This window comes from Nematolebias whitei, chromosome 11 (genome assembly GCF_014905685.2).
Source record: "Nematolebias whitei isolate Nwh7 chromosome 11, NemWhi1, whole genome shotgun sequence".
NCBI classification, from domain to species: Eukaryota; Metazoa; Chordata; class Actinopteri; order Cyprinodontiformes; family Rivulidae; genus Nematolebias; species Nematolebias whitei.
The window spans coordinates 16,510,137-16,574,271 of record NC_056508.1 but is presented as its reverse complement, the minus strand read 5'-3'; the positions used below and the strand labels follow the sequence as shown (position 1 = coordinate 16,574,271).

General features: G+C 42.3%; 1 protein-coding gene across 2 annotated transcripts; it reads left to right on the top strand.

Moving 5' to 3' along the window:
* Nucleotides 1-4,039: 4,039 nt before the first annotated feature.
* tcea2 (transcription elongation factor A (SII), 2) lies at nt 4,040-56,531 on the top strand. Of its 2 annotated transcripts, none has more exons than XM_037683938.1 (10): nt 4,040-4,235; nt 9,279-9,341; nt 17,882-17,987; nt 19,664-19,757; nt 29,228-29,370; nt 31,136-31,192; nt 44,115-44,269; nt 45,434-45,580; nt 45,674-45,745; nt 56,288-56,531. In XM_037683938.1, exons 1-10 carry the CDS (start codon nt 4,167-4,169, stop codon nt 56,294-56,296), a joined length of 915 nt encoding a protein of 304 aa, XP_037539866.1. In that variant the 5' UTR covers nt 4,040-4,166; the 3' UTR covers nt 56,297-56,531. The 2 variants fall into 2 exon arrangements, with proteins under 2 accessions (XP_037539866.1, XP_037539865.1); XM_037683937.1 differs by having other exon boundaries at nt 29,225-29,370.
* The last annotated feature ends 7,604 nt before the right edge of the window (nt 56,532-64,135 follow it).

Genomic DNA, 64,135 nt, shown 5'->3' with positions numbered 1-64,135 from the left:
TCTGTTTGTCCTGTCGCTCTTGTCTTTTGTTCTTTGACACTTTTGACTGCCTCTGCATATGTGGTGTTTTTACTTATTTTCACCTGTTGGATTTCTTTTGCTGTTTTCCTCACTTCACACTCTCCATATGTAACTCTATGTTGTCCTCCACAGTTACAACACTTCTCCTTTTCTTCTTTACATTCTTCTATTCTGTGATCTTCTCCACACTTTGGACACCTCTGTTTACCTTTGCACGCTGCTGCAATGTGTCCATATCTCTGGCACTTGTAGCAGCGGAGTGGTGGTGGGATGTAAGGCCTAACTTGAAAATTTAAATAACCTATTTTTATGTTTGCTGGTAAGGTTGTCTCATCAAACTCAATCATAATTGATAAACTTCCTACTCTTTCCCCATTAACAGTTCTTGACAGTCTCTTCAGGTTGTTTACTTGTGCACCAACAATGTTCCTTTTTATTTTATCTAAACCTTCATCCACTGGGATACCGTAAATAACTCCACGAACCGTTTTGTTTTCTCCTATTATCCTTCTTTCCATGACCATTCTTTTACAGATGTTCTCGACGTGCAAAGCCTTATTTTTTTGTTCTTCAGTTTTACATGATATTAATAAATTTCCATCTCTTAACACCTTCCCCATTTCTACATCCCCAATCTTCCTTTTTATTTCTTTTTATATCAAAATGGGGCTTATGTTACCCTGCCCTTCTTCATTTTTTAGTTTTAATATTATTTTAAATTCATCCCTCACTACTTTTCTTCTTACTACCCTTTCTTCATCAGAGCTGCTCCCTTCCAACTCCCTTTTATTACTCTGGCTGTCATTTGTCCCTTCCTCCATTTTATTTCTTCCTCGTCCTCTCCCTCTACCTACCGGTGTCCACCCCTCAAAATCCATGTCTGCCTCGTCTCCTACCTGTTTTTCCATCCGAACCATTCACATACCAGTTTATGCCAATTTCCGCCTGTTCCAAAGTCCAAAAAATGTCAAATACCGATAATCCGTCAAAAATTGTTTTAAATTCCGCGCCCAACAGCTTCCTCCTTCCGTCCTGACAACCGTCTTCCCTTCTTCTTCTTCTGGCTCTCCCCCAGCGATGAGTCACACTGGGCTGCAGCCTTTTGTAGATGGAGAGGCTCATCAGGCTGATGGCCGCCAGGTGTTGGTAATCAGCGGCCATCAGCAAGGCAGGCTGCAGGCAGTGGGACCCTTACATTTATGTTTGTGAATGTTCCTGTAAAGTGCCCTGAGACAACTTTGGTGTGATTTGGCGCTATATAAATAAACTGAATTGAAATTGAATTGAATTGTGAGTACGGATGAACACAGCAGTATGTAATAAATCAGCAGCATGAGATGAGCACCCAATCTATTGTTGGAAGTTATTCTAGAATCTTTGAGACTTGTGGAAGAGAAACAGGTCGATATTATTTAAAGTGGTGCTTATCTCCAGCTTTGAACAGAATAACAATTTATTTTCATACTGTTGGGAAACTGACCAGTTAGTAATAAGTTAAAATTGCGTTAGTGGTTAAGAAATCTCATCAGTTAAGTTGTTTTTACTGTTATCATATTAATATAATTATAATCAGTGTAAATATTGTTTTTACAGGTATTAATATCTGTAATGTTTTTCTTTTCAGGATGGATTAACAAACATGATATTTACATTTCTTTCTATTACATCAGTCAATGTTGCTGGAGCTTGTGCTTCTTCTGCTACAAGTCTTCTTCTTCTTCTTCTTCCAGCTGTTCCCTCTTCAGGGGTCTCCACAGTGAGTCATCCTCCTCCATCTCTGTCCTCTGTATCCTCTGTCCTCACTCCAACTACCCCCATGTCCTCTCTAACTGCATCCAGATATCTCCTCTTTGTATTTTTCCTGGCAGCTGCATTTCTAACATCCTTCTACCAATATACCCACTGTCCCTCCTCTGGACATGTCCAAACCACTGTCCCTCCTCTGGACGTGTCCAAATCCCTGTCCCTCCTCTGGACGTGTCCAAATCACTGTCCCTCCTCTGGACATGTCCAAACCACTGTCCCTCCTCTGGACATGTCCAAACCATCTCAGTCTGGTCTCTCTAACTTTATCTCCCAGTTGTTCAACCTGTGCTGTACCTCTGATGATCTCATTCCTAATCTTATCCATCCTTGTCAATCCTGAGGAGAACCTCAACATCTTCATTTCTGCCACTTCCAGTTCTGTCTCCTATCTTTTTGTCCATGTCTCTGTCTCCAGACCATACAACATAGCTGGTCTCACCACTGTCTTGTAAACTTTTCCTTTGACCTTTGCTGACACCTTTTTGTTACAAATCACTCCTGAAACTTTTCTCCATCCACTCCATCCTGCCTGGACTCTCTTCTTCACCTCTTTACCACACTCCTCATTTTCCTGGACAGTGTACCCCAGTACTTGAAGTCCTGCACCTTTGTGACCTCTGCTCCTTGTAGCCTCACTCAGTGCTGAATTCGTTCCTGACGGAACAAGATCCGGGAAGTCTTTTATTTTGACAGGTTGTGTTCCAGTAACTGTTTGTTTGGATCTGGTAACTCTCAGGCTTACTAATAATAAAGTTATGAACAAATATGACTGCCTTGGTCCAATTAAACTTATATTGGATATGTAAACTGAAAATAATCGCATAAACACTTGTTTTAAACACAACAGCCACTACGAGCTTCTTAATATTCATTCAATCTTTATTTAGACAGATTAATCCCATTGAGCCTCGGGGACTCATTAACAAGAGAGACCTGATTCTACCTGAATATCACACATGAGCTGCTTCTTCAAGTAGCATTTCTGCCTCTACCCTTAAAAAATCTCCTAAACGAGTGGTGGGGCGAGTGTCGAGCTAACTGGGCAGTCGTACACGAGCAGAAGGAGCTCACAGGCAGCTGCCATGAACAGACGAAGGAGGCGCCTGGAAGTTTCACATCTGGAATTGGACAACAACGAGCAGGGACAGTGTCGGGCTCAGAACCATCAAGTGTGTGTGTGTGGGGGGGGGGGGGGTATGATGCTTGACAGCTGTTTACAAATGTAGGTAAACATTTAACAACTCGTTAAAATACATTAAAGAAAATCACATTTACTTTATTAAAAATTTTCTCGAGGAGGACCCCTGACAGCACAGGTTGAACAACTGGGAGATAAAGTTAGAGACCAGACTGAGATGGTTTGGACATGTCCAGAGGAGGGACAGTGGGTATATTGGTAGAAGGATGTTAGGAATGCAGCTGCCAGGAAAAAGACGAGGAGATATCTGGATGCAGTTAGAGAGGACACGGAGGTAGTTGGAGTGAGGACAGAGGATGCAGAGGACAGAGATGGAGGAGGATGACTCACTGTGGAGATCCCTGAAGAGGGAACAGCTGAAAGAAGATTGATGTTTTTTTTATTCTGAGTGGCCTAACATGTTTATTCTACAAATAAATTTACTAAAGATAATTATGTTTACTGGGGCAGCACGGTGGCGCAACTGGCAGAGCTGCTGCCTCTCAGCGAGCAGGTCCCTGGTTCAAATCCCGGTCCGGGGCTTTTCTAGGTGGAGTTTGCATGTTCTCTCCGTGCATGCGTGGGTTTTCTCCTGGGTACTCCAGTTTCCTCCCACAGACCAAAAACATGCATGTTAGACTGATTGGTAACTCTAAATTGTCCCTAGGTGTGAGTGAGAGACTGAATGTTTGTTTGTCTCTGTGTCCCTGTGATGGACTTGCAACCCGTCCAGGGTGTCCCCTGCCTCCCACACAGCAATTGCTGGACATGGGCCCCAGCGACCCCCGTGATCCAAAATGGAAGAAGCGGGTAAAAGATAATGGATGGATAATTATGTTTATTATCAATGTAAGATAAAACTTTATCAGTCAGAATGTTTCTATTAAAAACATCTGTCAGATGCTGTGAGTTTTCCTATTTTTGATAAAGAGCATAGTCACTGTTGTGTGGAGAGGGTCCAACACCTGTGCGCGTGTCTCCTTTAAATGTTTTGGCATACTGAACCAACTCCAACTCCCATCATTCCGTAGTGCAGCACCGCAACAATGGAGAACGAGGCGGCAGCAGAGAGGCTGGGCGACAGACTGTGAGAGGAGGACCGAGCTTTCCATGGAGCTGTAGTCCGGCGCAGTGCTGCTGAAGTGACCGAAGACTCCTGAACATGGCGAAACACCAGGAGGTGGAGCGCCTCGCCAAGAAGCTGGACAAAATGGTGCACAAGAAAAACACGGTGAGCACATTGCAGTGGTGGCACGCGCCGTCAGGTGATGGCTTCATCACACGCAGCGGTGGAAAAATCTGGAAGCACGTTCAGTGCGTGTTGTCTGCAGGAGAGGAGTTTGCCAACAGAGAACCTCTGCAGCCTGATTGCTCAGAAAGTTTGTATTTAACGAACACACTATAATGAGTTTTCTTCATAACTCTCCGTAATTATAAATATACTCTGTTTGTTTGTTTGTCTGTTAGCAAAATATCTCATGAACCACCGGTATAGGATTTTAATGAAGCGTTGAGAAAATAAATGCTGGATGTACATTTACAACTGATTGGAATGATTTCATATGGACTCATATGAACAAAAAGTAAATACATATTATACAACAGTCAGTTTTACATTTTTAACTCGGATGTGTCATGGTAGCAGCTGAGACAACACATGCTTGACAATAATATTGACTAGAGTTAAATTTGTCTTTTAGCAAAATATCAGGGGAAAAACGACAGATTTTAATGTAACTTTCAGGAGGTAATTATTGGATGTACACTGCCTATAAAGAGCATTTGCCCCTTTTTGTCTTTAGTTTATTTTTTTGGTATAAATCAATCCTGGACCATTTTGATTTTAGATTTTATTTATTCATCTTTCGGCTGCTCACTTCTTCATGTGGTCGCCCCAGCAAACTAACTCGCACAAACATTAGGTGCTGGTCATAGAATAGAAGATAGAATATCATGAAAAAGTAGATTTATTTCAGTAATTCCTTTCACAAAGTGAAACTTGTATATTATATTCATTCATTGCAGACTGATATATTTCAAATGTTTATTTTGTTTAATATTGATGATTATAACTGACAAGTAATGAAAACCCCAAAATCAGTATCTCAAAAAATTAAACATTACTTAAAACCAATTAAAAAAAGGGATTTTTAGAAATGTTGGCCAAATTTAAAGTGTGAACATGAAAAGTATGAGCATGTACAGCACTCAATACTTAGTTGTTGCTCCTTTTACCTGGAATACTGCAGCATTGTGGCGTGTCATGGAGTGGATCAGTCTGTGGCACTGCTCAGGTGTCATGAGAGCCCAGGTTAATCTGAAAGTGACCTTCAGCTCTTCTGAATTGTTGGATCTGGTGTATCACATCTTCCTCTTCACTATACTTCAAAGATTTTCTATGGGGTTAAGGTCAGGCGAGTTTTCTGGCCAACTAGGTACTGGTAAGGATGTGCGATAGGGGTGCACCGATAAATCGGCCGGCCGATTTATCAGCCTCGATTTCCTTCATTTTGGGAAATCGGAAATCGTCTGATACTTGAATGAGAAACCGATTTTACCAGTTTTTTTTTTTAGTTTTAACAACAACTGTCTAAACTTCATTTATGTTTCAGAGCACAACCTCATGGCCAGGCAAAACAAGTTTATATTGTTTCTAGGATATTGTTCAAGGGTATTTTTTCAATAAAAAAATATTGGAAAATTGAAGGTGTATTGTGACCTTATACCACCTGACAGTGCCTCTTATAATACAAAATTGGTATTGGCCAAAATCGGAATCGGCGTGTCAGACTTTTTAGAAATCGGTGATCGGCCAGAAATCTGCAATCAATGCACCTCTAATGTGCGATATAGCATAAAATTCATATCGCGATATGTATTGTGAAGGGTGGCGATAACGATATAGATCACAATATGTTTTTGGTATAAAACATGCAATAGGAATGAAAAAAAACATAGGGTGTTCTTTTGCCATAATTTATTTTGAAAACTGCTATACCACAAAATCACAAGAAAATTCCACTACTAGGTCCAGAGAGTTTTAAAATAATAAACAAGTCAAGTATTGGGCTTCTTTCTTGTAGAGCAAAACAGTGCAAAATATATCAAATTGTAGTTTTATCCATATGTTTTAAACAAAACAATATGTTGTTAACTCTTAACAGTTTCCATTATTCTCACTTAATAAATGAACAGCAACAGAGCAGCATTTTACACTGAAAACACTTCACCCTCCAACCCTCTAGTGGGCGACTCCCTCCGCTTTAAGGAGAGCTGACACAAAATGGCAACTGGTTTCCTCTGCGGCTTTGACCAGAGGGTCTCGCAGTAAAATCACACAACGCAGCGTTCTTTTCACAGATCAGAGAGCAGGTTTCTCTCAAGCTGACCAACACTTACTTTAACTTTAGACGGAAAAAAAAACAACTTTCAATGGAACACAGCGTTTTGCGCATGCGTCCGAATACGGCAACACTGCGGCAAGCCGGCCGCAGTTAGCTTGTAGCTTTGCTACTTGGCTCTCGAAGAAAAGACTTTAACATCACTTATGCACAGTTTTCCACTCAAAACAAGTAACAATTAAATCTGACAACTCTGATTTTACATCGGACGCAGCATTACTGCGGTTAGCCGGTAGAAGACAGCTCTCTATCATGGGCTAAAAGTCTATAGTTTCTACCATGTACCGCATATATCGCGCATTCCTGGGTACTGGTAGCTTTGGCACTGTGTGCAGGTGCCAAGTTCTGTTGGAAAATGAAGCTGCATCTCCATAAAGTTGGTCAGCAGCAGGAAACATGGAGTGATCTAAAACTTCCTGGTAGATGGCTGCGTTGACCTTGGACCTCAGAAAACACAGTGGACCAACACCAGCAGAGGATATGGACCCCAAACCATCACTGACTGAAAACTTGACACTGGACCTCAAGCAATGTGAATTATGTGCCTCTCCTCTCTTTCTCCAGACTCTGGGAACTTGATTTCCAAAAGAAATGCAAAATTTACTTTCATCAGAGAACATAACTTTGGACCACTCAGCAGCAGACCCAGACGAGATGCTTCTGACGCTGTCTCTTGTTCAAGAGTGACTTGACACAAGGAATATGATAGCTAAAACCCATGTCTTGCATATGTCTGTGCATGGTGGTTCTTGAAGCACTGACTCCAGCTGCAGTACACGCTGTGAATCTCCCCCACATTTTGGAATGGGTTTTGTTTCACAATTCTCTCCAGGGTGCCTCCGCTGTGTGTCCCATTGGTGTATGAATGTGATCTAAAACTCTGATTAGTCTCTTTAGAATGATTTGTTCAATTAGCTTTGTAGAAATCTAGTAGAGTGCTGTATGAATGGGTAAATGAGGACACAGATTGTAGGTAAAGCGTTTTGAGTATCTTGAAATAAGATAGAAAGGCGCTCTATAAGTACAGTCCATTTACCATTCGGATTATGAATCGGCATAAACCACCCCACTCATTCAGATTACAGATTAATTTGGATCGAGCTGAATCAACAAAAAATAATCCAAATAGGGAGTTGACATGACGTATTTTTATTCCGAATGGCCATTTAATCCGATTACTTATGCCCATATAAACTGTCTGCCCCCGCCCCCCCCAAAAAAATAAGTCGCCATCAATAAAACAGGTCACACACTAATATTTTGTTGGACCACCTTTAGCTTTGATTAAGGCATGCAATCACTGTGGCATTGTTTCGATAAGCTTCTCCAATGTCACAAGATCTATTTCCATCCAGTGTTGCATTAATTTTTCTCTGAATCTCTTTGAATGTGAATCTCTGACAACACGACTTTAGACTGTACCTGTTAAAAATCTACTCAAAACTATGCATTTTCCAGCCATTTGAAGAACATTTTACATTTTCACATTTACTCATACAGCTGTACACACACAAGTTTTAGGATAAATAAAACTTCAAATCAGTGTATTCTGAAGGTAGAACACTGACAGCTGGCCTTTAAGCTGAACTGTATCAGATCATACTTGAAAGCTGCATTACAGAAGTCCCTCGCCATTTCATTCGTTCATTTTTTGTGGACTCACACTATCGCGTTTTTTCAAAATTACACTCGACATGACACACAGTTGGCTGATTGATATATGAGCCGCACGATTGGCATGGGATTTTTATTTAAAATTAATTATTTTAAATTATTTTGCACCTGCTGCACCTCTGTTAGACATCTGTGCAGCCCACACTGCTGGATAAGCTTCCTCCTGTAGCTTCAACTGTTCTCCATGCAGAGCTTAGAAGTGGGCGTGGCCGAGCCGCTTGCAGGTGGCTGAGTGCGGCCAGAGGCACAGAGCTGAAATCATGACATTCTGTGCTCCTTTAGAGCATTTACATAATCTAAGTTTAAATTAAAAAAATCCGGAAATCACAATGTATGATTTTTTTAAATATTTTATTTGTGTGTTACTGCTGCAAATAAGTATTTGAACACCTGCCAATCAGCAACAATTCAGTCCCTCAAAGACTTGTTAGTCCTCCTCTAAAAAGTCCACCTCCACTCCACTTATTATTCTAAATTAGAAGCACCTGTTTGAGGTGGTTAGCTGCATAAAGACACCGGTCCACCCCACACAATCAGTAAGACTCCAACTACTAACATGGCTAAGACCAAAGAACTGTCCAAAGATGCCAGAGACAAAATTGTGGACCTCCACAAGGCTGGAAAGAGCTACGGGGCAATTGCCAAGCAGCTTGGTGAAAAAAGATCAACTGTTGGAGCAATTATTAAAAAAATGGAAGAATCTCCCTTGGACTGGGGCTCCATGCAAGATCTCAAGTGTTGATGTCCTTACCAAGAAAAAACTAAAGAGATTGAGTAACTTAATTTTATTACAAAATAAAGTACAACTACTTCCTAATAACAAAGTTGTGAAGTCCTCATACAGTGTACACACTCACAGCACAAAGTATGACAATAGTTTTAAACTGGTATGAACAATGGCTGGTGACATGCTTTCCTTTAAAGAATGCTAGGCTTTAATAGACATTTTCCTCAACTTTCTCCAATGGAAAGAGAGACACAAACACAAACAAACAAACAACAACAAGCAAGCATCCATTGGCAACTTAGAGTATTAATAAGGCCTCTATCTTATCTCATGCTATTTTAAGATTTTAAGCACAGTAGCAAGAGTAACCATTTTTTTTAACATGTTAAATTTATTGTCTCATTCAGATTTGACCAATCCAATTTTACCATTATCAGGTGAGAAAATACTGTCCATCTCCATTTGTTTCCAGGATGGTGCTCTTGACTTACTGAGGGAACTGAAGAACATCAAGATGTCTCTGGAGACCCTGCAGGTATGCACCTCCTTATTTGTCTGTGTGGCACTGTCTTAACTACAGAAGAAAGTTTGAGACTGTAGTAAAATATTGGGAGTGTAGTCACGCACATCTGCAGCCCCTTTTTTTCATATATATATATTTTTACAATCCACAAACTAAATTCAAAGTGTTTACATCCTGTCAAAACACAATAAAATGTAGAGAAATGGCATTCCCTGCAAAAACTGCAGTATTGCTGAATGGTTTTTGCTCAGTGCCGCTGAAGAAATTGTAACCAGGCTGAAAGGGTTTAATGACTAAACTGTTAATGCAAGTCAAATTTGAACACATGACATTTGCTGAAGACAGAAAATAAAAGCCTGAGAAAAGCAGCAGTAGAAAACGTTGGTTATGTACTGTAACCCCAGATTCTATGAGTATAGGCGCAACCCTTTAAGGCTATCGCTAGTGGATTTATCCCTTCGCGCACAGCACAGCATTAAAAACTTTAGTCCATGCCCACCTGCTGTGTGGGCCTCACCCCCGGTCCGTATAAATTACGGCGAGACTGGGTAATCGGCTCCCAAATAACTTTTTTTCTTCAGCCATTTAGGAACCAGTGAGGCCCAGAGCTTAAAGGGCTGCGCCTATACTCATAGAATCTGGGGTTACAGTACGTAAACAACGTTCTATTTTGTATAGGCTTCGCCCTTTAAGGCTATCGCTAGTGGGTTAAAGGCGAAGCAGGATGTAGTCTATGCCTCACTGGGTTCATTCAGAAGCAACATGAAGCACCTGCTTGCACAAAAAAGTATTTCATCACTCAGCCTTCTGTGTGCGTAATTACGCGTTGCGTAATTGCGTGTTCCATGCGCAGGAGCGCACCGGAGAAGATCTCTGGTGAGGAAAAAGGCTGAGATAGCAGACCTGCTGCTGTGAATAGGAACAACGGAGGATATGAATTGTAACAGTGTAATGATAAACAGAGCAGACCAACAGCTCTTCAGGATGAACAGATTAATAACAATAAAATCAGCAGTCATGAACTTGTGACTGATAATAAATATCTCACACTGCGACTGCATGCAGGCAGGTGTACGCTCAAAAGTGAGGCTTCATGAAGCAAATAATAATCATTCTGTCAGAACCCTGAGGACAGAATGGGTCGTGGAGAAAGTAGAAACATCATGTAGATAAAAACGACTAATTGAACATGGCGATGACCAGGCAGCCGCCATACAAATATCCTCCACTGTCATCCCTTCATGCAGAGCCGTGGAGGATGAAAACCCTCTAGTGGAATGCGCTGAGATTCTCTGGAGGATCCAGTCCAGATGAACTGTAAATTTCAGAAATAGCCGCACACAACCAGTGTGAGAGGCGCTGGGTGGATAGAGGACGTCCTGAAGAACTGTCCCAGTAATGCACGAACATACGCTGAAAGCGGCGCAGTGTGGACGTGTGCGCCACTTAACATGAAAATGCGTGCATGGGACAGAAGGAAGTGAGATGTTGCTTCCTCCTCAGAATTATGAGGAAGAGGATAAAACCCATCCAAGGTTATCACTTTCAATCTAAATGAGCTTGTGATGCTTTTCAAAGCAGGGTTAAAACGCAACACAGCTGAACTGCCGTCAGCTTGAATTCTGAGACATGAGGGAGCAACAGAGAGAGCAGACAATCACTCACTCTCTTTGCCAACGTCAGAGCTAACAGCAGGGCTGTTTTTAAATGACAGAAATTTATGTAAAACCTGATCTAAAGGCTCAGAAGGAGCTTTGATCAGAGTGTGCAGGACCATCATTAGGTCTCACTGTGGAACTAGTAGGAGTGACACCGGTCTGTGTCTCCGCACACCTTTCAGGAAACGCTTCATCAACGGTTGATTAAAAACTTTTCTGTCACCGAAGCCCTCTTGACAGGAAGAAATAGCTGCAGCATAAGTCTTAATTGTGCTGAACGCTAGATCTCTGTCCATCAGCTGCTGCAGAAAGGACAGCATGCCACCTAGTGGACATGAGATGGCCTCCACACCTTTCTCCGTGTACCAGTGCTGAAAAGCTGTCCACTTTGATATAAGCGCGTAAAGGAGCAGTTTTTGGCTACGGGCTGTGAGCGAAGGCGTCAACTCCTAACAGTGGGTCGTCTCGTGTGCTCAGTGAGAACCATAATTGACACTGGGTGTTCTCCCTTGTGGCGGACAGATCCACTGCTGCTCAGCCAAACCTTCTCCAAATCCGAGAAATCAGCTCGGGATGGAGGCTTCAGTCTCTGTGGTGAGGATTGCCCCTTGACATGATATCCGCTCCCCTGTTCAGGATGCTGGGAATTTACACTGCTCTGATGGAGAGCAGGTTTTTGTGTGCCCAACACAACAGCTGTTGCGCGATGCATAACATTTAGGCTGAGCACATGCCTCCCTAATAGTTTATGTAAGCTGCCGTCACTTTGTGTGGATCAGAACATGCTGATCTCGCAGCAGGGGGGCAAAATGCTGAGTCACGTTTCAGACCATGAAAACATTCTAGCACATTTATGTGAAGTGACATGTGGTCCAGCCACTGTCCTCCCACTGCCTGGGACAGATCCATTCCTCCCAGCTTGACAGGAATGCGTCTGTGAAAACTGAGATGTAGGCCTGCTGATGGGAACTCCCTCTGACAGAATGAGGGGGTTTCCGCAGTGATTCAGATCGGTTCTCACGGAGGGGGGCACAAAGATAATCCGCCTCTACTGGCGCACAGGTTCTATGCGCAGGCGGGCGAACCATCTCTGAAGGTGTCTCGTGAAGTAGGCCCAGCGGAACCACGATGTGGGCTGCTGACATCGTCCCAGGCGTCGCATGACGGGCAAACTGTCACTATGCTGCAGGGTTTGACACGGCGGAACTGAGCTGATAGAGCTTCAGCTCTCAGCTGTGATAAACGTGCTCTCATTGTAGTTGAGTTAGCTCCACATCCAGATAAACAATCATCTGGGTCGGACGAACTGAACTTTTTCCCAGTTTATAGAAGCCCCAGGTTTAGTAGGTGTAACACTAGCGTTTTGGTCTGTGCAACTGCTTTCTAACTGAACCGAGCTAATAAGAGCAGATCGTCCAGATAAAAAGAATTCTCATTCCTGCCATGTGTAGCGACTGCAGAGCCATCTCCACGCATTTCAAGAACGTGCGTGGGGTGTTTCAGAATGATGGAAAATGTGAAAATATGCGCTCTTCAGATTTATGGAGGTGAAAACCAGTAGTTCTGGTGAAGTTCTCCAGCAGCTGTTTGTCAGCATGTGGAATTGTCTCCCCATGATCGAATTGCTGAACATGAACTGGTCGAGAATGGGTCTCATTCCTCCATTTTTTTAATCAGAACCAGGAAGTAGTGGGAGGAAAAAAAAAAAGTATTTTCCTCTCCGTTAGGAACTCTGGAAATGACGTTTTTCATCAGAAATTCCTGCACTTCTGACTGGAGAGACGAGCTTTGTTCTGGTGAAGACGGAACCATCTCTATAATCCCTCTGAACGGTGGGGGTTGAGCTGCGAACTGCAGCATGTAACACCTGCTGATCAGACGGTCCGTCCATCTGTCCAGGGAACACACTTTCTGCCACTCTGAGTAACTCTCGAAGAGTGGGCACGCATTTTTGTTGTCATGTTTCCCAAAAACGTCAACTACACAAAAAAGCCTTACTGCCATCACCAGCTCCAGAGATTCTCTGGGGGGTACTCAAGGGGGGTTCCGGCAGAAAAAAGGCTGTATGTGTGCCTCTGTGCTGAGCCCAGGCTGCGGTCTCATGTTAGAGCTGAGGTTAACAGATGTGCACGGAGAGGAGGCGTGAGCGCTTTCTGAGTGATACGTTGTTTCGGTGGAGGCTGCAGCTGTCGTGGAGAAACACGTTTACTCCCGCTGCACTGTGAGTGGGCAGAAAACAGCAGAAATTAAAAACGGCTTCTGGCTGGAAACAAGGAATTTTACCGGACTCGGTCTGCTGAAAAAATATAATTTTAGCTGACATGTCAAACAAGTGTTTTGTGATATTTACTGAACTGCGGTGCCATTTAAAACGCTGTTTAGCAGTTACTGGCTTGTTCTGTGTGGGGAATGTGGGAAGAGAGGCAGCTGTGAGATCAGCTGATCTGACAGTCTCGGATGAAAACTTTACTTTCAGAGAACAAAGTCCAGGCTCAATAATCCAGGTATACAATCCAACATTTTTTAGTCAGGTCATCTGGACAGTTTCTTTTTTTTTTTTTGTGCTGAAACATTTCGCCTTCGGTCCAGAAGGCTTCATCAGTCAAGGAAACACACAACAAAACTGATTCTTCCCCCAACAGCTTACTCCAAAGTGGAACAAACCAGTTCTGCTTGTGATAATATGGTCTCTGGACCTGACTGAAAAATGTTGGATTGTATACCTGGATTATTGAGCATGGACTTTGTTGTTTTCAACCAGTTTGACAAGACTGTCAACAATGAAGAGGGCTGGCATTGGAGGAGGGGGCATACTAAAGCGACCATCTTATCACAAGCAGAAATGGTTTGTTCCAATTTGGAGTAAGCTGTTGGGGGAAGAATCATTTTTGTTGTGTTTCCTTGACTGATGAAGCCTTCCGGACCGAAGGCAAAACATTTAAGCACAAAAAAAAAAAAAGAAACTGTCCAGATGACCTGACTGTAAAATGTTGGATTTTCTTTCAGAGGTTTTTCTGTTTTATATCAAAACATGCATCATCAAAAAAAAAAAAACACATACATTCCTCTCAAGGATCTGTTACCTGGTGGAGGGGGCCGGCGGAGAAGCAGAGCATAAAGTCGCTGCCGCAGCTGTGAAGCACCTCTGCTGCTGTTGCTTGCCAAGGCGGTCCCTCCAGTGGCCGGAGGGGCGGGAGGAGGACTGTGATGTCACCAGATGGTGTACAGTCTCTGAGACCTTCTCAGACCTCTGCAATTTCTCAAGGATGGCCCTGAAGTTGGCCCCGAACAGTGCCTCTGTGGTGATGAGGCCCTCCAGCAGGTCTTTCTACAGCCTCTCGGACAAGGATGGCAAGAGATGGAGCCAGGTGGTCCTCTGGATCATGGTTATCCGGGCGGCGATGCGGGACAGGCAGACTGCAAAGGTGACGCACGTTTAAGTTTATGTCAGTGGCTTTACAGAGAGAGCTCTTTGTCTCCTCCAGCAGGTCTGCTTCCTCCAGCCTCTTTGAGATGCTGTAGGCCAGCAGAGCGATGTTGTTGTTCGCCGCGACCGCCTGGGATGTGCACTGGTGAGCTCGGTTGGAGAGCTTTGTCAACCTCTGGTCATGCTTTCCTGGAGAGATAGGTTGCCGGTCCATCCTGGAAGCTTTTGCCCCAAGCACCTCCACCAGGCTTGGCTCCAAGAGGAGAGAACCGAGGGGAAAAAAAACGCAGATCGGTAAAAACCCTCCACTCTGGAGATGGAGGCAAAGGTAGAGACTGATGTCTTCAGCTTGCCCGGGCCCAGCTGCAGCCTCGTTCCAATGTGACGTCACAGCTATACAGCCGAAGCCAGATGGGATCAGGGTGATGAGCCGGGGCGGAGCCAAACCTTCCCGCCAGATCATCCAATCAGGGCGGAGGGAGGCGAGGAACGAAAAGTTCCTTTGTGTTGGCAGCCTCCTGGATTATGCCAGGCAGCTTCGAGAGGAGGGCGCCGACGGCTGGAAGCGGTGTGGTCGCCGACATGGGAAGACCCGAGGTGGTTGAGCATCCGTTCGACTGCTCTTCTTCCGTCACTACGCTCTCCAATAGGGAAAGGGTAGCGAGGTTGTTTCTAGCATCGCCTTTCTTGGAGGAGTCATCCGATTCACTGCGTGACTCTGCGTCAAAGAAAGGCGGTGGCGTCGTCCCACGCTTAGCGTTCCGCCACAGAAAAAACACTCAGCGGGGCTGCTGCCCGCATCGCCTTTTTGAGGGAATCTTCCGATTCATTGCGAGGAAAAAACGTTAAAAAAAGCGATGGTGTCATTCAGCGAGTTGCGGCCCTCCACAGAGAAAACACTCAGCGGAGCTGCTGCTAACATCACCTTTTTCGAGGGAATCATCCGGTTCACCGCGAGGAAAAAATGTTAGAAAAGGCAACGGCGTCGTCCAGCGGGTAGCGGCCCGCCATGGAAAAGCACTCTTCGGCGCTTACCTTGAACAAGACTGCTCGTCTCTTCTTCTCCTCGGGGAGGAAGAGCTCACCGGGACGGCAGGAGGTTGGCGTGGCGGAGACCCAAGCATCCTTAGCAAAAGTTGTCGGTCAAAGCTGGACAACTTTTCCTTCTTCATTCTTCTGACAGTGCTAGCTAGCTGGCTGAAGGAAAAAATGGGAGCTGATTACCCGGTCTCACCGTAATTTATATGGACCGGGGGTAAGGCCCACACAGCAGGTGGGTGTGAACCAAAGTTTTCAGTGTTGTGCTGCGCGCTAAGGTATAAACCCACTAGCGATAGCCTTAAAGGGTTAAGCCTATACGAAATAGAACAGCAGAAATATGTAGAAACATGTGAATGGAGCATAAAAAAGCAGAATAAGCTGAAACAGGAAGAGAGACTGAATCGATTATTTATAAAAACCCTGAAAATAGCCAGCCATTTGGAAGTTTTTTCTTACCCCCCCCCCCAAAAAAAAAGTCTTTATCAGCTCCTCTCTGAACGCCAGCTTCCATCAGTTATTCTTCTCTGATTTTACTCTTTTTCTCTTCTTCACAACAACAGTCATTCTAGACACACCCACCTGATGCTGTCTGCCCACACTCTCCCTTGCCACAACCTTACAGTCTCCAATCTCCCTCAGGTTTCCTCTTCTACACAGAATGTAGTCGACCTGCATACTCCTTCCTCCACTCTTATAGGTCACTCTATGTTCCTCCCTCTTTTGGAAACGGGTGTTAACTACAGCCATTTCCATTCTCTTGGCAAAGTCCACCACCATCTGTCCTTCTTGGTTTCTTTCCTTGACACCAAACCTATCCATCACTTCCTCATCTCCTCTGTTTCCTTCACAAACATGTCCATTCAGGTCTGCTCCGATCACCACTCTCTCCTCTCTGGGAATACTCTCTATCACTTCATCCAGATCTTTCCAAAATGGATCTTTCTCCTCCACATCACATCCAACCTGTGGAGCACAACCCCTGACACTGTTTGCATCAGAGCTTCTACTTCTACCTTCAGGCACATCACCCTCATCTTCATCTCTATTACATTCTTTGCCAGCTCCTCCTTCAGGACCACCCCTGCTCCATTTCTCTTTCTATCTACATCATGGTAAAACAGTTTGAACCCTGCTCCAATTCTGCGAGCCTTGCTGCCCTTCCACTTGGTCTCTTGAACACATAAAATATCTAGCTTCCTTCTCTGCATCATGTCAGCCAGCTTTCTACCTTTGTCTGTCATTGTCCCCACATTTAGAGTTGCAACCCTCAGTCCTACATTCTTGACTTTCCTCTTCTCCCTCCGTCTCCTAACACATTTCCCTGCTCGTGGTCTTCAACTAACAGTAGCACAATTTCTGCCAGCACCCTGTTTGTCAACAGTACCGGCGGTGGTCGTTGTTAACCCAGAACTCGACCGATCTGGTATAGTGTCGCTTTGATGAAGTCGCATTATAGTTTTGATAAGTGTTTTACGTCGGATGCTCTTCCTGACACAACCCTAACCATTTTCCCGGGCTTGGGACTGGCACAAGAGATAAACTGGCTTATGCTTTCTAGTGGCTGATTTAACAGTGCTAAATTAGCATTAGCTGTGAATGCTGAACATCATTCACACAAAGTCATACAGGAGAAACTAAGTCCAGCTCAGCTGTTTCCACAGGATTTAAGAGATTCAGTATGAGTCAGGAGCTGCTGATCCAGTGCATTGATTATATTGTCAGTGGGACCACATCTAAAGCAGCAGTTTTGCCAGTTTTCCAATCAGGAACGTTCAAGTGCCCAAAAGAGTAAAAACATCAGCAATAAACTTAGAGAAGCAACTGCTGCTGTCCATCAATCTAGGAAGGGTCAATGCTCATATTCAAGCTCTTTGGAGTCCTTCATTCTACAGAGAGAAAAGTTCTTCCCAAGTGGAAACATTTAAGACAATTGCCACTCTTTCCAGTGAAAGTCTTGGTAAACTCACCCCAAGGTGCAGTGTTGAGAGGAATGACTGAAAGTCCAAGAGCTCCATTTCTTAGTTAGCAGGTCAAAAGTCATGACAGCACAATTAAAGAAAGACTGAAGAATTATTACCTGTTTAAAGAGATGTAGATGAAAACTTATTTTCTCTAAAAACAACATGGAAGCATAATTTAGATTTGTAAAGTTTCATTCTGCTTTTATGATGGATTTTGTTGAACACTTGGCTTATTCACCACACTTTCAAACAAGTTCAAACCACATTCTGCTTATTTTCTCGTAACTAAAAACTAATCTGGACCAGTTAAAGTAAAAAGCTTGTTGGTTCAGTTGGAAATTTTAACGTTCTATATGTTGGGTTTAAGGGGCCCCAAGTGGAAAATTATGTATTTATTTTCCATTGACCTATTTGCTTTTACAATGTGTTGTTTGTGTTTATGCTTTTTGAAAATATTAACTGTAGACAACCAGAGTTGGCATGTCGGTGAACGCCGTGAGGAAACAAAGCTCTGATGAGGAGGTTCAAACTCTGGCCAAAGTTCTTATTAAGTCCTGGAAGAAATTGCTGGGTAGGTCTGTCTGTCTTTGTCTGTCTGTCTGTCTATCTTTGTCTCTCTGTCTTTGTCTGTTTCTATCTGTCTGACTTTGTCTGTCTCAGTCTGTCTGACTTTGTCTGTTTCTGTCTGTCTCTGTCTGTATGTCTGTCTCTGTCTCTGTCTGTCTATCTTTGTCTGTCTTTGTCTGTCTGTCTCTGTCTGTCTGTCTTTGTCTGTCTGTCTCTGTCTGTCTATCTTTGTCTCTCTGTCTCTGTCTGTCTATCTTTGTCTGTCTGTCTCTGTCTGTCTATCTTTTTCTGTCTCTGTCTGTCTTTGTCTGTCTGTCTTTGTCTGTCTCTGTCTGTCTTTGTCTGTCTATCTTAGTCTGTCTTTGTCTGTATGTCTGTCTCTGTCTGTCTATCTTTGTCTGTCTTTGTCTGTCTGTCTAACTTGGTCTGTCTGTCTTTGTCTGTCTCAGTCTGTCTGACTTTGTCTGTTTCTGTCTGTCTCTGTCTGTATGTCTGTCTCTGTCTCTGTCTGTCTATCTTTGTCTGTCTGTCTCTGTCTGTCTATCTTTTTCTGTCTCTGTCTGTCTTTGTCTGTTTGTCTTTGTCTGTCTCTGTCTGTCTTTGTCTGTCTTTGTCTGTCTGTCTCTGTCTGTCTTTGTCTGTCTATCTTAGTCTGTCTTTGTCTGTATGTCTGTCTCTGTCTCTGTCTGTCTATCTTTGTCTGTCTGTCTCTGTCTGTCTATCTTTTTCTGTCTCTGTCTGTCTTTGTCTGTCTGTCTGTCTTTGTCTGTCTATCTTAGTCTGTCTTTGTCTGTCTCTCTGTCTTTGTCTGTTTCTGTCTGTCTGTCGCTGCCTGTTTGTCTGTCTTTGTCTGTCTCTGTCTGTTTTTGTCTGTATTTCTTTATCTGCCTTTGTCTGTCTGTCTGTCTATGTCTCTCTGTCTGTCTTTGTCTGTCTATGTCTGTCTCTGTCTGTCCGTCTCTCGGTCTCTTTTTCTGTCTCTCCGTCTGTCTCTCCGTCTGTCTTTGTCTGTCTGCCTCTGTCTGTCTGTCTGTCTGTCTCTGTTTATCTGTCTGCTTCTGTCTGTTTTTCTATGTCTCTCTGTCTTTGTCTGTCTCTATTGGTCTGTCTCTGTCTGTCTCTCTGTCTCTTTGACTGTCTCTCTGTCTGTCTTTGTCTGTTTTTGTCTGTCTGTCTGTCTCTATCGGTCTGTCTCTCTTTGTCTGTGTCTGTCTGTCTGTGTGTGTGTGTGCACATGTGGGTAATGGACATACATACATTAATACATGAACAGTTCTGTTATAATCTTACTGACCACTGTAAATACTGTGTTAGACTTGTTCACACAGAATGGGGCAAGCTGGAGTTCATTGTCTTGCTCAGACATTTTATCACTTTAGTCTCAATCTGGCAGTTCAAACTGCCAACTCTCCAATTAGCAGATGAGCTCTCTTCTTCCTGAGCCATAACGGTTAGGGTTGTATAAATGGCATTTGTGACACGTATTTATTTTTACATCTCACTTTGGGTTTTTTTCAAGGTTTTAGCAGACAATATAAAAAGCCTCAGTTGTTTTTTTTTTTTTTTAATTTAAACCAAACGGTCTGAATCAATTTAATTTGGATCAACAATAAAATAAATGTGTAAAACCTGAGATTGACATTAAAATGGGCTTTGTGTGGTTTGCATCTTAATGAACAGATGGTTCAGAAGGGAAGTTGGAGGAGAAGAAAAAGGAAGGCTCTCCAGTGAGGTCTTTGTCAACATCTAAGGACCTTGGCAGAAATGAGACGAGGTTTGTCACTTAAGACCTGTTAACACCTTAGATTCCAGTTAATGGCACCCAGTATCCATTTCACAATAGATCTAGTCTTCCAATAACAGTTTGACATCTATTTCTGTTTAGATCGGAAACAGGGATGTTGCATAAACATTCCTGTTTTTGATATGTTTACATGGTAAACATATATGTTAAACATTCAAATGAACAATTAAAAAAGATAGTTTTGAATCTTATGGCAGTAGCACATTTTATAAATGTAAAGCGAAGGGCAACAAACAGCTGTAAAAGTAGTACAAATAAGAAACCTCTGGAGAAGCATGTTACAACTAAATTAAGTTACCCCGGTAATTCAACGATTCAAGGTTCTTTCTTGTCATTCACATCACATGTGGTACATGAGGTGGAACAAAACTATGTACACAGGGACCCAGTTACGTCCAACACAAATACAAATTGTAAAGAAAAACAATAGTAAGATCCAAGACATGAACCAAGAAATATGCTAAACTAAGAATACACTAAGCACTAATATTACAAAACAATGTGCCAAACAACAGCAGCACGAACATGAGTTTGTGTGAGCAGATGAGGACTAATGAACACAGCAACATGAAACAGATCAGCAGCATGAGATCAGCATCATGGATAGTCAGCAGCACATATCAACAATCAAGTGACATCACATTGACTTTTTCACAGTAATTCTCACAGTAATTTTCACAGTGATAATCCTGACTAGAGATTCATGAGTGTAACAGCTTCAGGGTAGAAGCTGTTCCTCAGCCTGGTGTAAGGTAACCAGATTTCTGAAGTGAAATCTGGGGACATTTCCAGCTCGGAGACCAAAAAGAATGAAATTTTATCAAGATGAAATTAAAAACGAGGACAGTTACAGTTTCATTTATTTTTACATATTTATTCATGTTTAAACAATAAAAATCAAATATAACAGCAGGAATGTGTCTCTCCACACTGTTAACATTTCCGAAGAGTAATAAAATTAATAAAGTAATAGTAGAAGTAATAGAGTACTAAAACTGGGGGGAGGGTCAAGGATATATACTAGTAAATGAGCGTGCATACCTTGTGAGTGAATGAGAACATGTATGTACTTACATAGGTGTGTATAAGTACACAGTGTATGGTTATGTATCTGATGTGTATTTATATTGTGTGTATGTGTGAGGTGAGTGAAGGTCAGGTAGTCCACTGACATGAGCTCATCTCTGGTTCTGCAAGGCCTCCTCTGTCTGAAGAAATGGTGGCCACCAAGGTCTGGAAAAGAAGAAGAGCAGAAAAGGTTACGCACCAAACTGAAAGAGCACAGATAATAGTAAAGAGAAATACTTAAAACATAAGAAATAAGACAGAATTTAGTAATATGATTATATACCTATTATTTTATTTTTATTTGTTCTTCCACTTATTTCATCATCACTCAAACAACTGCCTCTTCACACGGCTGTGGTTAAAGAAGTACAGTGAACCTGACACTCAGCTCAGAGGAAGAACTTCTATCCTCTCAACTTGAACCAGCCGTAACATCTCACCGAGTATACAGACACTCTGTCATCTTTCAATAGATTACCAATCAAACCACTTCATCAGTTCATCTGTTGAACGTTAATTGTAAATATTTGACATAAAATGAGACAGATACATTTGAACAAGAGCAACAATCTGAAGAGCCGACCAGGACGTAGAAATGGAAACTCTGCTGGTAATTTCTCAGTAAAATGACACTTCGTCTTTTTTGAAAGAGCATCTTGTCATTCAGTCTCATCTTTCTTCTTTCCTTTCCTCCTCTTTCTTTGCAACACTCATCAGCTCTTTTCCTTCTTTTGCTTTATTCTTCTTTCTATCAGTCTTTGTATTTTTCTTCTCTCTTTAACTCTTCTTTCTATTAGTCTATTTCCCTCCTCTCCTCTTCTGTAAGTCTTCCACTTCTCTAACACAGAGACATAATATAATCATAATCCCCTACAAAAATATTAGATACTGAAAATGTACTATTTAACAAAGAAAACAAGGTTTTTGTTTCAGCTACTCTAGAAGTTTGTAAGTTTTAGATGAGAAACTGGGGTTATCCTAGTATAATCTTATAAATATTAACATTATTTTTAATTATTTAGAGCTCATCATAGCACAGAAACAGCACTGGTGAAAGTTACTAATGATATTCTCATGGCCTCAGACAATGGACAAGTGTATACACTGGTCCTGTTGGACCTCAGTGCTGCATTTCATACAGTTGATCATAATATTTTATTACTCACCTAAGCCTAAAAGTCTATGATCACAAATCAATTAAGTTTATTTATACAGTTCAGTTTATTCATGTATCTCCAAGTCACAACAGAAGTCATCTGAACAGAAACATTTATATATATAAAAGTAAGTTAACACTATTTATCCAAGGAGCCAGCAGATTGATTTGAGTTTTAATATATTAGGAAAACTCATAACTAGCTCTGAAAATATAAACTAAAGTCACCAATCAATTCTAAAACATCTTACTTTGGATGAACCCTTGGCGCGTGCACCCTCGTGAAATATTCAACGCGTCAATTCTAAACCAGTTTGAGCCTTGAAGACAGTTCATCATCCTGTTATGATTTCTCCCTCTATGTCACTCGAGCTGCAGTTACTCCTCTTCTTGCCTTTTGTTGACGTTTGTTAATAAAAGCTTGATTTGGGTCCTTGTGTTTATCTTCATCTCAGGCCTATTAATGTATTTATTTTACCTGGACACAGCTGACAACACTGGGAACATTTCCTACTACGAACAAAACTTTTATCACGGCAAGGATCAGCCCAGTTCAAACAAAATAAATCAGTTCATACATATCATCACAGGAGAACTCCCAATCTGTGTTTTTTTTTTTTTGTGTGTTTGTTTTTTTCTCCCAGTTGGTGTTGACAAACTCGTGCTGCGCTCCTTCTTCTTCTGTTTTAAAGGCGGTGTGCATGACTCTTCTTCTGCCTGTAACGTCAGCGCTGCAGCGCCGGTGCAACCAGCTGCTACAATAACAGCAGTTGTTGTGCGCAACTGCACTGTAATAACAGTCTACATGCAACTTTTTTCCTCATTCATTAAACGCTCAAATCAGGGACATTTTTGGGGACAGCTTTAGCCAGGGACAGGTAGTTCGAAACGGGGACTGTCCCCGAAAATTGGGGACGTCTGGTCACCCTAGCCTAGTGGTTGTACACTTAATGCTCCTTAAACTTCTGCCTCAGGGGAGCGGGACAAAAAGTGTGTGTGCTGGGTGAGTGGGGTCCTTCATGATGCAGGTGGCCTTCTTCCTACATCTGGAGGTGTAGATGTTAGTGATGATGGGGAGGCTGACACCAACAGACTTCTGTGCAGCCTTCAGCACTCTCTGCACAGCTTTTCTTTCTGCAGCTGTGCAGACTCCATACCACATGTTGATGCTGGAACACAGGATGCTCTCCACTGCACACCTGTAGAAGGAGGTGAGGACTGAGCTTCCCAGTCCAGCTCGCCTCAGCCACCTGAGGAAATAGTTTCGGATGTGCTTTCTTGATCAGGCTGGTAGTGCTGTTTCCCCAGCTGAGGTTGTCATTCAGGTGCACAGCCAAGTACTTGTAGCTGGAGACCACTTCCACCACAGATCCTCCTGGTAGGTGTGCTTATTCTGTCTGAAGTCCACAACATCTCCTCCATCTTCTTCACATTGATGTGAAAGTTGGTTCTTCCTGCACCAGCTCTCCAGATGTTCCACTGCCTGTAGCTGGACTCATCATTGTTTTTGATGCATCCAACCACCGCCGTATCTTTTGCAAACTTTACAATATGACAGCCTGGATGGGTCAGTGCACAGTCATACGTTAGCAGAGTGAACAGGAGGGTCCTCAACACATAGCCCTGGGGGGGAGCCAGTGCTGACAGTTATGGTGGAGGAGGAGAAATCGTGTATCCTCACTGACTGTGGTCTGTTGGTTAAGAAGTCTAGGACCCAGTTGCATAGAGAGGGACTTAGTCCTAGTGTTATTAGTTTGTCCTTCAGGGTCTGGGGAATCATGGTGTTGAAGGAAGATGTGAAGTCCACAAAGAGCATATGGACATAGGAGTCCTTCTCCAGGTGGGTGAGAGCAGTGTGGACCACAGAGGAGATGACATCTTCTGTTGATCAATTCTTGCGGTATCCGTACTGATGAGGGTCCTCGATGATGTTGATGTTAGCTTTGATGTGGGTCATAACCAGTTTTTCGAAGCATTTAGTGACTATCGGGGTAAAGGCTACCGGCCGATAATCATTCAGTCCAGCCACTGTAGAGCTCTTGGGAACTGGGGTAATGGTGGCAATCTTGAGGCAGGTGGGAACTGTTGACAGGGTTAGGGAGGAGTTAAATATGTCAGCCAGCATCTTGCAAAACTGATTGGCACGGTATCCTGATGCATGCTCAATAATCCAGGTAGAAAAATCCAAAAAAGTTCAAAAGTTCTGATTGGCACGGTCTTTCAGCATCTTCCCTGGGATGTTGTCCGGGCCAGTTGCCTTGTGAGGATTAATCCTCCTGAAAGTACTCCTTACTTCTGCTGAGGTCACACTGAGGAACTCTTCTTCCTGTGATAAAGTTTGTCTGGTGCTGGGTGGTATGTTTTGGTCCTCACAGCATGCATAAAATCTGTTGAGAGGATCTGGCAATGATGGATCCTTAGGGCACTGCGCACTTCTGCCTTTATAATCTGTTATGCACTTAATGCCCTTCCACATGTTCTATGTGTCTTGTGAGGAGAAGTGTCCCTGGATCTTCTGTGCTGCTTTGGCCCTTTTAATAGCAGCACCCAGCTCTAACCTCGTCTTCCCCAGCTCCTGTGAATTGCCAGACCTGAAGGCAGTGTCCCTGGCTTCCAGCAGGGTGCGAACATCTGCATTCAGCCAGGGCTTTTGGTTTGGATAGCTCTTTACATTCCTGGCGATTTTGAATCGCTTCAAAAGGCCCATAAATCGATTTTAAAATGTGTTTAAGTTTTATTTTTTTCCGCTCCTACTCTTGAGCTTACTACATATTGCATTACGTGTCCACTCAGCCGCCGTTGATATTGGCCGTGTAGGCCACCGTACAGCAAACTAGTTAGCCAGCTCCCTCTATCTGAATGGAGTCTGCTAGCATGGAGGAGGGGGACAGTGCGATTCAACTTGCTCGTTCTGCGCGGAGTCCTTGTCGCATCCACTCCAAATATTGTCGCTACTCATCGGGGCTGCGCACTGAAAAACACCTCCTCTCCTCCTCCTCTCAGACCCTTGAAACAGAAACGATCATTTATTCAACAGAATAAATAAATTCCCTGTGGACAGTGCACGTTACGCACAGAAACGTCTCCAGACAGCTGTAGCGCGCGCACAACATCAGCAGGTGTCTGAACTGCTGCACATTTCAGACATGACAAATAAAAGCTTACTGTAAAAAAAAAAAAAAAAATACAAAGAGAGAAATGTTTGATGTGTTATTCACATTGTCACGTTTCAAAACAACGGCGCTAATTTGTCAAAATAACAGCGACCAAAATGTCAAAAAGACAGTCCAATTTACTTAATAAAAAATGGATGAATGGATGTATGGATGATGTTCTTAGTTTGACAACAGAAAATTGAAGCCTTCAGGTGCTTCAAACTGCCACAAGACTGGAGCAGGAGTGGAGAATTCAGCTCAGAACCTTGAAGTGAGGGGAGGAGGAGGGGGTTTAGGACACCTGACAGAATCGGTGCTGCTCTAATTCACTTGCTGTTCTTTTCCAAAATAGGGATTTAATCAAGTGTTTACAAATGTAGGTAAATGTTGATGTATAACAACCCATTAAAATACACCAGAATGCAGGAAATGTCATCACCAGTCAGTTAACAAATTAAGCCCCGAAGTGGACCATGGTCGGAAATAACCATGGCCCCAAAATCACATTCTCTCACTAAGGGCATAATTCATTTATTAAGAAGGAAGTAGTCAATTCGGGAATACCCTTTGCTAAAATGTCTTGATGACATCAAGACTTGGATGGCTGCGAACTTCTTGAGTTTTAATGATCAGAAGACAGAGGTCATTGTGTTTAACCCAAGCTCTACCACTGTCACTGATCCTGTAAACCTGCACTCCCTTCAGCCTCATCTAAAGCAGTCGGTTACCAATCTTGGGGTAGTGTTAGACTCGGACGTTAAGTTTAATACCATACCATACCATACCAATTTATTTATATAGCACTTAAAACAGCAACAAGGCCAACCAAAGTGCTGTACAAAAGAACCAAACATGCACAGCAGACAGTAAAACATAAAATAGAAATACAGATACAAATAGCAGCAGAAGCTAACTAAAATGGCCAACAGAGTAGAGAACAGACCGGACCAAAACAAATCACACCGTGTTAAAGGCAAGCGAATAGAAGTGGGTCTTCAAGCGAGACTTAAAGACTGAGAGTGTGGGAGCCTGCCGGACACTCAGTGGCAACTCATTCCACAATCGTGGACCTGCAACAGAGAAAGCCCTGTCACCTCTGAGCTTACGACGGGTTTCTGGGACTGAGAGAAGCATCTGGTCTGCTGACCTCAGAGAGCGCGGTGGGACATATGGCTGCAGAAGATCAGTGAGATAGGATGGGGTGGAACTGTTCAGTGATTTAAAAACATACATGAGAATTTTGAAATGGATCCGAAGGTGAATGGGTAGCCAGTGCAGGGAGGCCAAAACTGGCGTGATGTGCTCTCTATAGCCTGTACCAGTTAAAAATCGGGCTGCAGCATTTTGGACCAGTTGTAGACGAGCAATGGAGGACTGACTGATTCCAAACAGAAGTGAATTGCAGTAATCAAGCCTAGATGTTATGAAGGCGTGGATCACTGTCTCGAGGTTCTTTTTGGAGAGTATAGGCTTCAGCTTAGACAGCCGTCTCAGCTGAAAAAAACAGGATTTGACCATCATGTTTACGTGACTGTTGAGTTTTAAGGACGGGTCCATTATCACCCCCAGATTAGTCACCTTTTGTTTCTCTAGCGGGGCTAGAGAGAAAAGGTCAATGTCATGGTTCATGAGTGAGCCACTGGGATGGAACAGCATGACTTCAGACTTCTTCTCATTGAAGCTTAAGAAGTTTAAAGCCATCCAGTCCCGGATGTCAGCCAGGCAGTCAAGAAAAGGCTGAATAGAGCGTGTGCCTCTGTGCCTCAGGGGGAAGTAAATTTGGCAATCATCGGCATAGAAATGAAAGGGTATGTCGTGTTTGCGGAAGATAGCACCTAGTGGCAGCAGGTATAAAGAAAAGAGAAGGGGACCGAGGATGGACCCCTGCGGTACCCCCCACTGGAGTGCGGTCGATGCCGAACTAAAATCTTTGATATTGACACAGAAGGTTCTGTCAGAGAGGTAGGACCCAAACCATTTAAGGGCTGACCCTGTGATGCCCACCCACTGCTCCAGTCTAGAAATGAGGATATTGTGGTCGATGGTGTCAAAAGCAGATGTAAGGTCCAATAGGACCTTACATCTGCTTTTGACACCATCGACCTTACATCACCTTTAATAAACAGATCAACTCTGTTCTACTAAAAAGCTTTTTTCGTCTAAGGCAGATAGCAAAGCTTAAATACGTTCTGTCCAGATCCGACCTTGAAAAACTAGTCCATGCATTTATTACAACCCGGCTGGACTACTGTAACTCACTTTATGTTGGGGTTAGTCAGGCTTCACTCTCACGTCTCCAGCTCGTACAAAATGCTGCAGCTCTGCTACTAACAGGAACTCACAAGTTTGAGCACATTACTCCGGTTCTGTCCTCCCTTCACTGGCTTCCTGTACGTGTCAGAGTTAATTGTAAAATTCTCCTGCTGACATTCAAGTGCATTAACGGCCTCGCACCATCATACCTCTCTGACCTTCTTCATCCTTATGCTCCTCGGGCTTTGAGATCATCAGACCAGCTACTTTTGGCCGTACCAAAAACCAGCTGAAGCTCAGAGGAGGTCGAGCATTTTCAGTCGTGGGCCCTAAACTTTGGAACAATCTGCCCATCAACATTGGACAGGCCACCTCAGTCTCTACTTTTAAATCTCTCCTAAAAACTCATCTATACTCATTGACATTTAACACAGGGTGATTGGATTTAGATCTAGTTTTTCATTGATGCTGGTTCTGTTTATGCTTTTGTTATTATTCCTATTTAACACAAGGTCATCAGATCTGATTTAGTATTTCATTGTTTCTGACTGAGTTTATGCTTTTTGTTATTATTTCCTTGACTTTTGACACAACGTGATCTGATTTAGTATTTCATTGTTTCTAATTGTTTTCGGTTTTATATTTTTATTCCATGTGCTGTAAATATATCTTGCTACTTTTTATTTGATGATGTGATATTTTTGTTAAGCACTTTGGTAACAGTTTATGTTTTAAATGTGCTCTATAAATAAATATGACTTGTCTTGACTTGATGTCGACCAGATTGCATGATCTTGTCTAGTTACAAAAAACAAAGTGAAGTTTTTGAGCTGCATGCATTCATCTGGGACCGATGCAAGATAAAAGAATAAAAATAAATTCATTGAAAAATAATTATGTATTAGATTCTTGAACATGCATGATATCTTGCTCTACAAAATTGATTGGCAGCTGCTGCTTATGTCTCCATAACTCCTTTCATGCATGTGATGCTGATAAGACATTTTCATCAGTGATCAGTGTTTAAACAGTCTGCGTTCACCAATATTTTCACTGCTCAGAACTTCAGTGTGTTTATGTTGGGAGATGACTCCAATGACTCCTACTCTGAGCCATTAGCCTCTTACTCTAAACATTGAGAAGGCTGCTTATATGGTGGCAACCATCTTGGACTTTGACGTGGCAAGAAACTTTTCGAATGGAACCTTTCGTAGGCCTAGATGTAGTTGCATACCAAGATTAAACTTGAAGTTTGTACCTAAATTAGTTTTCAAGTTAACATGCTCCAGAGGGTAGGTAGGTATTTCCAAGTCCCCTCTCTTCGCTCTTTGACAGAGGGACCAATTCTGGAGATGCTTCACAGAGGTTAACATGACTCTACCTAAACTTTTTCAGATGTATTGCTGCCATCAGATTCAAAATATATTCTCTTTTCAACAAAAATTAACTATTAATATTGTTAAAAAATTGATAAGTTTGCCATCTTCCATTGTGAATTTAAAAAAAGGGTTTGATATTTACTAACCATTGTATTCTGTTTGTATTAACTATTTATACAACCCTTCACATTTTATTGGAATTGTGGTTGCACTTTTGGTTCAAGTTGGCGTCACACTATAATTGTTTTAGCCTCAGTTACAGTTGGGGCTCACCAAATAGCCTCTACTGTTGATTCCAGTTGGTGTCACTTGATAATTTATTTAGCATCACAATCAGCATTGAAATGTTCATTTGATTACACATTTTGTAACTGCAGTGTCTGTCAAGTTTCATTCATGTCTCCTATAATCTCACCTTTATTACAGCAGTAAGGCGTCTGGGGACCTCCCTACAACTCCAACCACTACTGCCGTCCCCCATCGAGTCACCTCTTTCCCTCCTCCCCCAGTCACCACGAACAGTGTTCGGAACAAAAGCCGGGAGCTGCTGGTGGCTGCTTTGCAGACTGGGGGTAAGAAAATCTGAAATGTCAGTTTAAACTATTTTCACACTTGGAATAATTTAAAATGACTAAGTTTAGATAAATTGTTGTAGAGTTTAAAAGACCAGTAGGATTTGGATACAGATTGTGATGCTTTGGACCCAATCTTACCTTGCAAGGCTCGCTTGCTGACTATGTGCCATACATGTGTCAAGACACATTGGTGGTTATGACCTCACAATGATGAGGATCTTTTTGTCCCCCTAATACTGTCTGTCCATCCGTCTGTGCATGTTTTGAACATGACTTGATAAAGTGAGGTACCAACTTCCATTTTGGTGTGTGGCTGGCTACATGTAGGCAAAACCAGGCTCCTTTTAAAAATTGGTTTGCATTGTCAAAATCCAAAGTAGCTGTCACCATATATGTAAGTCCTATAAGGGTCAGTCAGGTCATCTGGACGGTTTCTTTTTTGTGGAAAGATGTTTCACCCTCTATCCAGAGGACTTCATCAGTCTGAGGAGTCCCAAGTAAACTGTTTTCCCCACTAAGCAGTACACTCCTTTAGTGGACCAGCCAGTTTGACTGACCATTGGATTTTGTCCGCTACGCTAGTGGGTGTGCAACACACGTGACTCCATCCCGTCACCCCCTCTGTGTGTGTGTGTGTGTGTGTGGGGGGGGGGGGGGGGTTGTGTGCATGTGTGTGTTTATATGTATGCGTGTGTATTTATGTGTGTGTGAGAATGAATATTTATTAGGGGTGGGTGATATGGCTCAAATATAATATTGTGATACTTCAGAGCATTCTGATGATAACAATAAATTTTGTGATATAACAAAAAAGAAAAACAGAAATCATTTGGTATTCAGTGTCAAAGTATAAAAATGATCCTTCTGTTATTTAGATTGAAAAAGTCTGCAAAAAATCTAGATCAACAAGATCTACCACAAAAACTAAAATGCAAAATAACTGAATAAAATGAAGCTTAAGATCTGTTGATCATAAATGTAACGTACAACAAAATATATGTTGCCTTTAAATGGGCTATAACTTCCAAAACTTGAAACAAGGTGTCTTCGTCTGACCCTGAAGCTTGTGGTGTTTCAGCTTCCTCTGTTCCTGCAGGAATGATTCATTTCTCTGATGCTCTGTCTCTGATCACCTGGGCATCAGTTGTTGTATGCTCATTCTCTCCCATCTTACTTGCTGAAGATTGTAACCTCTTGAAAATGGTCACATGTGTCATGTTGGCCTCTCTCACCATTCTTCTTGGTGGATTCACCCATGTCTGTATTCCTTTCATTTTTTGATGATGGACTAACCAGAACTCCTGGGGATATTGGAAATCTTGGAAATCTTTTTGTACTTTTCAATAACCTGATAATTATGAGTTGAATTAGGACAATTACTTTTAAAGGGGACAGATATTTATACAATCATTTATTTTACATAACATATTTTTATTTAATTGACATTACTTAGAAGAAATTTGATTTGATTATATTGACCATGACTGATATATGACAGCAGTAAATGCATCAAACATTCAAGGGGGTGAATACTTTTTATTGGCACTGTGCATGCAGGAGTAAATCTGTAATATCTACTAATGTTTGCATTATTTTTTTTTTAATCCTTGACCAAGGTACAGTTTTTCTGTGGAGCTCTTGTGTTCTTAAGTCTTCCTTTATATCAAACCTTGTTCACCATTTAGTAATGTATTCTGCTTTATGAAATGTTAAACTGTATGCACTTTGATTTGACCTCAAATGAAAAAAGAGTTTGTTTTAGATGACTACAGGGCCATTGGCGTGGACTGTGAGCAGCTTGCAGTACAAATTGAAGATCATATCCTTTTGAATGAGCATATCTGAGTGAATTGTTTTTGCTATTGTTCTTTTTAAAGGTCCATGGAGAAATCCAAGTCTGTTATCTAGCTAAACTTGAGGTAAACTCAAGTCTACTAAATAGAAGTTTTACATTTAGCTATAACTTTGAAATGTATTAGTTCCTAAATATAGAAATATTGTAACTGGGCAAGGCAGCACGGTGGCGCAACTGGTAGAGCTGCTGCCTCTCAGCGTGCAGGTCCCTGGTTCAAACCCCGGTCCAGGGGCCTTTCTGGGTGGAGTTTGCATGTTCTCTCCGTGCATGCGTGGGTTTTCTCCGGGTGCTCCGGTTTCCTCCCACAGACCAAAAAACATGCATGTTAGGCTGATTGGTAACTCTAAATTGTCCCTAGGTGTGAATGAGAGAGTGAATGGTTGTTTGTCTCGTTTGTCTCTGTGGCCCTGTGATGGACTTGCGACCTGTCCAGGGTGTACCCCGCCCCTCCCACAGTGATTGCTGGACATGGGCACCAGCGACCCCCGTGACCCAAAATGGAATAAGCAGGTAAAGATAATGGATGGATGGATGGATGTAACTGGGCATAAAAAATATGAATCAGCCTAGTTGAGAATTCAAACTTAATGCATTAAAATTAAAGACTGTGATAAAATTTGCATATTTTTTGTAATATTTCAAACGCCAAGAAAATGTCTTTTTGTAGCACGAAAGTTCATGCTCGGTAATCCAGGTAAAAGTCCAACAATGTTCAGTCAGGTCATCTGAACAGTTTCTTTTTTTGCCGAGACATTTTGTCCTTCATCCTAAGGACTTGTTCGATTTGAGGAGCCACCAAACAAATCTGATTCCCACAAATGGCATACTCAATAGTGAAAAGAACAGCTGTCTTTCTGTAGCTTTTTGTGTAAAAAAAAAAAAAATGTTGTTTTGAACATGTGCACTGAAGTCATGTTGCACACCTGAGTTGATGTGGACAGCTTCAGGTGAATTTCAGTGTGACTGTATTTTTGTTTGCCTTCTCATGTGAGGAAAGTTCTTGCTTCTTTTTTTTTCCCAGAGAACATTATCACAACAGAGTCCTTAAAACACTAATAACACTGACAACCACTTTTTGTCCCTCGTGACAGAGCGAATAGATAGAATTGGAAAGACCATTTGTCTATCTACCCCTGTTGTGAGCATAACAACTTGAAAAATTAGGGAATATACCAACTTCCATTTTGGCATGTAGCTGCAACTAGGTAAACAAAAAAGTCACTATCGAAAGGGGTTTCCATAACAAAATCCAAGATGGACACCTAAATATATTTACACCGGCCATCCCAAATCAAGTCATTTCAGTTTATTTATATAGCGCCAAGTCACAACAAGTCATCTCCGGGCACTAGGGGTGTAACGGTACGCTAAAATCACATTTTGGTTCAGTTAATTTTCTGTACAAAAAAAGGCCAAAATGAAGACATGTTTATTTTGAAAATATGCCAAGTAAGCGAGTTCAGTTATTATAGACTTCTTAGCTGGAGGTGATCTGGTGGATGAAGAAGACTCATCTGCCATCATCCTCAGACTGCAAACAACACAGAGATAAAAAAAAAAAAATGCGTTAATAAGATTATAATTTTAAATGAAAAAAGTTAATTAGATCATAATAATACAATAACAATACCTCTTCTTGCACGGACATCATAGGAGGTGGTTGAATATCCTCTCTCGCTCATCATTGATGTTCCAGGGCTTTAAATCTAGGGACGGGCTTGTTGATAAGATCAGTTTTAGCTTTTTCATAAAGTGCTGCTACAACTTTTTGGCTGAAGTGTTGACGTGATGGGATGTCGTAGGCAGGGGGGCTCAAGAACTTTAATCATATACTTAAAGCCGATGCATAAACAACAGAATACGTAGATCCATCCATCCAAACATTTTCTTTCACTTACTCCAAAGTCGGGTCGCGGGGGCAGCAGCTTGGGCAGGGAGGCCCAGACATCTCTTTCCACAGCCACCTCTTCCAGCTCTTCTGGGAGAACTCCAAGGCGTTCCCAGGCCAACCGAGAAACATAGTCTCTCCAGCGTGTCCTGGGTCTTCCCCGGGGTCTCCTCCCAGTTGGACATGCCCGAAGCACCTCTCTAGGGAGGCGCCCAGGGGGCATCCTTACCAGATGCCCCAACCACCTCAACTGCCTCCTCTCGACATGGAGGAGTAGCGGTTCTACTCCGAGTCTCTCCTGAACAACTGAACTTCTCACCCTATCTCTAAGGGAGAGTCCAACTACCCTGTTGAGAAAACTCATGTCAACCGCCTGTATCCACGATCTCATTCTCTCGGTCACTACCCAGAGCTCGTGACCGTAGGTGAGGGTAGGAACATAGACCGACCGGTAAATAGAGAGCTTTGCTTTACAGCTCAGCTCTCTCTTCACCACAACGGGCCGGTACAGAGTCCGCAATACTTCAGATGCTGCACCAATCCATCTGTCAATCTCATGCTCCATTCTTCCCTCACTCGTGAACAAAACCCAGAGATACTTGAACTCCTCTACTTGAGGCAGAACCTCACCCTCGATTTGGAGAGAGCAATCCACCCTTTTCTGGTTACCTTTAAAATCTCCTACAGCTTGTGTTATTTCTTTGGACTGATCTGAATTACCTGATAAAGGTTGTTTAAATACTGCTGTTATCGGTCTTTGCACCAAGCTACGTTCACATTCGGATGATGTCGTTTCAAGTGCGTTAACAAGTTAGACGTGTCGCCTGCGGCAGATCCAATCTCCGTGAAACAACGTCGACACAGCTTTGGATTTGTTCACGTCTTTTAACAAGAAAGCCATAATGTTCCCAAACAGGAGACCGCAATGCGATGGCTTGTTCGTTGCCTGCTAAGCTGCTAATGCTACGCGTGCTGCAAGATAATAGTGCCGTGCTGAAACACGCTTAGGAAATTTAGTTCTGCGGCACATAATCTCTTGTTAATAAAATTTAATGAGTGAAAAAATAACAAACGGTATGCACGTGGTCCGAACCGAACACTGAACAGAAACATTTATATATGAAAATAATAATTGAACACTATTTATCTGAGGAGCAGACTGCTTTGAGTTTAACTCCATCACAGAACTCTCATCTTGAGCAAGCATGAAGGAGACAGTGGAAAGGAAAAACTCCCTCATGAGGAAGAAACCTTTAGCAGAACCAGGCTCAGGACAAGTAGCTGTAGATGAACAGATGCTGAGATATATTCATCAATTAAAACGGATTCTTCATTTTTCTGGACTGAATATAAACGTGCATTGAATTTAATGAAATGTGGACATGAGACGTTTATTATCTTTGACTCACCAAGCGAGTGGGTCATTTATTAACAGAATCAAGTTTAACACATCACACATTTACATCAATTTGGCAGAATATGAAAACAACAACACAATTAATCAGCTTTACAACCAGGAAAACCATACGGCCATGATTTTCCGTTGCTTCACCACAGACATTAATGAAAACATCTGGATTAATTTTCTAGCAGAAAGGAGAGTTTAAAGATGGAAAATTGAGATTTATCTTACAGAGAGATGTGTGAGGGAATTTGTCTGTTTTAACCAGAACGTGCACGCTCCTTCGGAAATCAGCTTGTCCCAACAGTACACTTTTGGTGAAGGTCGACTTTTACCTTTTCTGAAGATAGATCAGTTCCGGCGTGGAGTCTCACTTCCAACCACTGTTCAGCGTCTCAGTGAGAACAGCTAAATACCTCGAGAGTCGTGCGAGGTTATCCAAACAGAAGTTATAATTCCCAAAATCGTCTCTGGTTCAGCTTGATTGGTTTAACAGCATCCTGAATGCCCGCGTTCTGCATTCAGGAACTCCCAAACTCTCTGCATTCTGGATTCCAAAACTCCTGAACTCTACTGTTGAACTGGGAAGTGCCACATTTAAATGGGCTCTACTTCCGGTTCATTTTAGAGCTTTTGATTGGTCGATGGACCAGCACAGAGGTGTGGATTGTGATGTAAGGTGTTATGGAAAGTCAAGGATAGAGATTAAGATTGTTTAAGAACAGACAGAAAGATTGTTGGAGAAAACCAGTCTTAGTGGCGTCTCTACTCAGGTATCTTGCTGTAAAAGTTAAACATGACATTTCTTTTCAGTAAACTTTTTAGTTGACCGAAACCTGAACTCTAACACACTTACAAATTTGCTCCCTTCAAAGCAGACGATCAAAAATTGAATCATTACTCTGTAACGTACTCTAACTTGATTTCACTTTGAATTGAGGACTAAAAATCATTACTACTGTTTAAGTAAATAAAAATGAGTAGTTCACTTCAACATGTAAACATTGTTTGGACTACCACAATTTGATTATCAAACATTTGTAAAATAGTAATGATCATAGAGAATTGTCTTTTCCACTTGATTAATTCAAGAAAGAAAGTCTCAGGATGGGTCAAACTGTATTTCTGGATTCAAATCAATGAAATGACAGTTTCTGTCCATCTGGTCAGTTTTGACATCAGGCCTAGTCCACTACATAGCCATCTGCTTTGACTGACTGGGAGTGAGAGGAACAGATACACAATGGCAGGTCAAGAATCACATGTTGAGATAGAAATGGTATCAAATGAAAACTATTCAATTGTAATTTAAAAAAAAGGTTCAATTTAAAAACAACTGGACTTTATTTGTAACAGAAGATGTTTCGCTCCTCATTTGAGTAGATTTCTCAATTCAAAGAGTAGTGAGCATGGGGTTCAGGTTAAAAGAGAAAAAAACGTCTTAAAAGAGGAGGAGGCCTCAGATTTCAACTTTCAAAAATATATAATGCAGCTTTAAGACTGATTCCCAGCCAGTTTTCACGCCTGGTGAGAACAGAGGGGCCTCATCTGTGAATTAGATTAACAAAGACCTTAAGAAACCCCTACTGTTAAGGTGTGAGGTGTGATTTGTCAATCTACATATGTATGTGTATCTTATCTCAGCTTTATAACCTGAACTCCACACTCGCTGCTCTTTGAATTGAGGAGCGGAACGTCTTCTGTTACAAATAAAGTCCAGTTGTTTTGTATTGAACGTTTTTTGAAATTATCATGTCGGGGATGACTGAGAATCTTCACCAGCATATTTCAATTGTAACAAATAATTTAAGGCAATGAGGTCAGTTTGTCCTCTAGTAGTCTAAGCCTATAGCAGCATAACAAGCCAACCCTAACTAAAGGATTTATCAAAAAGGAAAGTCTTAAGACCAGTCTTAAAACTGGACAACGTGTCAGCCTCATGGACAGAAACTGGAAGTTGGTTCTGTAAGAGAGGAGCCTGATAACTGAAAGATCTTCCTCCTGTTCTGCTTTTAGAAACTCTAGGAACCACAAGTAAACCTGCAGCCTGAGAGAGAAGTGCTCTGTTAGGAAAATATGGAACAATAAGATCTCTAATATATGATATAGGTTGATGAGAGCTTTGTAGGTTAGAAGTAAGATTTTGAATTATATTCTGGATTTGACAGGGAAACAATGGAGAGAAGCTAAAACTGGAGAGATATATGATCTCTCCTTCTAACTCCAGTTAAGACTCTGGCAGCAGCATTTTGGATCATCTGAAGACGTTTTAAAGAAGCATTTGGACACCCAGATAATAAACCATTGCAATAGTCCAGTCTAGACGTGACAAATGCATAAACCAGTTTTTCTGTATTATTTTTAGATAAGATGTTTCTAGTTTTAGTGATATTACGCAGATGGAAGAAGGAGGTTCTAGTAACGTTTTTAATGTGGGGGATAAAAGACATGTCCTGATCAAAAATAACACCAAAGCTCTAAGAGCACAGAATGTCATGAATTCAGCTCTCTGCCTCCACTTCTCTCTGCCAGCGTTCTTGGCCACGCCCACTTCTCCACTGCCGAGCAGAGATATGAGGAGGGAGCTTCTCTGCAGCCGTGGGCTGCACACAGACCTGTGCACATGTGTAGCAGTTGCTAAATAATTTAATAATTTATTTTAAATAAAAATTCCATGCCAATCATGCAGCTCATCCATCAATCAGCCAAATGTGTCTTGTCCAATCTTACTTTGAAAAACCGCGATAGAGCTAGTCCGCGCAAAACGAACCGCGAAGTAGCGAGGGACTACTGTAGAGGGATGTGGGGCTGGATATATATTGTAAATTATCAGTTATGAGTTAAGCTAATAAGATATGCATTTATTATGCAAATAACCTCGTTGTGTGTGGGTACCACCTCTTTTTTTAGAGGAAAAATCAGTCTCTAACCCCAAATTCAATGTAAACTGAAACGTGATTTCTTTTCTTGTGTTCAAAGGGCATCAAATCAGTTAATACACACAGATATGCCAAAATAATCACAAATTTAGTTGATTTTATGTATTTTATTACAAAAATAATAATCTGTGATATATGTGATGAAAATTATGCATAACAAACAAATGAATAACAAATGCCTTTGTGGTCTACTTGATTATTCAAAGCAGTTGAACTTAAAAAGGCATATTTTTGGACTGGTTCTGTTTGTGGAGTAGGTAAAATTGTGTCTAAAGTGAGCTGTAGTTTGTCTGATAAGATTATTGTGATGTATGATCACTAGAAAATGCATTGAAGAGTCTCTCTCACCAGAACGAGATGTTAGAATGTTCCACAGCTGCTTAAAATGATACCAGCCAGGCCTAAGATGCTCCGGTGACTGAAAGGCTAATTTTTCCTCAAAAGTCACCTATCATCGGTTGGAGGGACGAAAACTTAACTGTATGTGTGTTTCAGATTGACTTTAGTCCACCTCTCGGAAGAGGGATGGTCCTAACTCCTGTCATGTTTTATAAAATCTAAAGTCCGTTTTCTCTGTCTGCCTTTTAAAGTTACTCTTTCAAAACAGACAAATAAGACCAATAATTATCCTAAAGAGAGATTACTTAAAACACACATTTTCATAAATACACATTCAGGTCTAAAAATAAAACAAAATTACATTTTGGAGTTAGTAGCAGGCAATGTTTCTCCAAAAGGTGTCACTGTCCATCACCTGAAAAGTAATTGTCATTAAACAAATGGTTCTTTAAAATGTTATCTTCATGGGAACCCATCCTGGGAGTAATACTCCTTTTTGATAAAGGTAAAGTCTCAGCAGATGTTTCAACTTCGAGGTCAGTTGAACCAAAACTCATTAAACGATTTGTCCATTTCATGGGAAATGAGTTCATATTGACAGTGAAGTTAACACAGTGACAGTTTTTTTTATTACACTTTCATTAGTGTCAACTAAGAAGTTTGTGAACTGAGTTGAACACCTGTAAGGCAAAGTTTGTTTGTTCCCAAGGGAATAGATGCATCTTATTTTAAACAGTTTCAAACACAAAACACATGAATGATGTTTGTTTGAGATGAGATGAACTCTTTTTCTGTTTAAGCTGAGATGAACTGTTTTCTGAGATGAGGTGTTCTTTTTCTGAAGTGGTGTTCCCCTACATATTCCCCCACTTTTTGATTTTCAACCCCGATGGTTGTAAATCGAAAACTCATCGTCCACACCTCAGGAATGTTCCAAGAACGTTGTACTAGATTCCCAAAAGTCAAAGTCTATAATTCCATGGAAGGAAAACAAAGTTAAAGTTATTCCATATGAAGTCAGAAGGAATAATTCCAGGTAGGGAACGGATCATTGTTATAGGTTATTCCCAGTGTGTTCAAAAGTATTAATTCCAAGTGTTCAAAGGGTTAATTCCACAACGTGAAACAGGAAAGGCAAAGGTATTCCATTTGAGTTCAAAGCGATAATTCCACAGAAAGGGAAAGGAAACTCGAGAGTATTCCATGTGAAGGCCAAGGGGTCCTCTGGAAGGCATGGTGATGTCACTCTCTGGAACGATGGGTTGGATGATGCAATGATGTCATCTGGATAAAGGATTGGACCATTTTGATGATGCATTGGTGTCATCTGGAGGAAGGCTGGAACCCTCTGGGTGATGCACCAGGATGGTGTTCATCTTGACCACAGGATGTTGGCGTAGGATGGTACCCATCTGGTAATTTCTGGTGACCATCTAAGTGTCTAAGTGCTTTGTTCATGTAATGGAATCCTAAAGATAAATCTGTATGCATGCAAATCTAATGTCAACTTAATTGACAAAAAAAACTTGAATAAGAATAAAATAATCTAATACCTCTACTTTTGTATTTGGGTACGTAGACAAAAAGTGTGTAGGCTAATGATTAAATGTTGAAAAAAATCAAGCATGCACTAAGAAATTTGGTGTAAAGATAAGTAAACAAAAATTTAGAAAGCTTAGTTCATTTTGTTTAACAATTTTGTTTACTAAAATGGATCACTCATGTGGTGAGTATTGAATGAATTTTAAAACAAACTTTAACATGTTGATCAGCTGAGTGTGAGCATAAACAAGGACAATCCCGACAATGACCAGAAGTAGCTTTCCCCCACTTGTGGGTTATCTTTTCAACCGTTAATTGTTTTGTGCGTTTTTTTTTTTTTTTATCTAGTGGTCAAAGGATGTTGAATTTTGTTTTAAAGTGTATTGTTGTAAGGTTTAAGGTGTTTTACCATACCTATTTCTTTTGAAAGTAAAATGGAATTTAAAGATTTATAATCTTGTTTTGAATTGTTTTTATTTTAAGAAGAGTAAGGTTTATTTGAATTTTGTAGTTTAATTAGCCTAATTTTGGTTTTAGTTAGGTTTTTAGTTTAAAACTCTTCTTGATTAGTTGTTTAGTTTGAGCCTTGTGTGGCTTGATCTAGTTTGAGTATACAACTAGAGACAGTTGGTTTGTTAAGTGTGTATTCTTGTCCACCCTGGAAGGATGTTGTGGGTGAGCGTTCCAGCTTTGGAAGCTTTCTAGAAGTCCAGTGGGTGGTGGGAAGGTGTACTGGACCTTTTTCTTACCCCACTTGAAGCTTTTCATGGGAGGCTTATTGGTCATGGTATGTTTTGAGTTTTTTAGTCATCTTATTAAGAGGCTTTTGGTTAAAAGTGAAGGTATTTCTTGGTTGTTTTTTCCCATCTTTTATGTACTGGTGGTTGGTGTTTTCACCAGGTTTGTAATATGTGTATAAAGGAAGTGTCATTTGTCTACCATTCATCATCTTAGATGAAGAAATGCCAGTAGATTGATGTGGAGCTCTTGCAGGTTGGAGTTGGCAACAGATCATGCAGTCTCTGATGTAGCAGTTTACATCTTTGCACATTCCTGGCCAGTAAGAAACTTGTCTTAACGCTCTGAGTGTTGCTTTGGTGCTATTGTGTTTTTTTAAGATGGGTTTTCATGGGCGTGTGCCAGCATCACCCCCCTGTGGTCATGAGGTACCACGAACGAAGGTGAAGTTGTTGGCTCAGGAGCAAATACTAACATGCCCTTGAACATTTTCAAGAAAGGTTTTACCTTAAGGAATGAATGAAGTTCAGGGATTGAGTCAAGTTCCTCTGAGGAGGGAGTGACACGATCTGGATCAGTTAAGTAGTGAATCATCCTTTTGATGGCTGGATCCAGAGATTGAAGCTTAATGATGTCTTTATCAGACGATGCTGGTCCAACTGGGATTGTGTTAGCAGTTGGTTGTGAAAGATCAGAAGAGCAGGCTGCAGCACATGGATGTGCGAGCATTTGCACCTCTTGGTGGGTGGGTTTGGGATAAAATCAGGTGGCCAGGAGGGGTCAAAAGACTGTGTGTTACCACTAGTGGTACTGTTGTTAGTTAACGAGTCTGTGAGATCGTTAAACTGTTGGTTTTGTCCTGACACCTGTGAGTGGCCTCTGGCCTCTCTGAGAATAGATGGACTCTGAGTCATATTGGATTTGTCGGTCTGGAGAGACAATGCAGTGTCAATCATATGAGCTCTTTGCAGCTCTGGTGGTTGTGCAGGTGTAACTGACACTACCTCTGTGGGAGGTGTGTTCTCAGTCACCTGATGTTTGTCTTTGGGTGGGGAGATGGTTGACCTTCCAGAAGTATCCAGTGCCAAGCACTGTGAGTACAGTTCTGGTCCAGCAAAGATGGGCAGGGGTTGGCGCACCTGGGCCCAAACTTTGAGAATCTTAAAACCAATCAAAGGTTGAAATCGTGTCAACAAATCTTGTCCCACCAATAGTGAAATTGTTTCTAAATCAGACACATAAACTGGATGGCTAAGTGTCATGTTACCGATCTTAAACTGTATCTGAGTCACAAAGGATACAGTTGTGTTGTTAGATGCATAAGGTGTAATACCAAGGAGGCAAGGCTCAAGAACTAAGTTCTTGTTAGCGTGTTTCGCTGCTGACAGCAGTTTCTTGAACAGGGTGGCTGACATCAGGGTGACATCTGCTGCGGTGTCAAGAAGTGCGTCATGAGTGAGGACTTGTTCCAGCATTAGTGAAAAGTAAAACTTTCTTGAGGGGCCCCGTCCAGTAAGGTTACACAAAAATTGGTGAATTGGAGGTTTCTCTGGGAAATCACAGTAGTTTTCTCGAAATAGAGGTCCTCAGGGTTCATTTGAACTTCTGAGATTGCATTCAGGGTGTGTGAATAGTCAGTTTGTTGTTCTGAAGGAAAAACAATGTCAGAAATAGAGTTACAATCTGTGGTTGCAGGTTCAAGTTCTACATCTGCAGCTTGTTGGTCCAACGGTTGGTTGGCCAGAGAGGTCACTGACCGAAGGTCAGCACCTTTGGTGTCATTGTCTTGGTGTGTTTCATGAAAGAAACATTTAATTATCTCAAGTTCCTTAGGAGTCAAGTTGGTAGACTTACTTTTTTAGTCTTTGGTGATCCTTTGTACTTTTCAGAACGTTTCTGATGTACTAAAGGTGGTTGAGCATGCATCAGGATAAAGGTGGTTTTGTTTCAGGTCGAGAGTGACGATCCTGAAAGGTGTGGGTCTGATTAGGAAAGTGTTTACCCCCCTGAAGAGGTTTCCAAGAACCTTGGTATTTACCAGGACCTTTCCTTTGGTAAGGTGTCTTAGGCCGGAAATAAGATCAGCAGAAATGCCGAGTAAGCTGGTAATTGACTCATTGAGATTCTGGATGAAGAGTGTTTTAAAGTTTAAATCTTCTTCCATGTTGGGGTAATTGTTATAATCAAAGTAAGCGTTGGACAACCGGTGGTAGTAAGCCTGTGGATGTTCATCTCTTCCTTGTTTGATGTTCAGAGCAACTATTAATCCTGATAAAGAAGCAAAGTCAGAAACGCTCTCTCTATAGCTTGGCGCAAGAGAGAAAAATCAGATCTGATGTGAGATGTCTGTCGGTCGATAAACCTTTTGACTTCTGTGTTAGAAGTGATTTTGATAAGATATATATTTATATTTGTCTTCGATAGATGCATGTGGGAACCGGCTGAGGTGATATTCCACATCATCAAGATACAATTTTACATCAGTACCAGTGTGAGGGTCAAAATTTTGAATGTTTGGCAATCATGTCCAGATCTTTGTTTGATAGTTCAGATTGAGCTTGGGTTCAGTTTGACCACTCCAAGTGTGTTTGGAGGGTAATGTCTGTTTACTTCAGTGGAGGACTCGAAAGTCCAGGGATACTCGCCGTTTGGTTCCAGGTCATCAGATCTGGATAAGTGATTTTGTGAAATGAGATTACTTACTGGATGTGATGTATTTATGCCTTTGTTGAAAGACTGGACATTAATGCCAGGAGGAGGTCATAACCTCAAGTTGGATGGATTATTTGCTTCAGCCAGTTGGTCTTGTAAAAATTAGATTTTTTCGTCTTTGAGTTTTAAATGAGTCAGGCAGATATCATTTTGTTAAAGTATAAGGTCATTGTTTTCATATGATTTTCTTAGAGTTGTAAAAATCTCAGTTTTAGTTTTGATTTCATTAGAAAGTTGGGCTTGTGTGTCCGTCAACTTCTGTTGTAAATCATAATATCTTTGCATTCTCAGATATTCTTGATTGAGAAGGTGAAACTTTGTTTCAGCATCAAATTATTTGTTTTGCAAGTGTTGTTCATTGTGGTCTGATTCCAGTGAATCAGAAGAAGAGATAATAATGTCATTTTCTTTAGAGCTGAAAGCCATTTTGTGACTTTATTTACCCATTTAAGCAAAACAAAATTAAAACTGGGTTTTATCTTTAAAAATGTGTTTACTTCTGAGGGGTTAACTTTAGGTGTTGATTTAGTTAAACTTTTTTTTGATGAAAAGTTGTTGAAATAAAGCATTTAATTATTAGAAGGAGCTTGGTTGCTTCACTTTTAAAATTACAGCTAAATTGATAAACAACATTTTAATATCAACAGATATTACATTAGTTTAATCAGCTCTTAAAATTTAAAACATTTCCAATGTATGATAAAATTATTTAAACTAATTAGTTAAACTGAGAGTTGAATTAAGTTTCTTTGAACATTATTTTTTTTCTTTGTTATAAGTCCAAGTTTTCAGCTTAGTTTGAACTTATAAACTTAAAATATTGTCAATTTTAAGAAGAAATATTGGTTAATTTATTTAAAATGTGTTATCCACAAATGCTTACTTAATTTTTACTTTTTTTAAGTTTTTATTTAAGTTAGTTAATTTTATTAAGGCATTATCAAAGTTTAAACTCAAATTATTTGCAGTTTAGATTTTAGTGTAGTACTTTCTTTGACCACTAAGGTATCGCTGTTTGGACAAGATATTTGGTCTAGCTCTGTTCAAAATGGTGGACGTTCAGTTTTGAAATTATTAGCCTTTTGTGTCAGCACAACACTTAATAAAATCAATAAACAAATTCTCAACTTCTTGAGCGGAGAAAACAAAACTTTAAAAAGCGATCAGATTTAGCTGATCAAATTTGGACGAACAAAGCGCCACTTTAGCCGGAGTCGGCCTGTTAGCTTAAAAACATTAAAACTTGTAAACTGTACTAAATACATGAATCCACCAGAGGACAGTTTTGTTTTTTGTGTATTTTATACCTTGACTGTTGGTGCTCACAGATCTTCCAGGAATTTGAATCCACAGATATGAAATATAAAGCTCGTCTTCGAAGTCGAATCTCCAACCTGAAGGACCAGAAGAATCCAGATCTGCGCCGTAACGTCTTGTGTGGAAACATCACACCTCAGCGCATCTCCTCCATGACTGCTGAGGTGAGTTCTATTATGTCTCATCCTCCTCCATGAGACTGTTCATGTTCAGAGCAGAGTTTTGAGTTTTAGCAGAAATGCTTGAAATAAAAATTATTTTTTTTTTGCTTTTAATTATGACAGTTTAGTGGGAGATCTCTTATTGGAAAACTTTGCACCATTATTCAAAGATCTTACACTACCATAAAGAAAAAGAAATTAAATGAATGAACAAACTTTAATGCAGTTGCACATCACTCACCACATTTCATTCCAGAGTTTCAAACAAGACCATCGTTTGATGGGAATGATGGAGTTATAGCACTTATGGTTATTCACAAAATCCACACGTCACATCTACATTTTCAGGATCTGGTTCTTATAGACACCGATTAAATACTAACTATGAATATTTCTATATTTATCACCCCAGTAATAGTGTTACACACATTAGTAGTTGTAAACACTCAAAGGAATCATTGTTTGTTTAGTGTTTACCTTTAAACCTAAACATTTAAGGAGTAAACATTTTTAATAATCACATTAAAAGTTACAAATGTTGTCTTTGGTGCCTGTTTGTTTTCCAAATATATTAGTGTGTGTGAATGACTGGTATTAACTTCAAACACTTTGTAGAACAGTGTTTTATGAAGTTCAGTCCATTTCCTTGTTAGTTGACCCGCAGGTCTGCCACGTTCAATATGGCGGATGCTCTGACCACTAGTCCGCTGAACGAGTTGTCTACAGCCAAACCCATCTGTTCTGATTGGCTCCTTAATATGTGACTGACATGGCATTGACCAATCAGCTGAGAGGAGTAAAATCCAGGACAAAATTCATACACATAGTTTTTGGATTCATATCTGTAAATGGAACGTAAAAAAGTTTTGTAACTTGTGATTAATTTTTTTTACAAATGCAAATCTTTTTTATAAGGTTACACATCTTTTTTTTACAAATACAAATCTTTTTTATACATTTTTTTTTCCTATAAGGTCACAAATCTTTTTACACCTGCAAAATTTTTAAGGCTGGAATTTGAGCCCATACTCCTGTGGTAAAAATTAAATGACACCTTTAAAGCACTTCAGGTTGCTCTGAACCAAGTGTCTTATGTTTACTCTTCAAGCGAGACTGCATAAAGCATCCAGTGGAGATGTTTAAAGTTGCATGTGTTTGTGTCTCTAGGAGATGGCGAGTGCAGAGCTGAAACAGATCAGAGAGACTCTCACTAAAGAGTCCATCAGAGAACATCAGCTGTCAAAGATGGGAGGAACCGAAACAGACATGTTCATCTGCAACAAGTGTCACGGAAAGAGCTGCACTTACACACAGGTCCTGCCCATAGAAGCTCCTTGTTCGTTCCTGCCTCTTTCCTTTATTATTTTATTTTTTAATTTGTTCTTTAAAAAAAAAATTGTTTAACAGGTGCAGACCCGAAGTGCTGACGAGCCCATGACGACTTTTGTTTTGTGTAACAGCTGTGGCAACCGCTGGAAGGTGATTTGTTCTTACTATTTTCCAGGACTGTATAGGTTTACAAAATGTATTTTAGACTTTTATTCACTTTTTATGTTCTGAAATATTTACTCAAACTGAGCTTTTCGTTCATTATAAATACATGGCGACTTCTGTAAACCAAGAGGGAATATGACCAGTTCTTAGGTTTAATGCTTCATTGTAGGCTTTAAAAACCTGAACGCTGAGACCTCCTCCTATTGTCTGTTTTTCTCATTTGATGTAAATAACTTTATTCAACTCCCTCCAATCCATGTTTTCTCTGTCCATACTAAGAATGTTCCTTATCTTTGAGATGTGTGTGCACACTGAGTCTTGTCCGGAAGAGCTGCTCCCCTGTGTTGATTCATGCATCTGGAGAGGTTTTTTTTTATTGATCCAATATAGAATTTTGTACAGTCCTCACTGGAGAATCCATAAATGTCTTATCTAAAGACACTAGTTGCTGGCATTGTTAGGTCGTTTTCACACCTGATAGTCCTTTCGACTCAGTTCGATTGGGGACCAAAATTCAGAACATTTGTGTACATTTTCAGCTGGTGTGGTTTGCGTCCAGCTACACTGAGCCAATCGAGCCAACCTGTTCCCCCTCTCGCCTGTGGTGGCGGTGCACCAAGAACTACTTTAAAAAACGACATGAAAACCTCTGAAGAAGACACTTCTTGTTCTTCTGGAAATGAAAACAAAAATGGAGTGGCATCAAATTTTAGGGGCAAAAAGTGTGTGTGCTGGGTGAGTGATGTCCTTTATGATGCAAGTGGCCATCTTCCTGCATCTGGAGGTGTAGATGTCTGTGATGGTGAGGAGGCTGACTCCCAACAGTCTTCTGTGGACATTTCACCACTCACTGCAAAGCTTTTCTCTCTTCAGCTGTGCAGCCTTCATGCCATATGTTCATGCTGGAGCACAGGATGCTCTCCACTGCACACCTGTAGGAGGTGGTGATGACTGAGCTTCCCAGACCAGCTTGCCTCAGCTGCCTGAGGAAGTAGTCACTGATGTCCTTTCTTGAACTGACTGGTGGTGTTGCTGCCCCAGCTGAGGTTGTCATTCAGGTGCACACTCAAGTACCTGTAACTGGGGACCACGTCCACCACAGATCCTACTATGTTCGGGGGGTGGGGGTGGGTAGATGTGTTTGCTCTGTCTGAAATCCACAACCATCTCCTTTGTCTTCACATTGATGTGAAGGTTGTTCTTCCTGCACCAGCTCTCCAGGTGTTCCACCTCCTGCCTGTAGCTGGACTCATCATTGTTTGTGATGCATCCAACCACCACTGTATCGTCTGCAAACTTTACAATATGACAGCCTGAATGGGTAGGTGTGCAGTCATACTGTATGTGAGCAAAGTTAACAGGAGGGGACTCAACACACAGCCCTGAGAGGAGCCAGTGCTGAGGATTATGGTGGAGAAGAAGTTATGGATCCACACAGAGTGCGGCCTGTTGTTCAAGAAATCTAGGACCTATTTGCATATGGAAGGGCTTAGTCCTAATACGAGTAGTTTATCCATCAGGGTCTGCGGAATCATGGTGTTGAAGGCAGATGTGAACTCCACAAAGAGCATATGGACGTAGGAGTCCTGTTCCAGGTGGGTGAGAGCAGAGTGGACCACAGAGGAGATGACATCTTCTCTTGATCAATTCTTGTGGTATGCATACTGGTGTCATATACTGGTGTGGGGTCCTTGCTGGTGTCAGTGATTGCTTTGATGTGGGTCATGACCAGTCTTTCAAAGCATTTAGCCACTATTGGTGTGAGGGCTACTGGCCAGTAGTCATTCAGACCAGTCACTGTTGAGCTCTTAGGAAATGGGATGATAATGGCAGTCTTCAGGCAGGTGGTAGCAGTTTCCAGGGTGAAGGAAGAGTTAAAGATATCACCCAGCACCTTGCAGAGCTGATCCAGTAAGACAAGTTATTTCAGCACCCTCCCTGGGATGTTGTCTGGGCCAGTGGCTTTGTGAGGATTAATCTTCCTGAAAGTCCTCATTACTTCTGTTGAGGTCATGCTCAGAAACTTCTCTTCAGATGGTGAGATGAGTCTGGTGCTGGGTGGTCTATTTGGGTCTTCAAAATGGGCATAGAACCTGTTAAGAGCATCAGGCAGTGAGGTGTCCCTAGAGCATTGTGCACCTCTGCTGTTCTAGTCTGTGATGCAATTAATGCCCTTCCACTTGCTCCGTGGGTCCTGTGAAAAGAAATGTCCCTGGATCTTTCGTGCGTATGTGGTTTTGACCTTCTTAATACCAGCAGCCAGCTGTTTCCTTGTCTTCCCCAGTTCCTGTGAGTCACCAGACCTTAAGATAACATCCCTGCCTTTCAGCAGGGTATGGACCTCTGAGTTCAGCCAAGGGTTAAGGTTCAGGTAGCAGTCTTAGTGGTGGTGACATCTTCAATGCACTTGCTGCAGAAAAATGGAGATGTGGTCAGAGAGGCCAAGGGTGGGTGCATGGAACAGCTCTTTGTGTCTCATGTGCTGGTATAAACACGGTCTAGTGTGTTATTTCCCCATGTTGGTAGTATGGTGACAGGCTGATAGAAACTTGGCAGAGTGTCTTTCAGGTTTACATGGTTAAAGTCCCCAGCCACCACGTAAAAAACTTCAGGATGCTTGTTTTGAAACAAGCTAATATCATTTATCTCCCTCAGTGCGTCTTTAGCATTAGCATCCGGTGCAATATAAACACCAATGATATACACAGCTGTGAAACCACTAGTTAAATAGTGTGGCCGACATTTCACAGTCAGTTGTTCTACACCCTCAGAGGAGGAACTGTTTATCAGAGCACAGTTTGTGCAACAACCTTTGTTTGCATAGACTCATAAACCGCCACCCTCGGGCCTTCCTTGATAGCTGGCTTCAGTCCACCCAGAAAATCAGCTTGTTTTGTAGCTGGAAGTCTGAGTTGGGCATGGTGTTGTTAAGCCATGTTTCCGTCAGCGTACAGCACAGTTTGCCATCTCTAAAACACTCACTCTTAGCCCCAGAAGGTCCATCTTGTTTTACAAAGAGCAGATGTTGGCCAGGAACAGGGATGGAATTGGCAGTCTGTCAGCATTAACCTTTAGCCTCGTTAGTACTCCGCTTAATTTTCCTCTTTTCTGTGCCCGGGCGCATCGCTTCCTTTTGCCCTTAGAGCGCTGCTCCCTCCACGCTAATGTTTGTAGGAGCTGTAATCTGCTGATTGTAGCTCTGATTGTGGTTCATTGCTGTTATTTTTGAAGCCAAACCTTCTCTTATGGTAATAAGTTTGGATCGGCTATAATTCACACGCTTAAAGCGAGCAAAGTCAAGCTCGGAGTCGATGTCAGAACAAAAAATAACTGGCTTTCCACAAGGAGTCTGAGAAGCTCCTGGTCGACTGCGCACGACCATCTTGAGGTAAGAATCAAGATGTTTGTTTTGAAAATTGGGTTGTCAGGTCAAATTTAAATTTCACCACCAGCATAAATTTTATATGTATTTGTAAATGTATGTATGTGTGTATATATATATATATATATATATATATATATATATATATATACATAATATCTCTCGCTCTTGCTTGAGGTAGCTGCTTGTCTTTCCTCTCCCGTTTTTTTTTTTTTTTTCCCTTCCCGTGCTTCACGCTATGTGTGTCTGAAGTGCTTGGTTTACATCTCCCAAACGTAAATTAAGATTATGGATCTGGTATCCTGGAAATTCAACACTATTGACAAGATTTTTTCAACAAAAAGACAAGGTCCCGGAGAGCCTGCGTGTCCAGCTGAGATGCACACTGTGGGGTACGTCATGGACCCGTGGAGAGTGTGGCAGCTGATGTGTCTCGCAGTTCTGTCTCAGAAGGACGCTGAAGACGTTTACATTTTTGAATTTATGATAGCAGGGACTCTGCTTTTTGGCATTGGCGGGGCACTGTTTTATCATCTAATTGAAGAAGACATCAGCAGCAGTTTCGGCCATGACAAAGCTTCCGAGTTAGTGTGAAGGTTTGATGCGTGCTGTAGGAACTCAAAATCAACTGGTTTACGAGCTAAACCGTAAGGTGGAGGCGATTTATGAGAATCGCAGGCCACCTGTGGCTTCTGGGGCTCGTCAGCGCGGTGGGATCGACCTTGAAGGAGACTCATAACATGGATCAGTGGAAAGGATTCCCACAATTAGGCGTTTTTGGAACCAGAATGTCCAGATGGACTCAAGGCTGAAGGAAAAAAATCTGTCTGCCTGAAGAAAAATCAACAATCAAAGCTTATCTGAATCTGACTCCCCACCGGCCTTGGAGATGAGCAGATTATCAAATTTCTTCTGGGTCATGGGTAACCAAGGACAAAAGCTTCATTTATCGCAAGCCCTCATTTTGTAGGCCCCTGGCAGTGGACCTCCTGTGTCTCCTTGCACAAAGGACGAGGTAGCGGTCCTGCTGCTGGGTTGTAGCCCTCCTACGGCCCCCTCCATGTCTCCTGGTGTACTGGCCTGTCTCCCGGTACCTATTCCATGCTCTGGACACTGTGCTGAGAGACACAGCAAATCTTGCCACCGCTCACATTGATGTTCCATCTTGGATTAGCTGCACTACTTGATCAACTTCAGTGGGCTGTAAAAAATGCCTCTTGATGTCTCTGTGTGACAGCACTGAAAAAATGAAAAAGTGACTAAAAGTTCAACCAGAAGGGACGAGAACAGAGAAATGACCTGTGGTCACCATCTGCAGAATCACTTTTTTATATGGATTGGCTTGCTGATTGCCTCTCATTCCACCTGTTGTGTATTCCATTTGCACAGCAGCAGGTGAAACTGATTCACAATAAGTGTTACTACCTAACTGGTGACATTGATTCCACAAAGGTGTGAATGAACTGAAGGAATTAGTTTTTTACAGGGTCTCAGACAGAAGAAGTCTTTTGGACAAAAGACAAAACATTTCAACAAAGAAGAATCCGTCTACAGGACCTGACTCAACCTTGTTAGATTTTTGTACATGGATTATTGAGCAGCATCAGGACATAAACTGTTCATGATTGTAGTGAACTAGGCCTCCGACCAAAACCTGTCTCTGAAGACCTTCATGGGACAGGAACTGTTATTTCATTGATTTGAATTCAGAAATACAAATTAGCTCATCAAGAGACTGTTAATTGTATCCTGAATTAATCAATTGAAAGAACACTCTTCTTTTTATATTATCATTACTATTTTACAATATCTTGATAATCAAAAGTGTGTTTAGTTCATATCATTTCTAATGTTGAAAGTAAACCACTCATTTTAAATCAACTGTGAAGCAGTATTAATGATTTTTAAACCTCATTAGACTTAGAAATCAAGTTAAATGTCTATTTACAAAGTAATTATGCATTTTGATCTTCTGTCTGAATGAGAAGTCAGTGTTGTCGGTCAAAAGTCAGGGACAGTCAGAGAATGAGTTATTAGAACGAACTGTATTGTTTTTAAACCTAGCAGACGGTAAATAACTGCCACTGGCATCTGCGTTCCTCTCACTTTTTCATAACATTTCTCTGTCTGTACTAAATGTTCCTAAACATTCTTGCACCCTCTCTTGAATTTTAATAACCCTCTGACATCACTAGAACCACCCCCTGTTGGTTGTTTCAACCAATCAGGAAGTATTAAGTGACCGGAAGTGAAGACTCTTTAAAAGTCGACACTTCCTGGAACTATTCAGCCTTCTCAGTCTTCTCAAGTCTTCTCGAGTCTTCGACTCAGTCTTTGATGGAGTCTTCTCAAGCCTTCTGGAGTCTTCACTTCTGAGTGGAAACTCTGACGGAGTCACAGATACTTGCTGTGAACTCACCCGGGCGTAACGCCTACAACTTCGAAGGAAGCCTGTTTGTTGAATGGAGTAAATCGACACGACTTCTGACAATGACTAGCCGCTCTAACCGGAGACGCTGGAAAGGTAGCGTTGAAATGGACCCGGTACCAAAGCTGATTCATCTTCTACGAAGGTAATGAGTTGTCGCGCGCTAAGTGTACCGGAGGTTTGAGCTGGTGTTGAAAGAAGCGTGCTAATTCTGGTCAACAAAACCTACATTTCCATCCATCTCTATCTTCCTCTAAAATCTTTCCTCTTGTAAATCTTTCTAGATGCCTTCAGAAATGTCCTGTTGTCTTATTAGTAAAGCGTGCCAAGTTTTATTAATCAGAACCAGATCAACGAATCAAGTGTACATGTTTTGATGTTAAATTTTTTTATTCTGTTAAATAAATGACCGCATTTATTCTGATGGGTCAAAGAAAATTAACGTCTCCTGTCACTGATTAAACAATGAACACAGTTATCTCGGTCACATGGCATTAATTTAACTCGAAAAAGAAAGAACCCATTATATTTAAATAATTAGTAGTGAAGCAACAGCAAAGGCTGACCCCCACATTTCACTACATGATGTTCTCTGATTTTAAAATGTTTCTTCTTGTAACTTTTCAGAAATAACGCACATATTTTGAATTTGATGTCAATCTGTTTTTTGCTGTTTTGTGTTTGAAGGTCTTTTTTTCTTTCCTAAAATAAACTAAAAACCCTGGCAAACTCAGGTCTCTCTTGCAAATGACTTCCGAGACGCAATGGGATTAACCTGTATAAATAAAGGTTGAATGAATGAAAAAAAATAGCTTTGGTTTCTTATTTGATATGATGATCATAATCAGAATAAACTTTATTGGCATTGCACCAAGATACAACGCGAATATGGACACGTCTGGTTCCACCGTAGAATAGCAGGAAAAAAAAAAAAAAGATCATGTTAATGTTACTAGAAATACTGCTACTTTATTTGCTAAAAGAACACTGCTGTTAAAAAGTGCCGTTTTGAAAATTAATAGAATTTTTTCTTATATTCTTATATAATATGGTACTTTAAAAATGATCTAAACGTCTTTGAATTATAATTTAATTTTCACATAATAATGCGATAAATCACGATTAATCAAAAAATTATTTTGCGATTAATCACAATTAAATTTTTTTTATCTTTGACCAGCACTAATATATGTGTGTGTGCGTGTGTGCGTGTGTGCGTGCGTTCATCATCCATTCAAATCAAATAATTGTATCTTTGATGTAGAGACCCCGATGATGAGAGAAATAAACGGAGTTAATGTTCCCTTGCCCGGACATGGGTCACCGGGGCCCCACTCTGGAGCCAGGCCTGGAGGTGGGGCACGTGGGCGAGTGCCTGGTGGCCAGGCTTTTACCCATGGAGCTCGGCCGGGCACAGTCCGAAGAGGAGATGTGGGTCCCCCTTCCCATGAGCTCACCACCTGGGGGAGGGGCCAAAGGGGTTGGGTGCAATGTGGGATGGGTGGTGGCCAAGGGCGGGGACCCTGGCGGTCTGATCCTCGGCTGCAGAAGCTGGCTATTGGGATGTGGAATGTCACCTCACTGGTGGGGAAGGAGCCTGAGTTGGTGTGTGAGGCTGAGAGGTTCCGGCTAGAAATAGTCGGACTCACCTCTACGCATGGCTCTGGCTCTGGAACCAGTTCCCTTGAGAGGGGCTGGACACTCTTCCACTCTGGAGTTGCCCCTGGTGAGAGGCACAGAGCAGGAGTGGGCATACTTATTGCCCCCCAACTTGGTGCCTGTGTGTTGGGGTTCACCCCAGTGAATGAGAGGGTGGCCTCCCTCCGCCTACGTGTGGGGGGGTGGGTTCTGACTGTCGTTTGTGCTTATGCACCAAACGGCAGTTCAGATTATCCACCCTTTTTGGAGTCCTTGGAGGGGGTACTGGAAAGTGCACCTCCTGGGGACTCCCTTGTCCTGCTGGGGGACTTCAATGCTCATGTGGGCAATGACAGTGAAACCTGGAGGGGTGTGATTGGAAGGAACGGCCCCCCTGATCTGAACCAGAGTAGTGTTCTGTTGTTGGACTTCTGTGCTCGTCATGGATTGTCAATAACGAACACCTTGATCAAGCATAAGGATGTCCATATGTGCTCTTGGCACCAGGACACCCTAGGCCGCAGTTCGATGATCGACTTTGTCATTGTCTCATCTGATCTGTGGCCACATGTCTTGGACACTCGGGTGAAGAGAGGGGTGGAGCTGTCCACTGATTACTACCTGGTGGTGAGTTGGCCCCGATGGTGGGGGAGGATGCCGGTCAGACCTGGCAGACCCAAACGTAATGTGAGGGTTTGCTGGGAACGTCTGGCAGAGTCTCCTGTGAGACAGAGTATTAACTCCCACCTCCGGGAGAACTTTGAACTTGTTCCTAGGGAGGTGGGGGACATTAAGTCTGAGTGGACCATGTTTCTTGCCTCTATTATCGAGGTGGCTTACCGGAGCTGCGGCCGCATGGTTGTTGGTGCCTGTCGTGGCGGCAACCCTCGAACCCGATGGTGGACACTGTCTGTGAGGGATGTTGTCAGGCTGAAGAAGTAGTCCTATCGGGCCTTTTTGGCCTGTGGGACCCCGGAAGCAGCTGATGGGTACCGGCAGTCCAAGCGGCATGCGGCTCGGGTGGTTGCTGAGGCAAAAACTCGGGCACCAACACTGTTTATAGTGGGAGTGGTATGCTGCTGACCTCAACTCGGGATGTTGTGGGTCAGTGGGCGGAATACTTGGAAGACCTCCTCAATCCCACCGGCACGTCTTCCACTGAGGAAGCAGAGCCTGGGGACTCTGGGTCGGGCCCTCCAATCTCTGGTGCTGAGGTCACCGAGGTGGTTAAAAAGCTCCTCGGTGGCAGGGCCCCAGGGGTGGATGAGATTCGCCCGGAGTTCCTTAAGGCTCTGGATGTTGTAGGTTTGTGTTGGCTTACGCGACTCTGCAATATTGCGTGGACATTGGGGGAAGTTCTCCTGGATTGGCAGACCGGGGTGGTGGTCCCCCTATTTAAAAGGGGAGACCGTAGAGTGTGTTCCAACTACAGGGGAATCACGCTCTTAAGCCTCCCTGGTAAGGTCTATTCGGGGGTTCTGGCGAGGAGGGTCCATCGGATAGTTGAACCTCGGATTCAGGAGGAGCAGTGCGGTTTTTGTCCTGGCTGTGAAACAGTGGACCAGCTCTACACTCAGCAGGGTCCTGGAGGGTGCGTGGGAGTTTGCCCAACCGGTCTACATGTGCTTTGTGGACTTGGAGAAGGCGTTCGACCGCGTCCCTCGGGGAACCCTGTGGGGGGTACTCTGGGAGTTTGGGGTACCGGGCCCTTTGATACGGGCTGTTGGGTCCCTGTATGACCGGTGTCAGAGCCTGGTCCGCATCGCTGGCAGTAAGTCTGGCTTGTTCCCAGTGAGAGTTGGACTCCGCCAAGGTGGACCTTTGTCACCGATTCTGTTCATAACTTTTATGGAAAGAATTTCTAGGCGCAGCCAAGGTGTTGAGGGGATCCGTTTTGGTGGTCTTGGGATTGCATCTCTGCTTTTTGCAGATGATGTGGTCTTATTGGCTCCATCAGATCGTGATCTACAGCTTTTGCTGGAGCGGTTCGCAGCCAAATGCGAAGCGGCCAGGATGAAGATCAGTTCCTCCAAATCCGAGGCTATGGTCTTGAGCCAGAAAAGGGTAGAGTGCCCTCTCCGGGTCAGGGAGGAGGTCCTACCCCAAGTGGAGGAGTTCAAGTATCTTGGGGTCTTGTTCATGAATGAGGGAAAAATGGAGCGTGAGATCAATAAGCGGATAGGTGCAGCATCTGCAGTGAGGTGAAGGTCTGTCATGGTGAAGAGAGAGCTGAGTCAAAAGGCGAAGCTCTCATTTTACCTATCGATCTACGTTCCTACCCTCATCTATGGTCACGAGCTTTGGGTTGTGACCGAAAGAATGAGATCTCAGATACAAGCGGCCGAAATGAGTTTTATCCGCAGGGTGTCTGGGCTCTCCCTTAGAGAGAGGGTGAGAAGCTCGTTCATCTGGGAGGGACTCAGAGTAGAGCCGCTGCTTCTCCACGTCGAGAGGAGCCAGTTGAGGTGGCTTGGGCATCTGTTTAGGATGCCTTCTGGACGCCTCCTGGGTGAGGTGTTCCGGACACGTCCCACCAGAAGGAGGCCCAGAAGAAGACCCAGGACACGCTGGAGGGACTATATTTCTCGGCTGGCCTGGGAACGCCTCGGGATTCCCCCGGAAGAGCTGGCCCAAATGGCTGGGGAGAGGGAAGTCTGGGCCTCCCTACTTAGGCTGCTACCCCCGCGACCCGACTCCGGATAAGCAGAAGAAAATGGATGGATGGATGGATGGATGGATGTAGAGTTTGAATTATTTTTATTTTTTTTGCAGTGGTTGGAAATACATATTATAGCCTACTGGCCACCGACCAGAGATGCATAAATCTTCTCTGAATCCAATGGGTCTCAAACTTGTAAGGCCCCCATTCCACAAGGATTTGATGCTAAATGCACTTCTTGCCTGTAGTATATGAAGCATTAGTTTTAATGTACATTCAGCATTTGAATATCATTAAACTTTGACCTCTGTAGGAAATTTTTTTGAAAGACTCCAAGATAAAACATGGGAATGTGACAATTTTTGTTTTTTCATCTTTACCTTGATAAACCGTTTTTTTCTCTTTGTCATTATTTTCCAGTTTTGTTGAAGACTCCTGGATGCAGCATTCAATTGAGAAGCAAACTCGATGACATAATTTCAATTCAGAAAGATGTTTACTTTTTCTTTTTGTAGTTTAATTAAATAATTAATTATTAACAAATGTAATGTATAGAGAAGAAAAGCTGTGCAAGTGCATGTTGTTGTTTTTTTTTTATTATGAGTTGATTTCTGAAGGTACTTTTCTAACTCAGTGAAAATAATTCTGGTGCTTTTTTTTGCTATGTTGTGCTGCTATTTATTTATTTTCTAATTTATTTTCTAACACTTCAAATAAAGTTGCTTTTGAGGTATTATCCAACACCTGACTGCTGTTTGTTTTAATTATTTGTATTTTGTTTTATTAGGAATTCATTTTAGAATAGAATAGACCTTTATTGTGATTGCACCTAAATACAACATGCTTCCCAGAGCAAAAGTAAAAACAGTATAATATAAAAAGAAAAAAATGTATACATGTATAAATGTATATATATTTAAAAAAAAATCTATATGCCTTTTTATAACTGTCTGTTGTTGCCGATGTTGTCCATTGTTGTCATCATTCTTTGTTGAAATGAGGTCGCTCTTATAAATGAGTCCTCGAGGCTCAATGGGATTTACCTGTCTAAATAAAGGCTGAATGAATACAGACCTGTTCCAAAATATTAGAATATCATGGAAAAGTTGTTTAACTTCCATAATTCCATTCAAAAAAATTAATCTTTAATACATGATAGATTCAGGGCCCACAATATAAACAATTTCAAGTATTTATTTGTTTATTTTTACATAATTTGGGCTTCCAGCTCATGAAACCCACGAAAACAGGATTTCAAAAATTTAGAATACTGTGTAGAAATCAGCCAAAATTTTGCAGGGCATGAATGTTTTAAACTGAGTGTGACACACTAATCATCTACTAAACTCAAAACACCTGCATAGTTTTCCCCAGGTGTCATTAAATTGCTTCAGCTTGGTTCAATTGTCTCAGTTCAGACTTCCGAAGCCTGCTGAGTCTCTAATGATGGCAGCCAGGCCAGTTGCTGCAAGGTGGGGGCTGCTGCAATCTCTGTTCTATTTTGTATAGGCTTCGCCCTTTAAGGCTATCGCTAGTGGGTTTATCCCTTCACACGCACCGCAGCACTGAAAACTTTAGTCCGTGCCCACCGTCTGTGTGGGCCCCACCCCCGGTCGGTATAAATTACGGTGAGACCGGGCAATCAGCTCCCTATTTTTCTTCGGCCAGCTAGCTAGCACTATCAGAAGAACGAAGAAGGGAAAGATGTCCTGCTTTGACCGGCACAACTTTTGCAAAGGATGCCTGGGTCTTCGCCACGCCGAACTCCTGCCGTCCCTGTGAGCTCTTCCTCCCCGAGGAGAAGCAGAGACGAGCAGCCTTATTCAAGGTAAGTGCCGAGGAGTGTTTTTCCGCGGCAGGCCGCTACCCGCTGGACGACGTCATCGCCTTTTCAAACGTGTTTTTCCTCGCGGTGAATCGGATGATTCCTTCAAAAAAGACTGTTGACAGCAGCTTCGCTGAGTGTCTTTTCCGTAGCAGGACGCTATGCACGGGACGACGCCACCGCCTTTCTTTGACGCAGAGTCACGCAGTGAATCGAATGATTCCTCTGAGAAAGGCAATGCTGGAAACAACCTTTCTGCCTCTTCCCTCTTGGAGAGCGTAGTGACGGAAGAATAGAGGCCGAGCAAATGCTCAGCCACCTCCGGTCTTCCCACGTTGGCGACCACACCGCTCCCAGCTGTCGGCGCCCTCCCTTCGGAGCTGCCCATCATAATCCAGGAGGCTGCTAACACAAAGGGACTTTCTGTCCCTCGACTCCCTCTGACCCGATCGGATGATCTGGCGGGAAGGTTTGGCTCCTCCCTGGCTCGTTGCCCTGACCCCATCTTGCCTCGCTGTCCAGCTGTGATGTCGCACTGGAACGAGGCTGCAGCTGGGCCCGGCAAGTTAAAGACATCCGTCTCCACCTTCGCCTCCATCTCCAGAGTGGAGGGTTTTTCCGATCTGTGTTTTTTCCTCAGTTCCCCCCGGAGCCAAGCCTGGTGGAGGCACTTGGGCCAAAAGCTTCCAGGATGGACCAGCAACCTGTCCCTCCAGGGAAGCATGACCAGATGGTGACAAAGCTCTCCAACCGAGCTCACCAGTGCTCATTCCTGGCGGCCACGGCAAATGACAACATCGCCCTGCTGGCCTACAGCATCTCAAAGAAGCTGGAGGAAGCAGACCTGCTGGAGGAGACAAAGAGTTCTCTCTGTAAAGCCACTGACATCATCTTAAACATGTGCACCACCTCTGTGGTCTGCCTGTCCCACATCTCCACCTGGATGACCATGATCCAGAGGACCACCTGGCTCCGCCTCTTGCCATCCTTGTCCGAGAGGCTGCAGAAAGACCTGCTAGAGGGCCCCCATCACCCTAGAGGTGCTGTTCGGGGCCAACTTCAGGACCATCCTTGAGAAATCGCAGAAGTTCGAGGAGGTCTCAGAGACTGTACACCAACTGGTGACATCACAGTCCTCCTCCCGCCCCTCCGGCCACTGGAGGGACCACCTTGGCCAGCAACAGCAGCAGAGGCGTTCCACAGCTGCGGCAGCAACTTCACGTCCCGCTCCTTCGCCGGCCCCCTCCACCAGGGAACAGCTCCTTGAGGGAGATTGTGTGTGTTTTTTGATGATGTATGTTTTGAAATAAAACGGAAACATCTCTGAAAGTAAAGTTTCATCTGATTCCAGCCTGACTGTCAGATCAACTGATCTCACAGCTGCTTCTCCTCACACGTTCCCCACACAGAACGAGTCCATAACCTCTAAACAGTGTTTTAAATGGCACCACAGTTGGGTAAATATCACAAAACACTCGTCTGCCACATCAGCTAAAATTGTTTTTTTCAGCAGTCCGAGTCCGGTAAAATCCCTCACTTTCAGCCAGAGCCAGTTTTTAATTTCTGCCGTTTTCTGCCCACTCACCGCGCAGCGGGAGTAAACGTGTTTCTCCACGACAGTTGCAACCTCCACCGAAACGGCGTCTCACTCAGAAAACGCTCACGCCTCCTCTCCGTGTGCGTCGGTTAACGTCAGCTCTAACGTGAGACCACAGCCTGGGCTCAGCACAGAGGCACACTTACAGCCTTTTTTCTGCCGGAACACCCCCCACCCCCACCCCCTTGAGTCCGTCCCAGAGAATCTCCGGAGTGGGTGATGGCAGTAAGGGTTTTTAGTCTGGTTGACGTCCATAAGAAACATGACACACGAGACGATTCAGTCTTCTCCAGAACAGAGCTCGTCTCTCTAGTCCGAATTTTAGGAATTCCTGATGAAAAACGTGATTTCCAGAGTTCCCAACAGAGAGGAAAATACGAGGTTTTTCCTCCCACTACTTCCTGGTTCCGAAAAAACCGGAGGGATGATGCCCGTTCTCGACCTGTCCATGTTCAACAAATCGATCATGGAGAGAGAATTCCACATGCTGACAATCAAACAGCTGCTGGAGAACTTCACCAGAACGACTGGTTCACCTCCATAGATCTGAAGGGCGCATATTTCACGTACCCCTAATTCTGAAACACAGGCTCCTCCAGGCAGGAAGAGCGATCAAGAGTCGCCCAGAAATATGTCAGCACCTTTGGGTCTGGCTGCTGAACAGATCCATTTAGAAAAGATGGGCCTCCCACAGGATGTGGTGTGTATGATTCAGGGCACATGAGCTGCTTCCACCACAACGCTGTACATATCAAGTGGACAGTTTTTCAGTGCTGGAGTGCAGAAAAAGGCGTGGAGGCCATCTCATGTCCACTAGGTGGCGTGCTGTCATTTCTACAACAATTGATGGACAGAAATTTAGCATTCAGCACAATTAAAACTTATGCTGCAGCTATTTCTTCTTGTCATGAGTTTTTTCAGTGACAGTTTTTAATCACCCGCTGAGGAAGCGTTTTTTTCTGAAAGGTGTACGGAGACACAGACACAGTCACGTCCACTAGCTCCACAGTGGGACATAATGGTGGTTCTGCACGCTCTGATCAAAGCACCTTTCGAGCCTTTAAATCAGGTTTCACTTAAATTTCTGTCATTTTAAACAGCCCTGCTGTTAGCTCTGATATTGGCAAAGAGAGTGAGTGATTTATCTGCTCTCTCTGTTGCTCCCTCATGTCTCAGAATTCAAGCTGACAGCAGCTCAGCTGTGCTGAGACCTAACCCTGCTTTTACTCCTAAAAGCATCACAAGCTCATTCAGATCAAGAGTGATAACCTGGGATGGGTTTTATCTTCCTAAGCAACATCGCAACTCCTCTGTCCCGTGCGCGCACTTTTGTGTTACGTGGCGCACACGGCCGCACTGCGCCGCTCTCAGCGTATGTTCGTGCATTACAGGGACAGCTCTTCAGGACGCCATCTATCCACCCAGCGCCTCTCACGCTGGTTGTGTGAGGCTATTTCTGAAGCTTACAGTTCATCTGGACTGGATCCTCCAGAGAATCTCAGAGCACATTCCACCAGAAGGTTTTCATCCTCCACGGCTCTGCATGGAGGGATGACAGTGGAGGATATTTGTATGGCGGCTGTCTGGTCATCGCCATGTTCAATTAGTCGTTTTTATCTACGTGATGTTTCTACTTTCTCCATGACCCATTCTGTTCTCAGGGTTCTGACAGAATGATGATTATTTGTTTCATGGAGCCTCACTTTTGAGCACACACCTGCCTGCATGCAGTCGCAGTGTGAGATATTTATAATCAGTCACAAGTTCAGAACTGCTGATTTTATTGTTATTAATCTGTTCATCCTGAGGAGCTGTTGGCCTGCTCTGTTCATCATTACACTGTTACAATTCATAACCTCCGTTGTTCCTATTCACAGCAGCAGGTCTATCTCAGCCTTTTTTCTCACCAGAGATCTTTTCTCCAGTGCGCTCTTGCACATGGAGCGCGTATTTACACAGCGCGTAATTACGCACACAGAAGGCTGAGTGATGAAATGTTTGTTTGTGCAAGCAGGTACTTCATGTTTGTGTCTGAATGGACCCAGTGAGGCATAGACTACATCCTGCTTCACCTTTAACCCACTAGCGACAGCCTTAAAGGGCGAAGCCTATACAAAATAGAACGTTGGTTAAGTACTGTAACCCCAGATTCTATGAGTATAAGTGCAACCCTTTAAGCTCTGGGCCTCACTGGTTCCTAAATGGCTGAAGAAAAAAATATTTGGGAGCCGATTGCCCAGTCTCACTGTAATATTTACAGACCGGGGGTGGGGCCCACACAGCCGGTGGGCGTGGACTAAAGTTTTCAGTGCTGCACTGCGCTCGAAGGGATAAACCCACTAGCGATAGCCTTAAAGGGCTCTGCCTATGTTCATAGAATCTAGGGTTACAATATGTAACCAACGTTTACAGGTTTCCCAGAGCCTATTGTAAATATACATTTCACTATGAATAAACTCAGTTTTCTATGAGTTTGAATCCATTTCCATCTCAGTCACGTCTGCTCTGGTTTTATGCTCTCCATTGTGATAATCGGTATTAATAAATTCTGATTTTTTTTTTTCACTCATTTATCAGTTCTGTCATATCTCTATGTTACATCTTAATCTCTGCTTTAAATAATGACTGCCCTTGATGTGGGTGAAAAGTAAGAACCCATCACATTGACCTTATATATTAATGGCATGCAGAGCATGTTGCACTTGGATTATAATAGCCAATGATTTTTGGAGTCTCTTATGATGTATCTTTTGCAGTTATGTGTTGTTTTTTTTGTTTGTTGGATTTTTGCATTAGCTGTGTGGTCCTTTATGCAGGGCAAGAATCTGAATTACTGCATGTTTTGTATATGCTGTATATGTAAAGGGTGGCTGCAGACAACCACAAAAACATTAATTTGTTTGCTGGTGTTTATTCACTGGAGATATAAAGTATTGATTATGTTCAAATGTTAAAAGTCAAAGGGTTTTGGTCATTTCCCAGTATCTGTGTATATTTGTTATTGGACTGTATCAATTTAAATGAGAAATCAAAAACTGATGCATTTTAAAACTGAAACGAGAACAAGAAGTTTACGGGTTTTACGCAACGTTTATTGATAAAAGAAAAGTTGTTTGAAGCTTCACAATAAATAATTGTGTCATTTTGTTTTATTTGGCAATAGTCCATTGTGGATGATTACAGGTTGATAAGAAAACTTTCAGAGATAAGAACTTTTCATACAAAAGGTAAAGAAGCTTCAATCCACAGATCTTTTCATTTATGTTTTCTCTCGTATTCTCTACCTTTCTTTTTCTTCCTGGTGCTCACTTCTTTAGACTTACTCCTGTCCTTTACAGCAGCATTAGAGATAAGAATTGAACATGCCAAATGTTTGTTTACTGGATTGTTCAGAGAACTGCAGCTGCACGAGGGCAGTGGTTTGTCACCATTTGGATTTGAAGAAACTCAGAAACTAAAGAGAAAAGAGTTTGTGGGAGAGAATAATACTATATTAGATTTATCTACCTACCTTTTTTTCCCAGTGGATATAAAAAAGTGCATTTTTTAAATGGGAAAAAATGAGTAATTTATCCTCATTGATTTTTGTGTGTGTGTGTGTGTGTGTGTGGGGGGGTGGGGGGGGGGGGGTGTGTGGGTGTGGGGGGGGGGGGGTGTGGGGGCCAAAGTGGGGTAAAGGCAGAGCAGCCAACTCAGGACCAGAAAGTCGTAGTTCGACTCCCAGCTGTGCCTCTGAGCAAGACACCCAATCCTCAACTCTCCTCAGGTGCCTACATAGCTACCCACTGCTCCACCTGGGTGTATCTCAGGTGTGATGGGTTAAACGTGTACATTCCACCTCATGTACCACATGTGATGAGAATGACAATACTTGAACTAAATACAAAGAACTAATTTCATCATGGCATGGCAACATACAATGATGACAATTTGTGTCATACTTCCTTCCCCCTCCCCCATCCATGAAAATTAAAGAACATCATTGCACTAAATATTGATTGAAATGGTTATTAATGGAGTTAATAATCGGGGAAAAAACGTTTTGGGGGATTTTTATTTTGGTTTCTGGCCCTATTGCATGATAAACTTTCCCTGGGTCAAATTGACCCAGGAATATCATGACTGTTCCTCAGAAACTAACACAACAGGAGGGTTAAGTTAATTTCATAGTTTTGTTACAATAAATAAGTTAAAGTAAGTTAAAATAATTTATGATTGATTAAATCATATTGTAATGTATACATTATTGTTTAAAATGCGCATTTAAAGGTTCTGGGTAAATGTTTCCAGAGTGGAACTGATGTTCAATCTGTTGTTTAGGTCTGAGCGATATTTTTAGTTGCACATCACACTCTGTAGAGGGCAGCATTTCTTTTCTCAGTCGGTGGTAGAGACTTGGAGCTGGTGCAGTGAAGTTTGTTCAGTTGTCTACTTGGATACAGAAGATGCACTGCAATTCAAGTTAATGCGGCCAGTGACTTATGAAATTTGTATTTGTGTTTTTATGAAAACAAGATGTTTATTATGATAGATCTTTCAAATCATTATGTTAGTCACATGTTTAAATTTAATATACAATGTGTCGACATTTTGTAAAGGTCAAATGACTTATTCGTCAAGTTGTTGAATAATATGGTTTATTGTTTAATCTGCTAGAATGATTAACTGTATGAACAATTATTTTATGTTTGTACAGTTCTCATGGCATGGTTGGAGGCACGTGTCCAAATAAATGCCAGTAAAAATCAACCATGTGTCCGTTATTCAACTGAGGGAGTTTCAGTAACAACCTGAACCCACAAGTGATGAAAATTGATGATCAGCATTTTGTTTCCTCCTTTGTTTT

What these genes read in the sequence shown, in the direction of transcription:
- tcea2 (XM_037683937.1), top strand. Translation starts at nt 4,167, where the DNA reads ATGGCGAAACACCAGGAGGTGGAGCGCCTCGCCAAGAAGCTGGACAAA. An exon ending in TGTCTCTGGAGACCCTGCAG is followed by an intron (nt 9,342 to 17,881) that starts GTATGCACCTCC and finishes TATTAACTGTAG; the next exon opens with ACAACCAGAGTTGGCATGTC. An exon ending in TCTCCTCCATGACTGCTGAG is followed by an intron (nt 44,270 to 45,433) that starts GTGAGTTCTATT and finishes TTGTGTCTCTAG; the next exon opens with GAGATGGCGAGTGCAGAGCT.